The following is a 72,089-nucleotide window of genomic DNA, read 5'->3' as shown; positions in this document are numbered from 1 at the left end:
TAATTAACATTCTTACATCATTCCCAATGAGTAGAATGTCATTTACATATAAAACTAAGAAGGTAATCTTATCTCCACTGTACTTCCTGTAAACATAGGGTTCATTTGGATTCTGCTTGAAGTCAAACGATTTGACAGCAGAGTCAAAACAGATGTTTCAACTCCTAGAAACTTGTTTAAGTCCATAAATGGATCTATTTAGTTTACATACCATGTGTTCCTGACCAGCAGCAATGAAGCCTTGCGGCTGCTGCATATAGATATCTTCAGTAAGATCTCCATTCAGGAATGCAGTTTTGACATCCATTTGCCAAATCTCATAATCATGGTATACTACTACAACTAGTAGGATCCTAATGGATTTAAGCATGGCCACAGGCGAAAAGGTTTCCTCATAATCGATGCCCTCTTTCTGAGTGTACCATTTCGCCACCAGACGAGCTTTGAAGGTCTCAACTCTACCATCGGGGCCCTTCTTCCTCTTGTAAATCCATTTGCAACCGATTGCTTTTACTCCGGAGGGCGGATCTACTAGAGTCCAAACTCCATTGGTCTCCATTGAGTCCATCTCAGCTCTCATGGCCTCCACTCACTTTTGGGAATCTATGTCCAACATAGCTTCCGCATAAGTCACGGGATCTTCCTCACTAGTCAAAGTTTCTACCAGGTAACTATTCTGGTCATAACCATAACGGACTGGTGGCATGGATACCCGAGTGGATTTTCTAGGTTGGTCACTACCTGGAACTTGTAGGACATCTCCCACTGCTCCTGCGTTCTCATCAAGAACTACTTCCTGACGATGGATGTCCAAGATGTAATATGTTTCCAAGAATTGTGCATTTCGACTGCAGAACACCTTCTGCTCACTCGGGTCATAGAATAGGTAACCCACAAAGCCTTTTGGGTAGCCTACAAATAGGCAACGACTGGTATTGGATTCCAATTTGTCTGCACTCGTTCTTTTAACGTGTGCTACACAACCCCAAATCTTCAAGTGTCTGACACTTGGTTTCTTTCCGGTACAAAGTTCATATGGAGTGTTCGGAACCGATTTGGTTGGAACCCGATTCAGCATGTAAATCGCAGTCTCTAATGCGTAACCCCAAAAGGATGTGGGTAATTCTGAGTGTATGAGAAGTGACCGGACCATATCCAATAAGGTCCTATTCCTCCTCTCTGAAACACCGTTAAATTGTGGTGTAGCAGGAGGAGCTAATTGTGATATTATCCCATTGTCCTTTAAGTAGTCCCTGAATTCGTCAGAGAGATACTCGCCACCTCGATCTGATAGAAGGGCTTTAATTTCTCTCCTTAACTGTTTCTCGACCTCTTGTCTGAACTCCTTGAACTTTTCAAAGGATTCAGACTTGTGTTTCATTAGGTACATGTAACCATATCGTGAAAAATCATTTGTGAAGGTGATGAAATACATGTGTTGATTCCGTGTCCTAACACTCAGGGGACCACATACATCAGTATGTATAAGGTCAAGTGTGCCTGTACATCTTTCAGGCTTATCGTCAAATGGTCGTTTCATCATTTTACCTCGTAGGCAAGGCTCACAAGTGGGAAGATCTTCTATAGTTAGAAAATCCAAATGACCATCTTTTACCAACCTTGTGATTCAGTCAACACCGATGTGGCCAAGTCGGTAATGCCACAGGCATGTGGGATTAACTGTATCACGAACTCTCTTATTGGGGATTTCAACCGACATAGTTTCGGTTATGTTAGTTTCTAGAGAAGGATGTAGAACATAGAGACCGTTCTCCAGTTCCCCATATGCGATGAATTTGTTATTTCTTTTAATAGTAATTGTATTACTAAAGAAGACAGAATAACCATCTGCACACAGTTTTGAAACAGAAATCAAATTTCTCCTTAAATTTTGTACATAAAGACAATCTCTTAGTACAATAATTCCTTCTCTAAAAATTAACTCCACGGTTCCTAAGGCTGTAGCTGCAACAGTTGCAGTAGTTCCCAAGTAGAGCGTAGCTTCTCTTTCACTCAGCCTTCTACTTATCTTGAACCCCTGCAGTGAGTTACACGGATGAGTTGAAGCCCCGGAGTCAATACACCAGGACACAGAAGCTACCAATAAGTTGGTTTCTATAACACAAGTTTCGAGATTACCTTTCTTGGATTCCAGGTAGGCATGACAATTCCTTTTCCAGTGGCCGATCTTCTTGCAGAAGTGGCAGGCATCCGATGCCTTGTCCTTCCTCTGCTTCTTGGGTTTGGTAGCCTTCTTCTGGGGCTTTCTCTTTGCCTTCCTTTTCTTACCCGATTTGCTAGTTTCAACAAGCATGGCAATGGGCTCATCCTTTTTAATCAATTCTTCGGCCCTCTACAACATATTGCTGAGTTCCTGCAAGCTGACGTTCAGCTTGTTCATGTTGTAATTCATGATGAATGGATTAAAGGCTGGAGGCAGAGAGTTGAGAATATCATCAATCTGTGTTATCAGATCCAGCCCGGATCCAAGAACCTCCAGTTCGTTGATATAACCCATCATCTGGAGACAATGGTCGTGAACCTGTTGGCCCTTGGACATCTGCGCGGTCATGAACTGTTTCAAGACCTTCTGCCGAGTAGAACGATTCTACTCTTCGTACATTGTCTTGAGACTGTCCAATACGTCCTTAGCAAATTCGATTTGATCGAACTGCCTCTGAATTGGGTTGTCCAAGGAGGCAATGATATAGCAGCGGGCAAGAGACTTTTTCTCCTCCCATTCTTGGTGTTCTCTTCTCCGGACATCAGAAGCCCTATCTCCCGGACGATCCGGGGCAGGATTCTTGGCTACCTTATCCAACTTTTTAGAGGTTAAGACCAACATAAGGTTCTTGTACCAGTCGGCATAGTTTGGGCCCTTCAGCTTGTTGTCATCAAGCAGCTTTGCAAATTGTCCGTTTGCCATTTTCTGATAAAAGAGCAAACATCAGTCCACTACCTAATTTGATTCATGTTCATTACATAGATATGGATTTTAATCTACGTTCCATTCCCATTTATTCATCTCTAAGATTTCCCTCCTTTCTCAGTGACGGAGACTACGGGTTGTCTCTGGAAATGTGGGAAATCACATAGGGTGCATGGAGCCAACTGTTTCAGTTGCATAACCCCCCACCTTTCTGTGAATGATCATATCCACTCATCATATGAGCTTTCCCTTTGGCCTCTGTCAGACAAGGTTCAGAGCCGTTTTTAGGTAAACCTTTCTGTCCAGTGAGTGCTTACCCATCATATTCGTGAACGCCAAGGTACCGTGAGAGAGTTCCCATTTTCTGGTGAAGACCCTCCCACATCGGTCTATGACGCCCCTATCATCTTATGAAACACTCAGACAAGCCCAACAGCAAATGGATAGCCCATTTTCTGGTGCGTTTCCTCATTACTAAATGACCCATCCTCATGCTAATGATGGAAGGCCTTTAGAGAGTTCATCACATGAATCTCCTTATCACATGCACTCATATTAACTGGAGAGAACAATCAATTACGCCCTAGTTTGATCTAGGTCAAACCCAAGTGGCTCCTACTGACTTTCATAAAGTTAGATTTCGGTGGGCTCAAATCGGCTAGGGTCCCGCACGAATCCTTTCCATGAGGTGTGGGGCCCACCACTGAGGGAGGTCATCCAATGACCAAAAGGGCCCACCCTAAGTAGTTCCTGGGCCAAGCCACCTTGTAACACCTAGGGACTGTGGGCAGATGCAAGGAACAATGTTGCACTCTCCCTTGGCTGCAAGGAACAGTGTTGCACTCTCTGCTTATATGGATCCCAGGAATTAAAACTTTTTGCAAACATTTTAGAAACCATAATATATATACTTTTATATCTCATATAAAATATATTTTGTAAAACAAATCTCAACGATTGAAATCGGCTGCCAGCAGTCTTGGTTTCCATCAATGAGAGTGCATCCCCGATCATTACCTTTGTCCGACAAAGGGGCTGATTCTGTCACTATGATCACCCACTCAAATGAATTCTCAGACTGCCCCAACATACCTAGGTTTTGACCCCCGCTAAGGATCTCACTGATTGGTACATCAAAGACAGCCCAATCCGACACCTTGTGCAATATCATAATCGAGTCTAGGGGTCGGGTGTAACTTTCTAGTTTTGCCCATTAATCTCCATGGTCTAGGGCAATACTGGATATCTGATCTAGTTCAAAGATTCAATCAATCCTACACTGTGTGTGCCTAGGGTCTCACCCTAGTAGCTTAGACAGGCCGCCCCAATCGACTTGGTGGCACAACAGTGTTAGCCTTATCAGGATAGGTCTCCCCAGATCGACCCACTGGCTGTGAACATTCTAAACTAACACGAGTCTCATTAAGTGTCCAGTTTAAGGGTATTACACAGAAAATACCAAGGGAACATGAATCAAATATGTACTTTTATTCATTTACAATAAACTTATAAAGTACATCATTCTGATTGAAACTAAGGGCATACAAAATTGTCTAACAGTCTCCTCCGACTTGATTCAATGTATTATTCCCATTCCTTGGAACATCCTCTCGCAACACAGTCCGTAGTTGTCCAGCGATCTCTACCAACTGTTGCTCAATGTTACGAGTGGCTGTTCGCTGCTCTTCAATTGCTCTCCAAACAACTTGTAACCCCTGATCTCCGTCACGGGGTTGGTTGCGACTGCTACCGTCTTGGTTGGCCATCTAATTGGGCGAACTCCCACTCTGGTACCACCTGACGCAGCGTGAGTTGCTCGAACAGCAATGGTTGCACAAGCGAACCCTCCGGCCGAATGTTGGTCGAGAGACCAACCTCACTCACGAAGGAAACTCAACGTACGACTTCAATAGAACAGTAGAATGAATTGATAAAGAAAATATTATTGTTGTTCTTAAAACTTAAAACATAAGAAGTATTTATAATGTGTCTAAGGACAAATTGTAGAATAAGTAAAATAACAGTCTTCGATACTAAGTAGAAGTCTTCGATGCCCCTCATCCGACGATGGATATCTAGCATATGAATTCCTCCCTAAAACGGATCTAGCACCGGCTGGTCACGAGCTGGCACTCCATCAACAACCTTCCACGGCACATCCCCGCCCGTGAATTGGAAACATCTCCCAATAATAATATCAGGAATGATGATGTCATCATTGAGAAATATTCCTAATATTCGGCGGGGATGTGTCATGGGAAGTTGTGGGGGCTGATTCGGTCTCGGCCAGAAACCCCACTTAAATGCAACTTTATTTGCAGAAGACGGCAGTGCCGAAAACCAACAAAGGAAGGGTGAAGTGTCGAATCAGAAAGATAAAACAGACCGTTTCGGTACCATTTCGTCAAGGTTTGCAGAAAGACGGGGAGAAGAGGAAAAAGACTCTTTTATAGGCCAAAGACCGCTCCAAACGGTTCTGGCAAAATTTAATGAAGGATTTAAAATCTCTCCCTTTCTTCTGTTAGTCTCTGTAATTTTTGTATATATATTTGATTTGTAGCAGAAGCGTCCAGAGATCTTTAACTACTAAGTCACTGATTCTCTTCTCTTCTTCATGTCTCTTGTCTTTCTAACTACAAAGCATCCTTTCAAAAAGCAACGCTCAGATCCAAATCCCACTCAAATTTTAATTTCCCAATTAATTGTCATGGATTGAAAATAAAAATTTAAAAACCACTACTGCATATTTGCATTATATGTTCCTCATAAAATGAATTTTAATTGAATCGAGGCTCCATCAACCTCCCAGCTGTGGCCATGTCTAGAATCCAGTCCCAGTCGAGACTCGAGAGAGGGAGAGGTGATGGGTTGTGCATCATGGGCCGCCTAACCCCAGTTCGGATATTTTGCTAATCTTTTCCCAAAAGATTAATGCATAAAAAATAAAATTAAGGGAGGATTAATCTTTGTTGGATATTTGTTGAGAGGTTGAACAGATAGGGACAGGTGACCTGATTTGAGTGGGTTGGTAGAGAAGAGAGGAAGAAAAAGTTAACAGGAAATTCGAACTGCTCGTGCACCTACCTTGGCACTCTCCATGAAAAGTACATATCCACACTTTGTGTTACCGCTGGCCCCGCTGCGTTTGAAAGGGGTGATAACGATAAGAATCCTGACGTGCATGGATTTCTTCACCAACAATTAATGATTCTCTCCTATTATTATCTCTTACTGTTTTCTTTCATTTATCTTATGTTTGGAATCGTGGCCGTTTTTAAAAAAAGCAGTGCCATATCAGATCCACATAGGCGTTTCAATAAACACCCATTATCTCATTGTTTGGTTCAGCTGATTATTAAAAAATCGGGCATGCCTTAAAAATTGGGATCCCACTGATGCATGAAACGCCAAATTTTTGTGAATCGTTTCTCCCAATGATTGATTAATGTATATCCTATGTGGTGTTTATCTGTCAGTACATACATGAAAAACGGTGATGAAAATCACCTTACCAAACAACATAGTGTTGCTTACTGCCTAGGTGGCAGAAGCGTTTTTTTTTTTGTAAAAAATGGGTCTTAAAAGCATGAGCATTTTTTCTTAAAAATCGGTCCCAAAAAACACTCACGCTTCCAAACACCATGCAAGTTAAATTAAACATTTGTTAACAACTCCACTATAACGAATGTAAAAGATTTGCTCCATTTGGATGGTTGATGGGATAAACAACTTCTACTTCAACTCTTCCTTTCAAGCACAATTGTAGAAATATTGAAAGTTAAAACCTACCTCTCACTTATACCATGATTAGCTCGTATGCTTTCTCTCTCTCACACACGCACGTAGTAAAATCAGCCTAAACTACTTGTTTCTATATGGAATGGGCATCTTCCTAACAACTTGTACCATGGCAACTCATATGGAATAAAAAAAAAATCCTTTTAGGTTCCACATATTTCTGTGGAAGCTGTCCTCACTATAGATAAATTAAAGTTTCTAAAGGAAGAAAGAGGAATTAAGAATCCTGCATTGCAATGAAGCTACTGAAACAACCCATCATTTATTTTTCTTTTGCCTGTTTGCAAGGGCAGTTTGGGATGGATTACAGGTGGGATTCAACGTGGAACATGATGTTGCATGAAAATATCTCTCCAGATCCCATATCTGTTCTGAATTAATATAGACAACTATCTCTGTACATATCCCCCCTTGACAAGGAAAATATGGAGTATTCAACAAATAGAAGAATCCCAATTCTGCATTTATACTGACGGTTCATTCATGCCATCGTTGAATCGGGTAGCTGGTTCATATGTTTTGAATTCAATTGGACGGATTTGGTCCAACCCAATTCAGTCCAATGACAGTCCACTTATAAATGCACTGGATCCAATCCAGTCCAAATACAATACAAACCAAATCCAATCCAATCTATTAAAATGTAATTGGATTGGATTGGATTCAATTCAAACTGAATGAAATATCAAAAAATATATAAAAGCATTTTTAGCATTGAAAAAACACTTTCGTAAAAGTACTTAGATAAAAATATTTTTCATAAAGTGCTTTTACAAAAGCTCTTTATTGAAAGTACTTCGGAAAAGTTCTTTTGTAAAATTACTTTTATAAAAGCACTTTCGAAAATTACTTCCATAGACACTATAAAAGTACTTTTGTAGATGTGCTTTTATAAAAGTACTTTTATAAAAGTACTTTTGTAAAAGTGCTTTCGCAAAAGTATTTTTATAAATGTACATTCGTAGAAGTTCGGAAAAATGCTTTTGTAAAAGTACTTTTATAAAAATACTTTTGTAAAAGCACTTTTTGAAAAGTACTTCCATAGACTTTTATAAAAGTACTTTTGTAGAAGTGCTTTTGTAAAAGTACTTTTATAAAAGTACAAGAGCTTTCATAAAATTCATTTTCTGAAAGTGCTTCCATAAAACTACTTTCGCAGAAGTGCTTTTATAAAAGTACTTCTATAAAAGTGCTTTCGTAAAAGTACTTCTGTAAGAGTTTTTTTGTAAAAGTGATTTCATAAAAGTGTTTTATTCTTATTGTCTTGTTTATACATGGTGTTTTGGTTGGATGGGTGGGGTTTAAGCATTCAAGCCCTGAATATGGCCAATGACTTGGTTCTTTTTTCTTTCTAAGAGGCTAGTATATACATATACATATATATATATATATATATATATATATATATATATATATATATATATATATATGTGTGTGTGTGTGTGTGTGTGTGTGTGTGTGTGTGTTTTGCATATGACAAATTTTGTGATGATGATAGTATATATTATGTTTCCAAAATTTTCTATAATTCTTTTTATATTTTTTATGTTTATAAATTAAAATTATTATTATTTGTCAAACTTATTATGGTTCATTATTATAGAGATATGCCCAAATAATTTCTACATAATTCATATATTTTTTGTATATTTTTGTGTTTTATCTTTCTAAAATTTTATTAGTTAATTATAACCTCATGAGTTGACACATTTGACCTAAAATGTTGAATTTATCTACCACCAAAAAGGGAAACAATTTCATTTTTAGGTTAGTTTTGAATTTTGTATTTAATTTATATCATCAATAAAAAATAAAAACAATTCTTGTTTATCGTGCCTAAATTTTAATATGAAGGTTGAACTGTTGACCCGCCACTAGGAAAACAATTTCATTTTTGGGTTGGTTTTAAATTTTATATTTTATTTCCAATATCAATAAATCAATTATTATTTATCATATTTCTTTTTAATATGATTAATATAAAATATTATATAGGTTCCTAAGGGTCTGTTCGTTTGCTTTGAAATCTAACATCTGAAAATGCAATAATTACATTAAGAGGTATATTGGTATTGGTAAAATTTTCTTTCCTCTGAACTCTGAATGCAGAGAATTTTGTTTTGAATTCTGAATTCTAAAAATTATCAAATGTCCATTTTGACCCCATATATGGGAGATTTTGTTTGTCTTTTTTGGGGTATCATTGGAAAACAAAAAATTGTATGATTGCACTTTAAGAAATAAGAGATAAGAGGAAATGAACAACCGGTTTTCTCCTAAAGTTAAAAGATTCCTCTTAAGAGATTTTTGGATAGTGCATTATTGACTATTAAGAGGAAACAAACAGGCCCTAAATGTTACTTGTAAAATTTTGTATTATTACATAATGTCTTTGTCTTTTTATATTTTTCTGTTTTTATTATATCAAGGGTTGACACAATTGACTAAAAAGGCTGAATTATTGACCTGCCATTACAAAAATAATTTTTATTTTTGGATTAGTTTTAAATTTATATTTCATTCTAACATCAATAGGAATAATTATTATTTATCATACTTATTTTTCATTAATATGATTAATATATATACAACATTAGAGATATGCTCAAATTTTCTATATTTGTTATTTATTTATATTTTAAAGTTTTTACTTAATTATGACATTATGGATTGGCCCACTTGACCTAGATGGTTGAATTATTTATTTGCCACCATGATGGAAAAATAGTTTTATTTTTGGGTAAATTTAAAAAAAAAACATGTATTTTATATCATTAAAAGTGTTGGATATAGATCTAATTGATAGAATTTATTTGTTAAAACCTTAAGAATGGGGGGTTAATTCCTTGAGATAAGACTTAATGAGAGGGAATTGAATGAGGAGAAATGTAGTAGCTCAAATTACATTTTTTTCCTCACAATTAGAGAGAGACCAAATTTAAAAACAGGGGTATTCTAGTCAAAAAATGATTCAATGAATATTAATGGGATTTAATAATTTAAATATAAGACTTAATGAAAGGGATATGAATAAGGAGAAAAGTGGTTTTTCAAATTACATTTCCATCCTTAAAATTAGACAACAACCAAATTCAAAAGTTGGGGTAATTTAGTCGAACAAAAGTTTCACACCATTATTTACACTTTTAATAATAGTATAAATAAGCATTAAATGAAAGATGTAAATAACATTTTTGATATAGTTTGTTTTCCAATTATTGAACAAAAGAAGTACTTTTATGTATTTTTATCAAATAAGCATTACTAAATGAAGATGTAAAATGACAATTTTACCTTTGCTTATTTTTCAATTCAAACTTTAGAGAGGGGGCATTTGTTGTCAAAATGGAAGATGCACTATTCGAATTCATAAGATATCATTTAAGGAAGAAATTCTCTAAAAAAAGGGTGTCCATCTTATATAAGCTTACTTGTTCTCTTATCATTCTAGCCAGATATTGTGTGTGGTAAATTGCTTAAGTTTGCAATTTTTATATTCTATAGGTGAAAGATTGTCTAGGATGTGGTACTGTATGGCAAAATATTTGGTGTCCAAAGTGGAAGCATGAGAAGAGGATGAGGTTCATGAGGAGATTGGACCAACTCAAAGTGAACCATCTTCTTCAGGACCTTCAATGCAAAAGCGGCTTAGAAACAGAGAGAGAGAGAGAGAGAGAGAGAGAGAGAAATACAAGGGTATGCCTTTCTCAAGCTTCCTCACGTGCCATTGATACTAGGGCAATTCGAAGTTCTGACCTTCTATGGTAAATATGCTTGTACACCATTATTTTACCATGATAGAAATTGTTTTGATAGGTAAGACTTGCATTCTTTTGTGAGTTGAAAATTTATTCTGGCTGAGATGGACCGTTGCATATTATCCTCCAAATATGTCAAATTAATTTGCCATGTGGAAGATTTTTAGTCATTTAGATTTCTTCACTAAAACACATAGCTTGGGCCAAATAAGCACTATACAAGGTGGGATTGTTATTAAATAATAATAGCATTAACTATTATTACATAAGTTAATTAACTAATATAATTAGTTAATAATATTAGGAATTGAGTATTACAATAAAGATTATAATCAATGTTCAGAGAAATAGACCGATCATTGAACCAGAGAAGGGAGTGGTTCATGGGTCAGAGGTTCAACCGGGGTCGAACCATGATGACATGGCATATACATATATACTATAGGTTATATAAATACTACATATAATATATTTTACAACTTTTAATGTACTTAAATATAGTGGATGGATGGTAATATTCTTAAACTTTTAAAACAAACGAATAGGGTTTAAGTCTTTTAACTTACACTAGTAATTACTTGTGTAATTTATTTAAATATATCATATTAATTACTTGTAATTAATTACACTAAAATTTCTTCATATTAATTACTCAAAATTTATATATATCATAGTTAAGATAGAAATTGAAATTTAATAAAAGTAACACTATAATTAAAAATTAACTTAAATGCTTGTAGTAAATGTGCATGTTCATTGCACATGAAAATTTTAAATTACAATAACAATTATTATTATTATTATTATTATTAAATTTTTTATTCCATTTCTGTTATAAATAAAAACAATTTTTATTTTAACAACTATTTTTATTTAATATGATGAATATATAACATTAGAAATGTTCCCAAATGTTTTTGACAAAATTCTATACTTTTTCATTTTTTGTGTTTTGACATCATGAGTTTCTTTGGAATTTTGGATCATTTACCCACCATGTAGATCAGAAAATAGCTTTGTTTTTAGATTAATTTTAAATTACATATTTCATCTACATTATATAAATAATTTTTACTTATCACACATAATTTTTTTTGATATAATTAATATATAATTTTTATATATTCTTTTGATTACTTATACATTTTTTATTATTTAACTATCATATTATTAATTAATCCAGTTTATTCAAACCACTAACTCACCACCCAAAAAGAAAAATAGTTTGGTTTCTAGGTTGACATAAAATTTTGTATTACATTTCCATCATTGACAAAATTATTTCTTATGTATAATACTTATTTTTGTTCAATATAATGAATGTATAATATTAAAGATGTACCCAATATTTTATTTGTATAAATATATAATATTAGATATGTGGCCAATTTTTTCTCTACTTTTTATTTTTGTGATTCTTTGTATTTTCTATTTTTAAAAATATTATTATTTGACTATGATTTCATTTCAATTTTAGGTTGATTTTAAATTTGTTATTCCATTTTTCCTTAATAAAAATACTTCTTACATTTCATACTTATTTTTGTTTAGTATAATGAATATACAATATTTGAGATATGCCCAATTATTTTTATTTTCTGTATTATATATTATATATATTTTTAATTTTTTATTATTTTATTATGGCCCATTTGACCCCAAATGGTTGAATTGTTTACCCACCACGAGGAGGGAAGAAAATGTTTTTTTTTTTCAAATTACTTTTCAAAATCTTTATTTTTATACTATTAGAATTAATGTTATGGATTTAATTAATAGAATTTAATTATGCAAAAAATATATCTCAAGTATAGCATTTAATGAGAGAATATACCTTAGATATGAAACTTAATGTGAAAGAATAGGAAAATAGTTATATTTCCAATTGGTTAGGGCTTTTTAGAAAAATATTAATAAAGTTTCATGAATTTGTAAATTTCGATGCATTTTGAAATATATTATAAAAACGGTAAGCAAGATTTTTTACCAAATTGCCCCTTTTCATCAAATTGAGAAAGGAGATAGAACTTACTATTCATGTTCTTCCTCCTCTTGAACTGATCTCTATAAAACTTAGAGACATGGAATTGATGAAGAAAAAAAGTGATTCATCTTCATTAAAACAATCAAGTATATATAGGCATTTATTACAAGAGGCTGGCATGGAAAATACAAAGGAACAAACAAAACAAATCCGTAACCAATTAACGAAAGGGAACAAGTTCGTTCCCGAGAGTGAAATCCATTGCAACTGTAGCTTTATCGCAGGAGTCAGGTTCATCGCAAGTTGCTTCATCGCAACTTGCATCAACTTGGTATTCTCCTAATTCCCCCTTCAAGTTGGAGCATGAGGGTTAAAAATTCCCAACTTGGGTAATAAAGATACAAATCTATCTTGGCCAACTGCTTTACTAAAGATATCTACAGGCTGAGCTGATGTAGGTAGACGAGTAGTTGTAGCTTTGGACTGAAGGTGTTCTCGTATGAAGTGGAAATCTATTTCATTGTGTTTGGTGCGCTCATGGAATACCAGATTGACGGCGATGTGGAGTGTTGCCTTGTTGTCACAGTAAAACTGCATCGGTTGTGGATGAGAGAGACCAAGATTAGAGAAGATTTGCTTTAGGCATAATAGTTTGCTGGTGGCGGCTGCCATTACGCGGTACTCTGCTTCAGTAGAGGAGTGGGCCGTTGTTGCTTGCTTCTTGCTCTTCCATGACAAAGGAGATTGTCCAAGAGTTTTGAAATAGTCGATGATGGATTTCTGAGTGGTTGGGCAACCAGCCCAATATGAGTCACAATAAGCTCGCAATTGGAGATCACAATCAGCTGGATGAAGTATACCTTGCTCAGGTGTAGCCTTCAGGTATCGGAGGACGTGTACTACAACATCCAAATGTTGTTGTCTAGGATCACTCATAAATTGACTTAGAATGTGAATTGAATAAGTGAGTTCTGGTCTCGTAATAGTGAGATAGAGAAGACGACCCACAAGTCGTCTGTACTGATTGGGTTGAGCAATTGGTTCACCAGATTTAGGTCCCAAATGATGTTGTTGTGCAATGGGAAACATACTAGGTTTGCATCCTAGCATGCCTACATCTTGAAGGATGTCAAGGGTATATTTGCTTTGACTGAGAAAAATGCCAGAAGAAGACTGAGAGATCTCAAGGGCAAGAAAATATTGAAGAATGTCAAGATCCTTGATTGGAAAACACTGCCATAGGTAGTCCTTAAGAGCAAAAATGCAGGTTGGGTCATTTCCGACAATCACCAAGTGATCAACATATGCAAGTACCACTAGAATGCTTCCTGATTGTACTGAAGTAAAGAGAGTATTATCAGCAATGGATTGCTTGAATCCTCGTTGGCGAAGAGCATGAGCTAGAATTTTAAGCCAATTGTACAAGGCTTGCTTGAGGCCATAAATGGATCTGTTCAAGCGACAGACTCACTGATCCTTAGGAGGCAGGAGTCCTGGTGAAGGCACCATGTAGATTTATTCATGGAGAGTACCATGCAGGAACACATTGTCTACGTCCATCCAATGCAAAGAGGCAGTGTATAGTTACTAACTTAGAAACTGGGGCATATGTCTCTATATAATCAATGCCTTCAGTTTGAGTATAGCCTTTTGCTGCCAAGCGGGCTTTGTAACGCTCAATAGTTCCACCAGATTTGCACTTGACTTTGTAGACCCAACGACACCTAATGGGAGTCTTTCCCGGTGGTAGGTTAGTCAAGGTCTAGGTATGGGTGCGATCAGGGGCATCTAGCTTAGGGGACATGGCTTGTTTCCAATAGTCATGCTTGTTGGTTTCATCATAACAAGACAACTAAGGTTGTGTAGGGGGGATTGAATTCATAGATAAAAAATTGGAGATTGGGTGGTGGGTGCTGTATGAGTTAGTTTGTGACTGAAGTGTTGGGCAAATGTAGTCAGCCAGGTGTGGAGGAGGTCTTTTGGATTGAAGTGGGCGATGGTTATGTGAGGTTGGAGGGCTAGGAACAACAGGTTCAGAGGTTGGCGAAGTGACTAAGTCTATGTTACTAGTGTGTTCGGTCAATTCCGAACTAATAGGGGGCTGTGAACTGTCACAAACTAGTTCAATTCTAGGTGTTTTACTAAGAACTGTATCAACCATTGTATCATTGACTGTCGTTAGAGACACAGTTGATGGTTGAGGTGGGTCCAAAGAAACGTTTTCATCAACAAAAGGAAATTTGTGTTCAAAGAAAATCATGTCTCTGGACACAAATATCCGCTTGGTTGTCAAGTCATATAATCTATATCCTTTTTGACCATTAGGATACCCGACAAACACACATTTTGGTGGCACGAGCATCAAATTTATCGCAGCCACGTCAGGATGTACTCGCATAACAGAGGCAGCCAAATGTTCTGAAATGATTATATGAAGAAGGCTTGTTGAAAAGAAGTTCATATAGTGATTTCCCAGCAAGTAATCAGAGTAGGCAAGTGATTAATGATGTAAGTTGCTGTCAGGATACTTTCTCCCCAGAAATCGATTGGCAGGTGCACTTGGAATCATGAAGCCCTTTCTATTATCTCAAATAAGTGTCGGTGCTTGCGCTCAACGACCCCATTCTGTTGAGGGGTGTCTACACAAGATGTTTGGTGTAAAATTCCATGTGTTATCAACGAATATAATTGTCTCCATTAAGAAGACAAGAAACAAGCATTGTGCCAATGCTATCAAAAGTATGGAGGTAGAGAGGTGAATTCTGATCACCGAAAGAAGAGATCTGATCAACAATAGTGAACATGGTGCTTCCACTTCTATTCACGACCATTCTTGTTGATATTAGAAAAGGGCAAAACAAGAAAAGGAAGGAGACTGGAGTCAAGAAAGGCAAAACAAGAAGTAGAAGAGGACTAGAATCAAGAATCAAAATTTTCTGCAAGAATCAGAATTTTCCGAGAGGAACTATAGCTCTGATACCATGTAAAACTCAGAGACACGGAATTGATGAAGAAAAAAAGTGATTCATCTTCATTAAAATAATCAAGTATATATAGACATTTATTACAAGATGCTTACGTGGCAAATACAAAGGAACAAACAAAACAGATCTGTAACTGAATCGTAACCGATCAACGGAAGGGAACAAATTCATTCCCGAGAGTGAACTTCATCACAGCTGTAGCTTTATTGCAAGAGTCAGGTTCATCGCAACTTGCGTCAACTTGATATTCTCCTAATAATCTCTGGTTATTGTTTATACTCAACTGAGAATAGAGATGGATGAAGAGTCACTGTTTTTTTGTTTGGGTCTACAGAAATGATGACCTAGCTTCACTTGGTCTTGAATGTTGACGTTGAAGAGTAGTCTCAGTGTCTGGTTTGTTGGCAAATCTAGAGATCTAGCCTAGCTCCTCTACAAGTGAGCTGAGAGTACTTCAAACAACATGTGAGGGGAGGAGGAAAGTTCATTCGTGGACGAGGCAATCTTCTTGAGTTCGGTTAGAGTGATTTTGTCAGAGCAGATAGAGGTTGGAGATAGTGATTCTCAAGGGTACTTATAGACCAACCAAGCTATGTCTTGGACGCAATCAAACTCTAGATGTGCAACCGGGTGTCAAGCTAAGGCTGGTGTGGGGCCACGAGATCGAGAAGGTTTCGATTCGAGATGGCTTTGGGTTTGAAATTCATAAGCCCTGTTCGTTGTTCAGCTACCAAGTCAGCGAACAAGTTGAGAAACTTGGCGTTGTCTACTCCATCATAGATGCAATGACTAGTGCCGATGCCAATCACAACAGTGTTGATATTCGTGGTCTGAGATTTGGGAGAGAAAGTAGACGTATATGATTTTTAGTTGGGGGTATTTTAGTCTAGAAGAAAACAAAAATTCTCCCGCTCACTTTTTGGTTATTTTTTCGAAAACCTATTTCTTTTAGCTAAATGGCCACACTTCATTTTTTTATGTAAAAAGCCCTTTTAAATTTTACGTTCCATTTCGGTCATTAATAAAAACATTTGTTATTTGTCACACTTATTATTATTTAACATGTCAAACATATGATGTTAAAAATGTTTTTCTTTAATTTTTATATTTTTTTTTGCATCTTATCTATTTATTGAATTTTATTTTTTAATGTGGCAATATGGATGGCCCATTTAACCCAAAATGGTTTAATTTTTTACCATTAGTAGATGAAAACACTATTTTTTCTAAGTATATTTTATTGGAATTATTAATTTATTATGTATGGATTTAGTTAATAGCATTTAATGATGAAAATAAACGAAAGTGCCTTAAAATATGATTCAATAAAGGTTGATGCAAGTTAATTCCTTAAATGTATGATTTAATGAGAGGGAATTGAATGCATTGAATATCTTTTTTTTTTTTGAAAAGCCTCTAGGCTGAATTATCTCATTGCATCTTTAAATAGTACAAGTAGTAGAAAATTAGGTGGGGTAAACCAAGTCTTTGGCCTAGACAAAGAACAAGCCTTTTTTGCAATTGAATGAGCCACACAATTACCCGTATGATAAACAATTGGGACAGAAGAAAGAGAGAAACTTCACAAAAGACTCCACTCGGCTATCAAGTGGTGAATGCTCCAAGGAACCACTAAGGAGGGGTTCAATAGTTGAGAGACTATCTTTTGCGCATCTCCTTCTAAAATGATGGAAGAGATCTGTAATTCAATGGCGAGCCCGATGCCCTCAAGGAAAGCTAGAGCTTCAATCTGTTCTGAGGTGCTACGTTCAAAATTCATGGCTCTAGCCATGTTAAAATTACCTATTTTTAACTTATTTAATATCAATAACTGATTTAGACCTCATTTTTTATCAATAAACTTAAATAAGGAAGGGTAAATTTTGTCCTAAAAAAATTCCAGAAATATTCTTGAGGCTATTCGTGCTTTTAAAGTAGTATAGATTTTCTTTAAAATATGTGCATAATAATGTAATATGTAATTGAATAGTCATTAATTGGCATAAGTAAAGAGGTGGATTAGTAATAAATAAATAATTTATGAAAATAAAAAGTCTTAGAGTTCAAATTTTCTTAACAATATTTTAAAATTTCACTTATGTATGGACCCGGGTGGTTTCATGAAGCCAAGATCTGTTCACCGGTTTCTTTGTTAAACCGATCGGTCAACCGGTTTTCAATGGGTTTTGAGCAAGTCCAGTTATTCGGGTGTGACCAAACTGGTCAGAGCCCTAGGTTATGGTTCAACCAGTTTGACCAGCCGGTCCAGTCTAGTTTTCTAAACCATGATTATAATTTTTAATAAAAAATTTATTGCTATAAACAATTACATCCATTATAAATAAACTTGTAATTATATTAATTAATAATTTTTAAAGTTAACTAATAAATTTATTAACAAAATTATAATTGTTAATAAAAAAATTTGTAACTTTCAAAATTAAAATTTAAAATTCAATTTAATTAAAATTTAATATTCATTTAAAAATGATTATGTCAATAATAAATTAAACTTGATTAACAAAATATTAAAATTATAACAATATAATTGCTAAAATTACAATAATATTACGATTGCTTAGTTATAATAATTACTTAACTAAGAATGTTATAAGTCTCCTTTCTCATTATTTCTCAATAAAGTTTGTGAATCACAAGGGTACCAACTAGTATCTATTGAGAATTAAGTTGATAAAATGCAATTACAGAATCCTGATTATGTTTTTATTGAAAATATGGAAAGTTAAAAGCCAATAGCTCCTCATTTTTCTTCACCATCATCATCATCATCATCATCATCATCATCATCATCATCATCTTCTTCTTCTTCTTCTTCTTCTTCATCAGAAAAAACACCTGCAATGGTTAAATCTTGCTATATCAATATCTAAGTATTAAGATTAACTAGCTTTAGGCTATAAGAAGTGTTTAAGGCTATGTTTGGTTTGAAGGAAAAGGTAGGGAAAAGTAGAAAATCTATACAAGGTTTGTAAAGATTTCTCTAACTTTCCATTTCCCTATTCTTCCCTTCAAACCAAACACAAGGGCTTTGAAAGTCTCATGCAATTGAAATGCCTTATATATCCTAATAAATACCTAGATTTAATTGTATGACCTTAATTGAGGATTCGATTTACAACATAAGACTGATAATAAGGTCAAAATCTACAATTTTTCTCATATCGAGAAACCATCCCCATTTTGACTTATGGCAAAAAAGAGAGCTATTCTCTCCCAGTTTAAAACCCAACATTGAGTTAGTAGGTTTAACAATATAAAGCTTAAGAGAATAAGGAAAAACTATATGTAACAAGAAAGTCTTGAACTTGTTTTAATATTCTCAATTGCTTAATTATAGCCACCAAAAGTCTATTTTCAATTGTACTAGTTTTTTGACTGTTAAAAAAATGATTCAATGTATGAAGTGGTCGAATTTTCTAAATAGCTTTTATGGCAAAAGCTACAGAAAGTGCTTATTAGGGCTCAGTTTGAAAGGAGTACAAATGCAAATATGTAAAACGTAAATACATACAAAATAATAGAAAATATAAGGTTTTGCACTCTATATATTTGCATTTGTACTCCTTCCAAACTCAGCCTAAACTGTATTATGTCTTGTTTCAATGTTAATAAAATGTTTTGATGGCAGCCTTTTCTACAATGAGTAAAGCTTGGGACTAAAATAAAATAAATTGCATTGTCATAACTAATAAAATTCTTTAGTAGAAAATCTTTGAAGTAGGAGTTAGAGATTGAATGATTAAGATTATTAGTGCAGGTAACTCATAATATATTAAATTAATTACAATACCAAAAGCATAACAATGTGGGATACCTAATATGCTCCGCATTGAAATTAATTTTCTTTTGGTAGGAACTTTGAAATTAAAATGAATGCAACATAAGACTGCATTTTGGATTTTTAATGAACTCAATTACAAAATAGAAAGAGGAGTGTAACTACGTTCTTTCCATTGCCGTTCAGAAAAATAGATACCAATGAATTGTAATTAATATAAATGACTTTCATTAGCAAATTAATTTTTGGAGTAATTTGCTAAAACCTCTGCTGAAGATTCTAAGCGATGCCATGAAGTTTGGCAATTGCAATCATCTCCTCCGATTTTTTTGACATAGTTGCAAGTAGATTCTTTTTGCTAAAATCCTCTAACAAAGTAATAGGAAAATGTCCAAAATACTCATATAGTTACTATTGTGACTGTTTTCCAGAGAAAACAACATTGTAAACAAAAAGATAAAAAGACTAAGTTGCAGCTTTACCTTTGAGAGGTTGATATGAAGAGAAAATCTGAAAAATAAAACAATTTTGAAAAAAGAGATTGAAGGGTTTGGGATAAAAATTGATATGTTTGGAAAATTTGGAAAATAAAGTTTCAACCCAAAATTCCCCCTTTACCCTTCCATCAAACCAAGCTCTATTCCAGATCTTCTCGTTGATCCAAATTCCTACAATCTTGACCCTCATGAACCAATCAGACATTTCCACCACACCCTGGATACCCTAAAATACCCACATGTAAAATTTCAGTCCAAAATATTTTTGTTTGCTTCTTCATCACACCAAGATTCTATTTCAAAGCCCTAGGTTGGTTAAACCACTACCCCTCCATATCAGCTTGATTTGTGCCCAGTTGAGCCAACTCAACCTCATTAATCAACTTAGAATGTCCTAAGACCCCGCCTTGCCAAATTTTAGCCTAAAATACCCCAATTTGCCCACTCATTTAAAAAGATTTCAGTTTAACCAATCTCACTGGCCCACACACACAAAACCCCTCTCTATGGTTGGACCTATCTCAACCCTCTAATCTTTGACCTAAAAATCCCCACCATTCAGCCCCCCTTAGACCTGGTTTGACCCACATCTCTCAAAATTACCCCTAAATACCCAAAATTATAAGTCTGCCACCCCCTTCCTATAAATTTTAACATACGTCCCGAATCCCTAATCAATTCAAACTAGTCGAATTCTGGGGGACACTGTTCACTTTCTTGAACCTTTAGACCTAGCAGTAAACGGGGTGATGGTTTTTCTCCCTCAGAACTCTTCTCTCCAAGGCTTTCTTTTTTCTTTGTTTCTTCTCTCTCTGTCTCTTTCTCTCTCTCATCCCTTCACCCCTCCATTTTCCTCTCTTCCCCATGGCTGCCATTGCAACTCTCTTCTCCATGATGTAGTCAATTACCCAAAATTAATATAGTTGACTACTTGTGACAATCGGGACATAAAATGTCCTAGATACATGATATAGTCAACTATTTGTGACAGATGAGGCATTAAAATACTCAAACTATATGTAGTAATTGACTACACAAAACTATATAGTCGTCTGACTTTGATAGGCTATGTCAAACCATATATTGATTGATTGACTAGTAGGAGTTAATTGAGTAGAGTAGAAAAAAGATTCATTTTGTTTGTTTAATAAAAGACTTCTAAGATATTGTAGTCAATTACTTTGATGAAATTTGACTATTTGAAGGCTTAAATGATTATTATTATCTTTAGCAAGCCTTTTATTATGTTGGAGACATTTTGAGTCATTACTCAGCTTAATAAAAGTCCTTAAATATCTATAAAATGGTCACTTGTTCTTAAAACCACTATAAAAAGAAGTCCGTAGATTGATTCAAAGCAAGAAAGAAGAAAGAAAGTGAAACAACATGTACTATCATTGTATATAGTTTTTAGTTGTTTTTGTGATAATAAGTTAGCAAGAGTCTTTATTTCTTAAAGAGATATTTGAGCTTCCATAGTTTTAGAAGTGAAAATAAAAACTGAGAATCCCTAGAGCTTGCACGGTTCCACCTATCTATTGTGTGTCTCTTCTTTGAGCTAAGCATCTAGAGTCCAAACTCTCGTAACTAAATAGTTTGAGTTGTATATTTTTATATCTACCTACTAAGAGACTTTGTATCATACTTTCTTGTGCTATACTTATAATATCTTTGTGATAGGTGTTTTGGTTATTTGAATACCATTGTAGGTTTTATTGGGACCTTGAAGGCTAATCATTATTTGGTAGAGACCTTAAAGATCTACAAATTTAGGTTGGGTAGGTACCCGCAAATTTTGTCAAAGTAGTACAAACACCCACAAATCCTATTGTTGTAAGGTATTGCAGGCACTCACACGTCTTATTGGTTATAAGGCTTTGCTAGTGCCTAAAAATCCATCTTGTTGTATTAGTAGAAATCTTCAAAGGGTATCTAAGGTACAAGACAAAGGAAAGGGGTTTTTATCAAATCTCTATAAAAATCCTATGTGCCTCTTTCTATGGTTTTCTTGTTTTGTCTTTTCTTTACTTTCAAGATTTCGTAGTTACTTTGCTATTCATATTTACTAAATTTTAGCCAACTACTTAAAATTGAATATCTGTTGATCTTGCGGTCATTGCACTTTACATTGTTTATTTTCTTTTAAACTACAAGATATTTCTAGGTATAGTTACTAAGCTACTAACTTTATTAACCCTATTGACTACACTAATATTTACATTCAGTAGTTTTAGAGTTTCATTGGTTACTAACTTCTACTAATTGCTAGCTACTAACATTTAAGTGTTAGACAGTTTATGTATGCCCTTAGCTTCAATCCGATTTGATGTACTTTTGTTATTTAGTGGAAATAAATAAAGTGCATGTTTGATTCATGTTGTTTGGTTTAATTCTATGTAAAACCCTAAAACTGGACATTTATAGAGATTCGTGTTAGTTTTAAATGTTCACAGCCATTGGATAAGTCTGGGGAGATTTATCTTGCCAAGGCTGATGCTGGTGTGCCACCAAGTGTTGGGATGGCCTGTCTCAGCAATCAGGGTAAGACCCGAGGCACAAGCAGTATGGGATTACTTGAATCCTTGAACCGAACCAGATTTCCAGTCTTGCCCTGGACCTTGGAGATAGATGGGCAAAACTGGAAAGTTACACCTGACCCCTAGACTCGATTATGACACTTCACTAAGTGTCGGATCAGACTGTCTTTGATATACCAATCAGTGAGATCCTTAGCGGGGATCAAAACCTGGGTATGTTTGGATAGTTTGAGAATTCATCTGAGTGGGTGATCGTGACAGGATCAGCCACTTTGTCGGACAAAGGGTAATGATTGGGAATGCACTCTCTCTGATGGAAACCAAACTGTCGGCAGTTGATTTCAATCATTGGAATTTTGTTTTGCAAAATTAATATATTTATATTTATATGTACGGTTTCAAAATGTTTGCAAATGGTTTTAATTCTCGGGATCCATGTGAGAGGAGAGTGCGGCACTGTTCCTTGCAGCCGAGGGAGAGGTCCTCTCTTGTCGGGCAGTGCTTGATCATTAAGGGCTGAGAGGTTAAGTGTAAGACCTTTTAGGATAATACCTGATGGGCTAATCTTGCACCTACCCACAGTCCCTGGGTTTTTATAAGATGGCTTGGCCCAGGGACCACTTAATGTAAGTGTTGGGCCCATAGGGTCCATATGATGGACTCGGGGGCTCATTGAGTTTTTTCAGTGAATTCGGCTAGGCCTTGTATTAAAGGCTGGGCCGAACCCATGTGGCTGGTGTGTAGATCAATGCTTGGGTTCCATGCCATACAAAGAAGCCCAACTGGGCAACAGATTGGAAAGTAATTAGACACTGAACACTTAATGAGCCAAAAGCCCATTTTGAGATGGGCTGATATGATCACCCATCCATGGGGCGAATCTGAGATTAATGTTAGTAAAAGGATTGGGCCTTTAGCCTTATCCACTCTTGGAGACCAAATTCAAATTAGATTTGAATATGGTAACCTCCTGATAAGATCAGGAGTAAGCTAACTTTATCTGCAGATAGGATTAAGATGATCCCCTATCCAAATACTGATTTGGATTGGGATAACTCCTCATTGGGAGGTTTCTTAATCAAGAAGAAAGGAGGAGAAACCCTAAGAGAGAGAAATCATTAGATTTCGAACCACCTTTTGAAGAGATATAGGATATCTCCTGCGATTTGAGATAGGATCTCATTCATACTCCAGAGAAAGAAGAAGAAGCGGTTCAGCCCTTTTTTGCCCTTGGAGTTGTCTTCCTGCCGCCGCCATCTACCTTTGCAAGATTTGATCTTTGCAGAAATAGAAAGTCAAGAAATCTGTTCTTGACATTAGTCTTGCAACAAAGACTAAAAAGATTCAGTGTTTAGTGTTTCCAGAGGATTCTTGTGAATGATCCAGTGTGTAGGACGCACCCTGCTGGTTCTGTTCCATCCACAGCTGTGTCATCTTCAGCAGGAACGGTTCTTGGTGCATTCTTTGGGTGTGAACACCAACTTTGGGAGATACTGCTTCTCCGGATCAGGTATATTCCTCCCATTTGTCTTTTGGTACAGATCTGGTTTGATTATGGTTCAAGTAGGATCCTTGAATATTGTATTCTAAATTTAGGGAATATGATTCCCAGTTGGGAGAAGGTAGGAAAATTTTTGAAATTCGCCCACCCATTCCGCAACCTTTATGGCGTCCATTAGATGGATCCTACCATTCTTTCATTAAGTACTTTGCTTTTACATTTTTATAGATGTTTAATTCACAAATTACATCCTAAGTATGTTTTGGATTATTTGTAATATTAACAGATGACATAGTTAGCCTTCTCAATAACAAATGCTTACTAGTGCTCGACTTGGGTTTATAGATGGCATAGTTAAGTACTCAATCACAAGAGGTTACATCATAGATGCCCTTCTACTATCTTTTTCTTGCACTAGGAAGAGGCGATAGCAAGAGGCAATGCCTACACTAAGAATATGTTGCCTATTGAAATCAAACTTAGGATTCAAGCTAGTTAGGAAATCAAAGACTTTATTATCCTCAATATACTTCTGGTACTACTCACTATCTTTAAGATCCTTCCATTCCAAGGCCTTTAAGTGATCCATTTCTTCCCAAAGAGACTATAGAGAAGAAAAATACATGGCCACTATTTTATCTCCCTGATCCATACCGCAAGTCTCTCTTTAAAGTTGATACACTTAGCTATATTATTAACTTAGGACTAGGGGGCAATAACTCTATCCCAAATATCTTTGATAGTGGAAAGGAACATATAGTTATGAGACGTACGAGGTTGCATTGAGCAAACCAATCATGACATTAGCAATGAGTTGTGCCACTCCCACTTTGCAAATTTTAGGTTTTTTAGGTTTTGCCTTCACCTATTTACCTATAATGAATCCCAACTTACATCTTCTTGAGATAGTAAGCTTCGCCGATTGGGACCACTCTAAAAAAATTGGTCCCATCAAGTCTTATAGTGGTTATCAATCCATTAGAAGTGTCTATGTTTCCTATAAGCACATTAGAACCCATATAAACATCCTTTGATGATTCCATACTTTGTCAAAAGGGTTTCTCAACAATCAAGAAGAAACATAACACCCAATTGGCACAAAACATACCCAAGAGGACATTTCAAAACTCGATTGAGAAATAAACAAGGGGTTGAAACCTGCAAAACTTTGTGGGAATGTTATGGTTTAGTAAAACTCCAAAGAATAAAATCTTCCAAAAGAATGTTATGGTTTAGTAAAATGCAAAACCACTTCCTGTCATTCCCAAAATATAAGAAGACTCAATTAGACTAGATTTTATAGGAAAAAATCCACCAAACATGCAAATCAAGCTTACACATGAAATCTACATTTTTTGCAAATATTTCCTTAAAAAATCCACAAAAAATCACAGAAGCTTCAAACAACCACAAGATTCATGAAAAAATCTTCTAAAATCAGGATGAACTAGACTAGATAAGATTTAAGAGTTTCCGTTATCACCTATACCGACTTCTGACATCATCCGAAGGTGGTATGATTTCAATTGGTCACCCTTTGAGTGTAGGTTATCACCTTGATTGACTACTGACATCATCTTGTGGGAAAGAGCATTGTGAAAAGCAAGTGGTCCTGATGTTGCTCGAGCTAGATCATCCAGGTGGACCTCTCTATTGTGGAAGTGCTAAAAGTTAATGTAGATGCAACTTTCAGGGCCCACTATGAAAAAGTGGGCATTGGTTATATAATCACATACCATGCAAGCCAGCTCTCTATTGGAGGTTTGGGGTAGCTCGGGTAAACTCGATGGAGGGTGCTGAAGCTCTTGCCTTAAGACCAGTTCTTGATTGGGCCTAGCAGTTGGGCATTAGTAGGATCAAGGTGGAGTTGCATTGTTCTACAGTTTTTAGTGTTTTAGTTAGCAGAAACAAGGAAGTTTTAAAGGCCATTTCCTTGTCATCGAGGGCTTTGTTGAGATTTCCTTGCTTGTAAGGTGTTATTTGGAGTTTGTGTCTAGCTAGGTTTGGTGACCCCCTCCCCCAGGTGGCTCTTTTGTTGCATTGAACACCATGGGGTTGTCTCTATTGTAAGGTGAAGTTTTGTTAAGGAATCCCACTTCATCCTTTATCATTTTGGATGTTCATTAAGTGGGTAAGATCCCATTTTTTAGAAGGTTATAAGACTTTTGTTTGAACAACAATGTCTTTTATTATTGTATTTGTCTCAAAATGATGGCTGACCGTATTATTATCAATGTTAGAGAACAAAAATCTATTCAAGGACCTCACCTAACACCTTAAACTCTTAGGTTGAAGGGTTCCTTGAGATGGTATATGAGCCTATTTGAGCAAGTGGTTTAGTGTTTGATCCTCATTATCCCCTTTGTCATAATTAATTAAATTTTAATACAAGGTATGAATGGACCTATTCTTATCCACACTTTGGCGCAGTATAGAAACAAAACACATGAGAAAAGCTTTAAAGAAAAGAGCAAAAGTCAAACTACTAGGAAGAAGAATTCTTTACCGAATAATTAAGAGAAAATTTAATATAAAAAATTGTCTTACCCTTCCCCTAGTTACTCTTTATATATGCATACACCCTTATGGCTCCTACAAAAAAGCTTCCTATCCTATGAAAACACTCCATAATAGAATCCTACTAAAACTCTTCAAAACGAAAGTTCTAATTGAACAAAACTTCAAAAATCATGATCTAATACTAATTTGGTAATTATGAACTACAATAGAAGTACTAGCTTGGTAAATTCGAACTAAGATAGAAATTCCGTGCTGGCGCTGTCTTGGTAAATTCGAAATAAGATGGAAATTCTGTGCTGCCGCTATCTTGATAAATTTCAACTAAGATGGAAATTCTGTGTTAACACTAACTAGGTAAATTCAAACCAGAATAGAAGTTCTACATTGACGCTAACTTAGTAGTTGATTACTCGATTGGATTAGTGATGTCATCCAAGTTTCTTATGTTTCTTGGAGTGGTCCCAACTTGCATAGAACTTATTGGCCTTCTCCTATACTACATGATCCTCACTGGGTTGGGGAGAATCCTTCCTCAAATTCAAATCATCATGTGATTGATTACCAACATATGGTATCAAGTGTTTGACATTGAAAACATCATGGGTATGTATATGGCTAGGTAGCTTTAGTGTGTAAGCATTCTCATTGATTACTTCTACTATCTCGTATGGTCCAACCTTCCATGGTGCCAACTTTCCATATTGCCCAATCGGTAGGCATTGCTCTATTAAAATGGCCCAAACATAGTCTCCCGCATCAAATACTACTTTCATCCTATATGTATTAAGATAGTTATTCCAAAATCAACTTTGTAAGTATTTACTCAATTGTTCTAAATCCCATATTGCATCATTCTCTTCGGGTTGGAGAGAATCCGATCTCGGATTCATGTTACCAGTTGAGAGGCTACCAACATATGCTATTGCACTTCCACTGTGCTTCTTTGTTTCTAATCATTTGATAGATAATTAGTGATGTAAGCCTCCAATACAATTTGAGATTTCTTCATTGTATACCTTAAATTTCGAAGTATATTTCTTGAACTTCATAGAACCTAAATCTTCTTCTATTGACCATTTTGAACATTGCAAGAGTACTTGCCAATAAGGATCTTTGTAGACATGCATGTAGACAATGTTATCATAATCCCCGAGATGATAAGTATTAATCCTTTGATAGATAATTAGTGATGTAAGCCTCCAATACAAATTATGATTTCTTCATTGTATATCTTAAATTTAGAAGTATATTCTTGAACTTCATAGAACCTGAATATTCTTTTATTGACCTTTTTGATCATTGCAAGAGTGCTTGCCAATAAGGATCTTCATAGACATGCATATAGACAATGTGATCATAATCCCCAAGATGATAAGTATTATCTCCATTATATTGAAATACATAATGAATGATGGCATATTCTTTCTTAGTAATTGGTTTTTCATCATAGATTGGAGGTTTGTTCCAATCAACAAGTTTCTCTTCAAGAGACATTGTTGAAGAGAATGACCACACCTCCTCTAGAACCTCCACACCTTTTATCTCTAACCCTTTATTAATTAAAGCATATGCAACACCCATCTCCTTTAGGGCGCTAGTGAATTCAGTCATGGCAAAAAGGCTAAAACCCTCATCAGGTTTTGGTTTAGGTATAGTCTCTTGTGATGGTCAGCCTTTTCCCTTTAAACTCAAAAGAGTAGTTGTTCTTTCATCCATCATGGACTACGTAGAGGTTAAATTGCCATGGGTGCCTAAGTAGAAAATGGCAAACGTCTATGCATACAACATCACACCATACACGATCACTATAATTATTGCCAATAGAAAAGCTCACTAGACACTATTGTGTGACTGAAACCTCATTCTTTCTTTTTAGCCATGCAAACTTGTAGGAGCGAGGGTGTTGTTGAGTTTTTAGGTTTAGCTTACGAACAGCTACTTCCACTATAACATTCTCACAACTCCCGCTATCAATTGCAAACCTTGCAACCTTTCCACCCATAATACACATGGTGTGGAAAATATTATTTCTTAGCCAATCCGATGATTCACCCCTAGGAGTTAGGAATGGTCACTGCATTACAAAAGCCTCTCCCACATCCCCATACACCGTTTCTTCCTCTAAGTTTTCTTCATCATAACATTCAAACACAGGTGGGGTTGAATAGTCAAATACTTCCAATTGGGTTTCACCCTCATCTTCTACAAACACCGCCCCCTTTTTTTATCACTCTTTGCACATTTAATAGATTTATGGCCTGGTTCACCACACTTAAAGCACTTCAGTCCAGGTTAACCCACTTGGTTTTGATTAAGCCAACATCCTTGGTTTTGGTAAATCCTATAGGACTATGGATGAGTAGTTGAATTTAGAGGCGAGTTGGGATTACTATGTAGAGGTGGTCTAGCCACATCAATTTGGGTTTGGCTAAATTGGTTAGGTTGGCTGCTTCGCTTTTCTATGGTTAGAAACAATATAGCAGTCAAATAGGTTTAATATATCCTGGATATTTGGTCTCAACCCACCTATATACCTAGCCACCAATTGGTGTTCCATTTCAGCTAACGCATTCCAAGCTACTGACAGATGAAACTTCTTTATATACTCATCTACTCTATCAATTCATTGCTTTAGAATTTGTAATTCTTGATAAAGTATATGAATATAATTATGGGGTAAAAATTCTGACCTCATCTTTGCCTTGAGTTTCTCTTATGTCTTAATCTTTTTATTGCCTCTTCTTTGTCACATAACTTTCAATTGATGTAACCATGCTACTACTCGTCATCTAAATCAAGTGGTTATTAAGGGCACGATCTTATTTTTCGGAACTTCCTTGAATTCAATGATTTCTTCTACCACGAAGATCCAATCCATGAATTCTTCTAGAGTCATGCCTTCGTGAAATTTTAGGATCTCAACCTTGAGATCTGCTTCCCACCATCTCTGGTCACCACCCGCAACTACAGTCAATCTAATTGTTGCACTGATGATGAAAGAGGACGTGTGGAGATACTTACACCGGAGTCGTTGTCCCCTCACAGTGATTTCAACTCTTGAGCAAGTGCCTTGACTTGTCTTCTCAGCTCCGCTATCTCTCCTTGCGTTTTGTTATTGGGTTCCTACTCTATGATTTGAGCTACCTGTTTCTTCTTAGGAGCCATAATTTAAAGAATAATCAAACATGAGCTTTGATACTAAATGACACAGTATGGAAACAAAATCACGTGAGAAAAGCTTTAAAAGAAAGAACAGAAGTCGAACTACCGGGAAGAAGAATTCTTCACTGAATAATTAAGAGAAAATTCAATATAAAAAACTGCCTTACCATTCCCCTAGTTATTCTTTATATAGGCATACACCCTTATGGTTCCTACAAGAAAGCTTCCTAATCTATGAAAACACTCCATAATAGAATCCTACTAAAACTCTTCAAAAAGAAAGTCCTAATTGAACAAAAATTCGAAAATCATGATTAAATACTAATTTGGTAATTATGCACTAGAATAGCAGTACTAGCTTGGTAAATTTGGACTAAGATAGAAATTCCATGCTAGTTCTATCTTGGTAAATTCGAACTAAGATAGATATTCCGTGTTAGCGCTATTTTGGTAAATTTGAACTAAGATGGAAATTTCGTGGTAGCGCTAACTTGAGAAATTCAAACCAGAATAGAAGTTCTACATTGGCGCTAACTTGGTAATTGATTACTCGATTGGATTAGTGACATCATCTAAGCTTCTTTATGTGTCTTGGAGTGGTCCCAACATGCATAGAACTTATTGACCTTCTCCTATACTGCTTGATCCTCCCCGAGTTGGGGAGAATCCGTCCTCATTATCAAATCATCATGTGACTGATTGCCAACATATGATACCAAGTGTTTGACATTGAAAACATCATGGGTATGTATATGGCTGGGTAGTTTTAGTCTGTAAGCATTCTCATTGATGACTTCAACTATCTCGTATGGTCCAACCTTCCTTGGTGCCAGCTTTCCATGTTGCCCAATCGATAGGCGTTGCTCTATTGAAATGGCCCAAACATAGTCTCCCACATCAAATACTACTTTCCTCCTATTTGTACTAAGATAGGTTTTCAAAGACCAACTTTGTAAATGTTTACTCAATTAGTTTGAATTCCCTACTGCATCACACTTCAAGCCAAGTAGATTTTTTCAAGTGAAGAACATGTTAGAGAATAAATACTTGGACCTCACCTAACAGCTTAGGCTTTTAGGTTGAATGGTTCCTTGAGAGTCAAAAGACCATTAAGTAGGTAACTACCATTCATTCATATTGCAAATAATGTAGAGAAACAAGGCATGAGTATATTGGACTTTGGAGTGATGACTTAAAAGTGGAAATAAAGATTCCCTAAGATCAAGACTGTTAAGTCGGTTGCTGCACATTTATGGAGAATAGTATTAAGTTGGTTCCAAAATCAACTCAAAACTCTTGGTTTTTAAAAGTCTCACGTGGCAACTTAATAACCAAATTTTCTAAACCGCCTTTTTGTAAAACATTTAGCCCAAATATAAATAATGATCACCCACCTATGGTTGAAAATGAGATACAAGTATTACTTAGAGAAACTAAAAAAATCTTGCTACTTTCTATCATATTTCTACTCTTCTACACCCACTTTTTCCCTTCCATTTGCAAATTAATCTGTTTATCTCAAGTTAAATATACCATCACTGGTATCAGAGCCAGGTTTGATCAACACTGGGCGTAGTCCTTCCTACCCATTATGAATACCGATTCCAGCCGCTCTTCTCTTTCTCTTCCAATTTTCCATGGAGAAAATTATGATTTTTGGTCCATCAAAATGAAGACCTATTTTCAATCACAAAATCTATGGAAAATTGTTGAAGAAGGATTCAGTATCCCTGAAGATACTTCTGCTCTCTTAGCAAACCAAAAGAAGGTCTTAGAAGAGAGTCAACAAAATGATTCTCAAGCGTTATTTTGCTTGCAACAAGCAATGGCAGACGATATATTTCCACGAATTATGGGCGCATCAACTACAAAAGAAGCATGGGATACATTGCAGGGGGAGTTCCAAGGAACTATCAAGGTATGCACTGTTAAATTGCAGAAGCTTAGAAGAGATTTTGAAAATCTTAAGATGAAGGATAGTGAGACCGCAAAAGATTACTATTCTAGAATAAAAGAAATAGTAAATCAAATGAGAGCCTATGGGGAAATAATTTCTGACAAGAAAATAGTCGAAAAAATACTAATTTCTTGTACAGAAAAATATGATGCAATAGTTTCCGTTATAGAAGAAACAAAGGATTTAGAAACTTTATCACCAACTGAATTAATGGGCTCTCTTGAAGCATATGAAAATAGGCGAGACATGCAGAATGAAAATTCGATTAAAAATGCCTTTCAGTCTAAAGTTAATTTGTAGTGTCATAAATCAAAAGTTGATGGGAGAAAGCCACAAGAAAATCTGAGAAACAAGAGCTATCAAGGAAAACAAAAAGGAAATAACGACAAGTATCCTCCATGTGGTATTTGTAAAAGAAAAAACCACTTGGAGAAAGATTGTTGGTTTAAAGAAAAACCTCAGTGCCAAAATTGTAAAAATTTTAATTTTCATGGGTTAAAGATCCTTCAGCAGAAGAATATGATGCGAGATCTACCAACAATCAAGGAACTCAACTATGTTTGTGAAGGGTATATGCTTGGGAAACAACATCGACAACCTTTTCCATCCGAGAAAGCTTGGAGAGCCAAATAGCCACTAGAGTTAATCCATATAGACATTTGCGGTCCAATGCGTACTCAATCAAATAATCAAAATAGGTACTTTATTCTCTTCATCGATGACTATACTAGAATGACATGGGTTTACTTTTTGCGAGATAAATCGCAAGTTTTTGATATTTTTAAGAAATTCAAAACTCGTGTCGAGAAGCAAAGTGGTCATAACATCAAGATGATAAAAAGTGACGAAGGCAAAGAATACACTTCTAATGAATTCAACAAGTTCTATGAAGATGAAGGCATGTAGCATCAACTCACAGTCAGATACGCACTAGAACAAAATGGAGTATCAAAAAGAAAAAATAGAACAGTTATGGAGACAGCAAGAGCTATGCTCATGAAGAAGGGTCTTCCAAAAACTTTTTGGGCAGAGGCAGTAAACACTACAGTCTACTTGCTCAATAGATGTCCAACCAAAGTTGTGCAAGATAAGACACTGATCGAAGCTTGGAGTGGACAAAATCCATCAGCAAAGCATCTCAGAGTTTTTGGCTGCATATGCTATACTCACATTCCACAAGAGAAAAGAGGCAAGCTGGACGAGAAGACTAAAAAAGAAATCTTCTTAGGTTACAACACTCAATCTAAAGGCTATCGAATTTATAGCTTAAGAACAAAGAAGTTCATAATTAGCCGAGACGTAAGATTCAACGAAGACGCTGCTTACAATTGGGAGACAAAAGAAGTTGAAAGAAAGAGTATCAACATGCCCCTATTACCAAAACAAGAAGTTGAAGAAGGCCATGATCAAACTAGATCACCAATTCAACCAACAACACAATTAGAACCAATACAAGCCACAAAATCTCCTCCAGACTCGCCACCAAGACGGACTAAATCCTTAACAGAGATATACGAGACATGCAACTTGATGCTTATGGAGCCAGAAAGCTTTGAAGAAGCTTTTAAGAAAGAAGTATGGAGAATAGCTATGGATGAAGAGATGAAGATAATCGAGAAAAATGAGACATGGGAGCTTGTAGATCGTCCACAAGACAAAGACATTATAGGAGTTAAGTGGGTTTACAAGACAAAGATTAACTCAGATGGCTCAATCCAAAAGCATAAAGCAAGGTTAGTTACCAAAGGATACTCACAACAATACGGTGTTGACTACAATGAGACATTTGCTCCAGTTGCACGCCTCGACACAATCAGGGCATTAATTGCACTAGCTGCACAGAAGAAATGGAAGATTTTCCAACTAGATGTGAAGTTAGCATTTCTCAATGGCTATCTTAAGGAAGAAATCTACGTGGAACAACCTCAAGGGTTCGTGGTGCAAGGATAAGAAGATAAAGTTCTCAGATTAAAGAAGGCATTATATGGCCTAAAGCAAGTTCCGCGAGCCTGGTACAATAGAATTGACAGCTATTTCACTGAGTAAGGTTTCAAGAGGAGCAAAAGTGAGCCAACACTCTACATCAAGACTCAAGGTACAAATGACACACTTATTGTCTCTTTATATGTTGATGACCTCATTTACATAGGAAATAATGAGAAGATGATCATGAAATTTAAAGAAAACATGATAAAGACTTTCGAGATGGCCGATTTAGGTTTAATGCACTACTTTCTTGGGATCGAAATAACTCAAGAAGAAGATGGGATCTTCATCTCACAAAAGAAGTATACATGGACTCTTTTGAAGAAATTTAAAATGGAAGGCTGCAAGACAGTATCAACTCCATTAGACAACAATAAAGCATTCAAGAAAGAAGACAGCTCACCAAAAGCAGATAAATCACAATTTCGAAGTTTAATTGGAAGCTTACTCTATCTAATAGCTACAAGACCAGACATCATGTATGCAGTTAGTCTGCTATCAAGATTCATGCAGACTCCAAGTCAAGTTCACTATGGAGCAGCTAAGAGAGTACTTAGATACTTGCAATGAACAAAGAACTACGGAATATGATACAAAGCCATGCATGACTCAAAACTAATTGGCTACACAGATAGTGACTGGGCAAGATCAGTAGATGACATGAAAAGCACATCAGGATATGCTTTCACAATTAGATCAGGGATATTTTCTTGGGCATCAAAGAAACAAGCAACAGTTGCAAAATCATCAGCTGAAGCAGAGTATATTGCAGCAGCAATGACAACAAGTCAAGCTATATGGCTGAAAAGAATACTTGCAGACATGGGAGAACCACAAGTAGAAGATACAGAGATCTATTGCGATAACAGATCAGCTATAGCAATGACAAAGAATCTCGTATTTCACAGCAGAACCAAGCATATAGGCATCAAGTATCACTTCATTAGAGAAGCTGGAGCAAACAAAGAAATAGAACTCAAATTCTGCAAGACTGAAGAACAGTTAGCAGACATATTCATAAAGGCACTACCAAAAGGCAAGTTCAAGCTATTACGAGATATGATTGGAGTTATTGAAATGTGCACCAAGGAGGAGTGTTAAGTCGGTTGCTGCACATTTATAGAGAATAGTATTAAGTTGGTTCCAAAACCGACTCAAAACTCTTGGTTTTTAAAAGTCTCACGCGGCAACTTAATAACCAAATTTTCTAAATCGCCTTTTTGTAAAACATTTAGCCCAAATATAAATAATGATCACCCCCCCCCCCCCCCCCCCATGGTTGCAAACTAATCTGTTTATCTCAAGTTAAATATACCATCAAAGACAAACATTTAATTGTGCTTTGATCAAACGACATGTCTGATTGGTCTAAAAAGAAAAAATGCAATGGAATTGATGGAAGTACGTACACCGAGTGAATATGCTTCAATTTATAATTATAGCTCAAGGTCAAGGATCTTGGGATTTAAGTTAGACATGCCACCCCAATACAAACATGAATATTACACATTTGTTACAAGGAGTTAAGGCTGCGTTTGGGAACAATGCAAATGGAGTGCAAATCCTGGTTCAGGGTAAGTTTGCACTCTAGTTCACTTTTACATTTATGCATTGACAAATGACAGACCAATGTTTATTTACATTGATAATAATATGTAAAAGTATATCAATAAAAAATAAGTAAATTTGCATTCAAGTGAGCTTTTGATGAAAAAGCATATGCTTTATTGGGATTCATGTTTGCATCCATTATAGGTAAAAATCTGTTTGGTAAGAAGATAAATTTGTTAGTACAAAACTAACTAAATTTTACAATTTATATGAACCGTTTTACACTCCACATATTTATATTAACATTTATTTGCATCATTTCCAAATACAGCCTAAGTTATCAAGATATGAGTGCATATGCTGGGAACCTTGCGCTGATGGATGTAGCTTATATATCAAAAGAGGCAAGTGCATGCAAGTAATTCTGGTAATTAAGTTATTATCCTAGTTTCTGTGTTATTTAGACTCAGTTGGGAAAGAGTGCTCAGTGCAATCTTGTATTTGGCATTTTTAAACCTTATATTTGCACGTCTAGCTATTTGTATCTGAATCTACACTCTTCCCAATCGAGCCAAAGAACTATGTATGGATACCGCGGATTGTTTTTGGGAGTCGGACTAAAAAGAAGAAAGTTTTACGGTCATACCTGTCGATTGTTCTCGTTTTCCGGTTCCAAAAATACGCTTATCATTAATCCGAATAATTGGGATGCCTGTTATCTTGTCCCAATCCTTCTCTCTTCCCTCCTGACACTGTATTTCAAGTTCCGGACAATTTCTGATACTCAGCGATAGAAGGTTTGGTAGCCCTTTCTCTGGTAACGAAGAGATTTTATGACAGTGAGTCAGTTCCAAGTGTCGGAGACTTTTGAGGCATGAAAGCACCGGAAGAGAAGTAAGTTTAGGGCAACATTTGACTTTAAGATAGCGGAGGCAAGGCATGTCACCAGCTGCTATTCCCGTCCATTCCTTCAACATCTCCATGAAACTAATCTCTAGCGTCTCTAAGCTTGGAAATGTCTGTGCGCTGCCAGCAGTGCCATCGCCGCATAACTCTCGCTGATCTATTCGCTCCATTGCATTGATTTGCTCTATGAACAAATACTTGAGGGATGGAAGTAGTCCCAGAGGCGGGAGCTCGATACAATTTTCGCAACGATATAGGATGATTGTTGTAAGATTGGAGAATGATGAGCTCCACAACCAACTTGGAAATTTGGCACCACCGTAATTTGTTATATTCAATACCCTGAGATTTTTGTGAGGTTTGAGGCATGCAAGGACCTCCTCGGCATTATGGGCACGACCATTCCATTGTAATTTTAAAATGCTCAGTTGCTTTTCTTCTAATCTTGCTTGCTTAGCCTCAGATCCATCCAATACATTTTGGAGGTTTTCAATCGCCAGTGATCCCTCTAGTTCATTAAGGTCCTCCAACTCTCCAATTCCAAATCCTTTCCCCCTTTCCAGAAAAAATCTGTCCAAAGTTCGAAGATTGGTTAACTTACCAATACTCGGGCTAATAATGCATGAAAATTCACATTGTAATTCGAGATGTTGAAGACTGATCAGCTTAGATGTGTCATTGGGTAAGCCAATAAGGTTCCGACAATTTCTGAGTTTCAATGCTCGTAGATTCCGTAGTGTGCACATCGACTCCGGTAGCTTTTGGATGCAGGAATTGGAGAGGTCAAGGTAGCGTAGTTCATCCAATAAATCAATAGAATCAGACAACAAACGGATATTAACGGATCTCAGGTCCAGCGCACGTAAGAATCTCAGTTTGTGAAACAGATCATCAAGATCTAGCCAGATTGCGCTGTGGAACACTCGTAATTGAAGCGTGCGTAGCATCTTGGCTTTGTAAAGGAGTTTGGGGTTCGGCTCGGGCAACGGTTCAAAGAACGACAATACTCTTTTTCGTTCATCCGACACGACGGAGCAATGAAAGGTCCCTGCGGGCACATTAAATCTGGATCGTTCATCATCTACTCTGGCGTATTCATCTCCACAATGTTCTACTCGGACCAGATCACAGACGTCTTTGTTTGTGAAATAACGTGTGAGAGAGGAAGAAGACCATTTATGTGCGGAGTATATAGGTTCCTCCTCAAATAGAGAACATGACAACAAGTGTTGAAAATAATTGTCAGCTATACCCTCCAATCTTAATCCATCTTGAGGGAGAACCATATCAACGGCCATCCATAACTGTATTAGTGTATTCTTGTCAAATTTCTCATCTGTCGGAAATAAGAAACAAGCATGCAGAAAGCACCTCCTTAGATGTTCGGGTAGGAGGTAGAAGGCAGCGATGACATCTGACGCTGAGTTAGCAGCCAATTAACAAGGATGAAAACCAAAATAATTATTTCCGAATTAAGTCAGAATCAATATCAATCACATAATAAAAATCTATAAGAAAATGGACAAAACATTGCTATTTTGAGTAGTAATGACTTGTATTTGTGAGTCATTTCATAATATTTGTAGAGAGGTGTTGTACACAATCTCTTTTACCTTTTTTTTTTTTTTTCTGTTGATAGTGAATCATTGGCTTGCTGGTTTTGTTTGTTGTTGTAGCCTTCATTGGGTGAACCACATAAATCTCTTGCCTTTTGCCTTTTATATTTTATATCTTACTTTCTTCATAATTTTGATTTACTACTTCTATTGCCTAGTAGTTGTTGGTATTGGATTATTTTAAGTGTTATTGATGCTAATAGCTTGTTTAGGTCCTTGGGCAAAGCCTATAACAAGTGGTACCAAAATTCCAATTTCAGGTTGAACAGTTTGATAGGTCATAGAATTTCGAATTATAGAAAATTAAAATCCATGACATTCTTGTTTAACAAAGGGCTGTATAAAGCTTTTCTTGGAAAGGATATAAGAAGCCAGAAAGTGTGTCAACTGATGATTTGGATGACATGGACATGAAAATGGCTTCTACAATTTACTTGTGTTTGGCAGATGATGTTATCTGCAATGTCAAAGGAGAATATTGGACAAAGATAAGACTCGCGAGAGTCCTGGATAAGAAGTTTTTTTTGTTTTGCTTTTCTTTTTGGATTAGGAACACCTTGTTTTTAGAAAGTTTTGGGGAGCAAGGAACTCCATCGTTTGTATATAAATATCATAAGGTATCAATGGAAAGGGCAACCTTTTGGCTTCCGAAATTTTTCATGGTATCAGAGCCATAACAAACAGGAGCGAGAGGTCTGTGTTCTATGATCTGGAGATCAGTAGCGGTAGCGACGTTGCTCGGTGCCGACAGCGTGGGGACTGTGTTCTAAGTTGATACCAGTCTGTGTTCTACGATCTGGAGATCAGTAGCGGTAATGAAGTTGCTGAGAGCAACACTGCATTCGCTTGGCGCCGGTAGAGTCTAGACTTTGCACTCCAGTTTCTAGTTCGACACTTCGTCTTCCTCATCATCTGTTCCAGTCGACTCCAGAGCAAGAGCCAAAAGCAGACCCATCACTCCAGAGAGGCAGAGATCGAGAATCCTCCCAAGCAGAGTTCTTCGTCTGTCGCAGTCAGGCAGGCACTCTGCACTCAGGTAGAGACGCAGAGTTCTTCAGTTCTTCTTCTTCTTCAGTCTTCACTGCCATCTGACTTCTGACTGTCGCAGTTCAGGCAAGAACTCTGCACTCAAGCAGAGTTCTTCGGTTCTTCTTCTTCTTTAGTCTTCACTGCCATCTAACTTTTGACTGTCGCAGTTCAGGCAAGAACTCTGCACTCAAGCAGAGTTCTTCGATTCTTCTTCTTCTTTAGTCTTCTTCCAACAGCGGCGATACCGGATAGTTATTCCCTTTCCTTTTTCGAAGGATCGGAATAGTGCGCAACAACAGCAGTAGCCGAATGGGAGTACGTGAGTTTGAACCAACGCCTTCTTCAGCATAAGCCGAGAAAGGTTGTCTACGTCGCTTATCATCAGCGTCTTCTTTAATACCTTGGGATCTTCGTGCAGCTTCAGTTCTGTTGATATACCAAAGTGATCATCGTTTAATCCTCTGGGGCGATCATGGTAGTGATTCATCCTTTCAACTGCGGCAGGGTCAATCCGGAATAACTCATCACTTTGATCTCCTCTCTCAGTGCGGTTGTGGCAAGGATTCATCCTTTCATCAGCTGCAGTAGCATGGACGACGGGGAATATGATTTCTTATAGGTTTCCGTTGTTGCTCTCCTCGCCGACAAAAAAACCGGAGAAGGTGACTTCTTGTGTTTCTGCAGAAACATGGTGAGAGTAAAATAATCCAACTGAAAGGGAAAGAGAAAGTCATTCCTTGGGTACAGTTGAAGAATCAACCAACTTTTTTTAGCACCATTGTCCAAACCCTTGCAGCGCTGACTTCACCTTAGATTATATTAGAGACAGTACTGATCGGTCGCTCAACTCAAGTAGTGTTGCTGATCGGTCACCATGGCTACCAACAACGACAGGAACGGTGAGAGCTCGAGTAAGTCTGTTGGTCCCTCTGGCAGATGTGGTTGAGGTACGACAAAGGCTCATACTGCTCAATCATCAATGGGGCGTGAGGTGGCTAGTAATGCAGTTGTGACTGACGAAGACAAGACCGGACTGAATGGGCTTAATGATGAGCAATGGCAGACTTTTGTAAGCATGCTTAATGCTTACAAAACCAGGACTAATGAAAAACTCTTTGGTAAAAATTACTCCACTGAATGGGTTGTTGACTCTGGGGCGTCACATCACATGACAGGGAATTTAAATGTGCTCGTTGACACCTATGATGTTGCACCTTGTCCTGTTAGCTTACCCAATGGTGCGCACACCGAGGCCGTGAAAGAAGGCACTGTTAAACTTGGAAATAATTTTAAATTGCTACACGTATTATATGTCCCAAAACTCAATTGTAATTTATTGTTACTATGTCGGTTACTTCGTGACACAGATTGTATTATGACGTTTACTAATAAGTTGTGTGTGATACATGATCGCATCTCGAGGACTCTGATCAGTGCGGGTGAACAACTTGATGGGGTCTATGTCTTCAAGGGTGTGGCGTTGGCTCGTGCTTACAAGACAGAAAGAATTGGATCATGCGATTTGTGGCATCGGAGATTGGGACACCTTTCTTATCAAACGGTTAGTTTGCTTCTTAATATCAGTAATAGTAAGAACAAAACCTGTGATGTTTGTTTGAAGGCAAAGCAAACTAGAGATGTTTTTATCCAAAGCGACAATAAAGCAACTGATTGTTTTGCATTGATTCATTGTGACTTATGGGGTTCTTATAGAGTACCTGCATCTTGCGGTGCTGTATATTTTTTGACAATTGTTGATGATTATTCTCAAGCGTTTTGGATTTATTTGCTAGCTGAAAAAAAGTGAAGTTGGTCGAACACTCAAAAATTTCTGTGCAATGATTGAACGACAATTTAACAAGAAGGTTAAGGTGGTGAGAAGTGATAATGGAATAGAGTTTAAATCCTTGAAATCATATTTTGACGAGCAAGGGATTTTATTTTAGACTTCCTGTGCTGGAACACCACAACAAAATGGTCGTGTGGAGAGAAAGCATCGTCATATCTTGAATGTGGCAAGAACACTTAGGTTTCAAGCACATCTTTTGATCAATTTCTGGAGTGAGTGTGTTTTGATCGTAGGGTACTTGATTAATTGGACACCTTCGACCCTTCTTGGTGGTAAAACACCTTACGAGATGCTGTTTGGACAAAGTCCTTCTTATAAACATCTCAGAGTTTTTGGTTGCTTGTGTTTTTCAAATACTCGGGACCGTGACAAATTTGCCGCTAGGAGTAGGAAATGTGTCTTTGTTGGGTATCCTTTTGGGAAAAAGGGATGGAAATTATACGATCTTGAGTCTTGTGATTACTTCATCTCACGAGACGTGGTATTTAGTGAGGCCGAGTTTCCCTTTGCCACTCCAGAACATCAACCCTCAGTAACCAGTCCTCCTAGAGCCAAAGAAAATGTTGGTTGCCTTGGGCCACTCCTCCTGACATGGTATCTGAGTCACCTCATATAGAAGTCAGGGGGAGCAACACGATCAATGAAGAAGGACATCAAAACACGGGTAATGATGAGGAGGCAGATCCTCTTGATGAGACAAGGAGCCATACAGATTGCAGAAGTAATGAAACTTCAGCTGCTCCTCAGCCCACCACGGAGTTATTAAGCCGCGGACATCGAGAAAAGCGCCCCCCAGCTATTTACAAGACTTTGTCACACACATTGCTCATCATTTAGACCCCTTTGCCGTTCTCAGGTACTCCTTATCCCATAATTCATTATGTGACGTATGATAATTTTTTTGTGAAACAAAGGCATTTCTTGGCAGATGTTACTGCAGGCTAAGAACCTACTCGTTTCTCTGAGGCAATTACTGATGCTCGGTGGTGCGAGGCTATGCGCCAAGAGATACAGGCTTTGGAAGACAATGAGACATGGACCTTGGAAGACCTCCCACTTGGAAAAAAAGGCAATCGGGTGTAAATGGGTCTACAAAATCAAGTACAACTCTGATGGATCCATTGAAAGATTTAAAGCACAGTTGGTAGTCCTAGGCAACACTCAAGTTGAAGGTCTTGATTACAACGAGACCTTTGCCCCTGTGGCTAAAATGGTCACAGTTCAAACCTTCTTAGCAGTTGCTGCGACCCAACATTGGGAATTGCATCAGAAACTCACAATGAGCTCCAAGCCGGCACCATTGCGCCTTCCTATGTACGTACCAGTGAACAAGTTGCCGACATTTTCACAAAGGCTCTCAGACAAAAACTGTTTGATTTTTTCCTTCCCAAGCTAGGCATTCGCAATCCTCATGCACCACCTTGAGGGGGAGTATTGGACAAAGATAAGACTCGCGAGAGTCCCGGATAGGAAGTAGAGTCCCGGATAGACTCGTGTAAGTCCCGGATAAGAAGTCTTTTTTGTTTTGCTTTTCTTTTTTGATTAAGAAGACCTTGTTTTTAAAAAGTTTTGGAGAGCAAGGAACTCCATTATTTGTATATAAATATTATAAGGTATCAATGGAAAGGGCACCCTTTTGGCTTCCGGAATTTTTCAGAAAAAAAATAGCCATGAGATTGTGGACAAAATTAGAAAGCTTATATCAAACCAAGTCATTCCTAAATCATGTACTTTTGAAGATGTTGTATAGTTTGAGAATGAAGGGATGAAGGTTTCTAAACACTTGAACATCTTCCATTATATCATTGGTGTGAGGATGGAAGAGGAAGATAAGGTGGCACCTTTATTTTGTATTTTTCCAAATAATTACAACAGCTTGGTTAGAGCCTTGAGTTGCACCAAAGTTCACACTCTTTGCTTGAACGATAAGTGCAGTACTTTGCTAGCAAACAAGCTTCAAAAAACGGCATCTTTAAAGAGTTTGGAGGAGAGTGAAAATGAACCATTATGGCTAAAGCCCAACAACTTGAGCAGGATAACTCTTCAAACAAGAATTTAAGAAGTAAATCCAAGTACCTTTCAAAATGCAAGGGCCGACAAGGAAATGATAGTTGTTTGAATTATGGTAAGAAATATCACATGATGAAAGACTGTTGGAAAAGGAATAATTCAAAAAACAATTCAAACTGCGACAAAGGAAGTAGTTGGGAGAAGGATGGGACCGAGACAAAGGATGAAGCCAACCAGGTTGGTCCAAGAGTCAAAATTCGGGATAATTGAAGATGAGGTACTTATAGTTCATAGTAATATCATTTTCCATAAAAATAATTGAATTCTTCATAGTGGTGCTACTCATCACATGTGTTAACACATTCTTCGTTTTGCTCTTATCAACCTTGTTAAGTGGTTTCGTTTTGAAGGGAAATTGTAAATATTCAATTGAGGATGTTTGATGGAAATATTAGAAATCTTAAAACTGTGAGGCATGTACTAGGCTTGAAGAAAAGTTTGATTTCTGTATCAAAATTCCATTCAAGTGACTACAAATTCATCAGGTAAGGTGGAGTTCTTGACATTTCTAGTGGTGTTTTGGTTGTGATGGAAGGCATTTAGGTTGGAAATTTGTATAAGTTTCGTAGGAATGAGGTGGAGAAAGGATTGTACTAGGAATGAGCAAAGTATTTTGAATTTGTACGAATCATGTAACTCCAAAAAGTGACATTCAATTTGAACATGATGTGGATAGGAATGGTGGTGAAATTGAAGAAGACACTGAAAATCATCAGTAAGCACCATTGCTTTTACAAGACCATCCAAGAAGAGAGAGGAATTTACCAACTCTTCTCAAAGATTGTGTAGATCCTGCTACCATAGAAGCTTTGTAATAGAGGATAGTCAGCCTACTTGTTTTGATGAAACTATAGATGATAGTAATTTTTCAAATTGGAAGCAAGAATGAGTAAAAAAATTAATGCTTTTCACAAGAACCAAACTTAAGAGCAAGGTTATTTTGGAACACAAAAGAGCATAAGTAAGGAAAACTTTGCTGGAATTACGGTAAAATTGTTGCAATCTTGTAGGGGTGGTTGGAAGTAGATTTATCCATGGGTCAAGTTTAGGCCAAGCTATTTATTGTTGTCATCTTGGATCATCATGCCTAGATCTTTAATTGGCGACTGACCCTTATATAAAGCCCAAAGCTTGAGCCCAAGTCCAAAGTTCGATAAGGACATAAAAAATTCTACTTATAATCTAATCTAATAAGCTAATAATATATTAATTTAATAATAATTTAATAAACTAATATTATATATATTATATATTATTAACATACATTTTTATTATATATTATACTATCAGGCTGGGATTATTTGATAAAGTCAAAGTCCAATGCAAAACATAATTAGGCATGGTGCTTAGAACCCAAACCTAGGCCATGGCCCTAAAATTTTTTCCAAACATGATAAAAATGAGCTAAGTTGGGCCAGCCTGCTGGGTTACCTAGCCCATGAACATGTCTAAATAAAAGCTTAAAAGAAAAAAAAAAAAAAAATAGTTGAGGAAAAGAGTGTCAGTGGTGCTTAGTTCTCTAGAAGGTAAAAATAGGTAGTTGGAAGCAAGAGGAAATTTGGGTAGGAAAGGAGAAAGGTGTGTATAGTTGGTGGTATTGGCCCAAACCGGATTTCCTACTCACTACTCTCTACCCACACTCTACTCACCTTGAATTGCAACCATACATTACCATCTCATTTTGTGAGATGTGCGGCTTTGATAGTGGGATTTCCAAAGCTAACTTAGTTCGTATTTACGAAAGATAGCATCAATGCAGGATTTTTAATAACATTGTCTTCATAATGAATTTCAAGATGATGGAGACAATATTTATCATATAAGAGGCCCTGATATCATTGTCTTCATACAAGTCTACGATGATTCATTTGGCATGCATTTTTGCAATGTTCAAAATGGTCAATAAAGGAGGGATTGAATTATTTGATGATTAAGAAATATAGTTCAAAGTTTAAGAAATGTAATAAAGAAATCTTAATTCATATTGGAGGTGTACACCACCAGTTATGTATGAGAGGGTTAACAAACAAAAAAGCACAGCGGAAGTGTAATAAAATATGTTGGCGGCCTCTCAAATGGTAACATGAATATGAAGTTGGATTCTCTCCAACCCGGGGAGGATGATGTAGTACGAGATTCGGCCCAACTAAGTAAACAATTAGCAAGTTGGCTTCAACAAGCCATCTTAGTTCGTTTTTACCAAATTAGCGCCACTGTAGAGTTTCTATTTTAGTTCGTATTAACTAACTTAGCATTATAATGGGAGTTTTGGATGTGTTAATTAGGACTTTCATTTTGAGAACATTCAGTATGATTCTAATAAGGAATATTCAATTAGATTAGGAAACTTCCTTGTAGGAGGCATAAGGGTGTAAAGAAATCTATATAAAGAGAGCTAGGGCAACTTTATTGATTTTCTCTTAAGTATTCACTGGAGAATTGTTCTTCCTGTTCTTTTCGGCTTTGGTTCCTTTCTTTGAATCTTCTCTAAATGTGATTTGTTTCTGAATTGTGCCAACATACTAGGTTTCAGCTTAGTAAACATCTAGTAAACATTTACTAGGTTGGCTTCTGATGACCTATGTTAGTTCAAATTTACCAAGATAGCATTAATGCTGGATTTTTGTATCTATCTATCTTGGTTCACAGTTATCAAGTTAGCATCACAATGGGATTTCTGAATTTTTATTCAATTATGACAATAAAGAGTGTTTTATAAGATTAGGAAACTTTCTTGTAGGAGGCATAGGGGAGTAAAGAAGTCTATATAAATAGTAGCTAGGCCAAAAGCTAGGTAGTTTTGTTGATTTTCTATGTGTTTATTAAAGACTTGATCTTCCTATTTATTTCAACTTTGGTTTTATTTGTAGCTTCTCTAAATGTTATTTATTTTCGAATTTCACCACTAATGCAGTACAGGATTCGGTCCAACTGAGTAAACATTTACTAGGTTGGCTTTTAACAACTTTAGTCAATTTGTATTTACCAAAATAGCATTGACGCCAGATTTTTGTATCTATCTTGGTTCACATTCACCAAGTTAGAGTTACTACAAGATTTCCAAATTTGTATTCAATTAGGACTTCTTTTGTAGGAGACATAAGGGTGTATAGAGAAGTCTATATAAAGAGTAGCTAAGCCAAAAGCTAGGGTAGTTTTGGTTGATTTTCTTTTAGGTATTTAGTGAAGAGTTGTTCTTTCTATTTATTCTGGCTTTAGTTGTTTTCTTTGAAGTTTCTCTGAACGTGATTTGTTGATGAACTACACTATTTGGCATCCGAGCACAAGTTTGATCATTCTCTGGATTATGGTTCTTAAAAAGAAACAAGTGGTTCACATCATGGAATAGGAAATCAACAATAAAACACAAAAAGAGGTGGCAAACTTGAGAAGACAAGTCTATGCACTTGCTCAAGAGTTTAGATCACTATCGTTCTTGTTCCAAAAACGGGGATAATGGTTTCAATGTAAGTTCCTCCACTCGTTCCTTTTCATCATCAAGGTGATCAATTGTAGTTGTGGATGGTAACTAGAAAAAGTGGGAAACGGGTCTCAAGATTGAGATCCCAAAGTTTCATGGAGGTTCCTTCACTTTTTATTAATCATCTTCAAGACAAGCAACTAAGGTGGCTGTAGTTGCAAGTGGTGATCATAAGCAGTGGGAAACAAATCTCTAAATCGACTTTCCAGAGTTTCATAGAGGTATAAATCCAATCGAATTCAAATCTTATGACTTTATTGATTGGTTTAATATTGCTGAGGACTGTAATAAAAATATTGTGTGACCATTCTCCTCAACATATGTTGAAGAACAATATATTGGTTAGAAGAAACCTCCAATCTATGATAAACAACCCATTACTCAAGAGGAATATGTTATCCTTCATAGTGAATTTCAAGATGATGGAGACAATATTTATCATACTAGAGGCTTTGACAATATTATCATCATACAAGTCTATGAAGTTCCACATTGATATGTAACTGTACATTATTCAAAATGGTTAATAAAAGAGGAATTGAATTATTTAAAGATTAAGAAACATGGTTCAAAGATTAAGATATATAATGAATAAATCTTAATTCATATTGGAGGTTTATATCATCAATTATCTATCAGATGGTTAGAAACAAAGAAGTACAGCATAAGTGCAACAACATGTGTTGGTGGCACTCAAATGGTAACATGAATATGAGGTTGGATTCTCTTCAACCTAGGGAGGATGATGCAAAATAGAAGGAGGTTAATAAGTTCTATGCAAGTTAGGACCACTATAAGACACATAAGAAGTGGAGATGACGCCACTAACCCAAATTAGTAAATATTTATTAAAATAGCATTATTATGGAATTTCTATCTTACTTCACATTATCAAGTTAGCGTCAATTTCTATCTTAGTTTGTATTTACCAAGTTAGCATTACAGTGAGATTTTTGAATATATATTCAATTAAGGACTTTCTTTTTGAAGAGATTTAGTAGGATTATAATGAGTGTTTTATTAGATTAGGAAACTTCCTTCTAAGAGGTATAAGGTTGTAAAGAAGTCTATATAAAGAATAGTTAGGGAGTTCTGTTGGTTTTTTTTCTGAAGTATTTAGTGAATTACATAATTGTTTCATATTCTAAACAATATATTTTCTCTGAATTACTGCTTAAATTGGACACTTATGAGACTCATATTAGTTTTAGAATGTTCTTAGCCATTGAATAGACTTATGGGGGTTATCTTGATAAGGCTAACACTAGTGTGCTGCTGAATTGGTAGAATAGCTTGTCTCAACTACTAGGGTTAAATCTCAAGCATAGCCAGTGAGTGTTTAGAAAAAATACTAAAATCGGACCAATTTTCAGTTATGTTGTAGACCTTGGAGATAGATGGGCAAAACTAGAAAGTTGCACTTAACTTTAGATTTGATTGTGATACTACACTAGGTATTAAACTAAGTTGCCTTTAATGTACTAAATAGTGAGATCCATCAAGGGTCAAATACCTGGATAAAGTGAATACCAGGCTTTACAATCTTTCTAATGGATGCCTAAACTGTCGACAGTGAGTGTGACATTACATTATGAAAAATGTATTTATATGCTATATTATTATTTTATGAAAAAGATTTGCAAAAGGTTTTGATCGTATGATCAATCTATGCAGAGAGTGTGACATTACAGTTAGGGAAGAGATTCTTTACTATGGGTAGTGTTTTCATAATTATGGGCCAAGAGGTTAGGTGTAAGAAACCATTATTAAGCTGATTACCTAATGAACTTTATTATACAAAAGTCCATTATCCTTAGATCTTCATAGAATAGTTGAATCCAATGATCATTTATGTGTAAATGTTGGGCCCAAACTGAGGCCAAGTTGACTGGGTCAGGGGTTCATTGCCCTTGAGCAGTGGATTCGGTGTAACCTCTACCAAAGGTGGGGCCAAACCCTTATGGACTAGTATAAGACCTTTTTGGGTCCCACGCTATGCAATAATCAAGCCTAAAGTGGCCATGCAACACCTTAGGACGTGAATGGTCATAGATCTGGGTGTGGATCACCTATCCTCTTAACAAGATAATGCTTATCAATTAAAGATAAACTCCTTAGCCAAATTTGATTTGGATCAGCTCCTGAGAAAGAGGGGAGAGTCCAATTCAACTACTTTTCTCCACTCTCTTGCTCTCTTCTCTTCTCCCATGCTTTCCAGAAACCTTAAGTTGATCTAGCCTTGATAAGGGCTGATTTTTATCAGTCATCCACTATGATTTTGCAAAAAAAACATCAAGGTATAGCAGGTTCACATACTCTCGTTGATTCAAGCAAGTTGGGGACCAGTTTTTGTTGAAACGGTGCTATTGAATCGATTTTACATACACACTACCCCATTTTCAATGGAGGCCAATTTTAGGACTACTATTGGGCGTGAACTATCACTTTGGGAGTTGTACACTGTGGTCTCTATAGGCACAATCAATTTTAATTTGGGTTTCAAATTTGGCCCATTTCAGTGTAAGATCAATCTTGAAATTTCAGATTTCAAAATCATCGAGATATTAGTTACTAGGTTGGGTTAGAAAATTTTTGAAAATTCGACCATCCATTAAACTAGATTCAGCCATGTCAATTTTGATTTCTAACCCTTCCAACATCTTCTTCATAGATTGAAGGTTTGTTCCAATCAACATATTGTTCTTCAAGAGAATGGCCACATATGATTTTCATTACAATCCTGAACAATATTTTAGACCAATAAATAAAGTCATTAGATTTGGATTTGTTTTCCACTACTTTTGATCACCACCCTCAAATATAACGACCTTGGTTGTTTGCCTTGATGATGATAAAGAACAAGTGAAAGAACCTCCATGAAACTTTGGCATTTCAATCTTGAGTTGCTTGCCTTGATGATGAAAAGGAATGAGTGAAAGCACTTGTGTCGAAGTCACTATGCTCTGTTTTAGAACGAGAATGTAGCGATCTTAACTCGAGTAAGTGTATTGACTTGTCTTCATAACTTCATCACTTCTTTTTGTGTTTTGTTATTGAGTTTCTACTCCAAGATCTGAGCCACTTGTTTGTTCTGATACCAAATGGTGTAGTTTGGAAAAAAATCACGTTTAAAGAAGATTTAAAGAAAACAACTAAAGCTGAAACAAACAAGAAGAACAACTATTCATTGAATAATTAAGAGAAAATCACCAAAACTACCCTAGCTTTTGACTATTCTTTATATGAATTTATTTACACCCTTTTGCCTCCAAAAAGGAACTTTCCTAATCTAATAAAACAATTGCAATCTTATTAAATCTTTTTAAAAAGAAAGTCTTAATTGAATACAAATTTGGAAATCCTACCATAACTCTATCTAGGTAAATGTGAATGAAGAAAGAAATTCTACAATGGAGCTAACTTCGTAAAAACGAACTAAGATGGTTGTTGAATCCAACTTAGTTGAGCCGATTCCCATACTGCATCAGGTTTGTACTGGTTTGGCAAGTGAGGCGAAAGTGTAGCCAATTTTGGGGAAGGTGATAAGCAATCTCTAACAAAATAAAAACACATGGTCTGGGCTAGAGAAGGAATAAGGGGAAGAGATTGAAGAAGAGCTAAAGCTTAGAAGAGGATCTCTTTGAGTATGGGGAACTTATAAGGATGTTGAAAATTAAGGAAACTCATAGATCTTTATGTGGACATGGTCCACACTATCTGACCATTGTTGTTAACTAACTTTTGTTTGGGTGTGGTTTTTGATCGGAGATTTTCTGTGAGCAATTGTTTTGACATGGGCCATGTTAATTTGGGTCAGACCCGGTTGTGTTTTGGTTGTTGGGTCTTGTGGTGCTTTTTTGAGTAGATGATATTTAGCATTTATGTTAGGCCCTTGCTTGTTTTAATTGGGTTTTGAGGACCAATCTCTCTTGTATCTAGTATTTTTTTTTTCTTTTTTTATTTAATAAATTATTGTTATTCATGTGAAAAGTAACAAGAGTACAAAGTGTTGATTGGATGCTTACTTTGAACTGCTGATTTGTGTCCAAAGTCCCAAAGAAGTAGAACGATGAACAGTGAAGAAAGAGAATCAAAACATGAATACTTTCATAATTTTATCTAGTTTATGGGAGTTATGCTTAAATGTATATTTCCAGAAATTCAGATGCTAGTACATTTAAAAATTAAGCATGAATATCCCAAAGTACAGGGTACCTATATTAAATTTAGCCTATAAAAGAAAATAAAATTGTGTCATGATGAAAATAAAAGAAATCTTAATAAAGTTATATGCTTATGTAATTAAAGTAATCAATATGGTAAGATCAGGACTCATACCTTGAGAATGTTCTGTTTTGATACCAGAAATCTGTTTGTAATGAATCCATATATCTGGGACTCTAGCTATCTTATGCCAATCTTCGCCTTTTCCCTTCCGACATCGTTTTTCAAGTTTTGGGCTCTCCGCGATAATTAGTGATCGAAGATTTGGTGGTGCTCCATCTGGTAGTGATGAGATTTTAGGGCAGAGAGTAACTTCTAGATGTCGCAGAGATGGGAGCCATTCAAGCATCGGAAGAGTAGTGAGCTTGGGGCAGTCAGTGATGGTAAGTTTGTGGAGGCGAGGCATGTCACCCACTTCTATTTCCCACCACTTCCTCAATTCGTGCATGCCATCAAGTTCCAGTTTCATCAACCTTGGAAACTCTGGAATCCCAAACAACCCATAATTATTTATTTCTTTTAGTGCATGCATTTCTTCAATGCACAATGATGTGAGGTTTGGAAGTTTTCCCAAAGATGGAAGATGTGTACACCTCCCGCAACCGATAAGGATGATTGTCGTAAGACACCAGAAACCTGAGATGCTCAACATCAACCATCCTGGAAATGTGGAACCACTGTAATGCAATATCTTTAATTCTTTGACTTCAGGGGAGGCTCAAGATTGCTAAGCACGTGCTTTGCTTTATCACCCCACTCTACCCTTCTCCATTGGAACTCTAATTTTGTAAGGTACCATTTGTCCTGTAAACGCACTCTTTCAGCTTCGTCTCCATCCATGACATTCTCAAGGTTTAAGATGGCAAGTGATCCTCGAAGCTTGTTTAGGTTTCTCAACTCTTCAATTCTACATCCTTCTTCCCTTCCCACGACAAATGTGCCCAATTTTCTTAGGTTTGTTAACTTACCAATGCTTGGGGGCATGGATGTTAGTTGACGAGCTCCCTCTAAATCAAGATGTCGAAGGCTCAACATCTTTGATATGCTATTGGGTAACTCAATAAGTTCTGAACAATATCTGAGGTTCAATGTTAGGAGATGATTGAGGCTACATATGGAATCTGGTAAGATTGTGATGGGAGTATAGGAGAGGTCTAGAAATGCTAGATGCTTCAAGTTTTCAATGGATGTTGGTAACTCCATGATGCAAGTGCCACTCAAATCTACAACACTTAAGAATCTCAGTCTGAGAAAAAGATCGGGAGGGACTTGCCTGATGCGGCTCCGGTGGTTTTCTTCGTTTAGTAAAATAAGGGTTCGCAGCATCTCGGATTCATAGAGTGATTTAAAAATCGCCGTATCATTACTGTGGTGGAGCAGCAACAAGGAATGCAACGTCGTTGCAGTTGGCTCGCGGTCCGCCGTTGTTACAAACACATCTGGACAGCTTTGCTGGACTAGATCATACACATCATCGGGGACTTTGTACCTCGGAATACCGTTTGGATACACAAGAGATGATCTCTGAAACAGAGAATTCCACAACAATTTCACAAAAATATCTCTACCTTTATCCTCCTTCAGATATCGATCAGGGAGTACAAGGCCTCCGGCAATCCATAACTGGATCAACTTTTCCCTCCTCAAATTCATACCGTTTAGGAAATAGACAGGAATAGTAAAAAGCACCTCTTTATAGATTCAGGTAGCAAGTTGAATTTGTGACCAATCTGCGGTGTGGTAATAATTTGTGTAGATGCTACTCGACTAGTACTGGATGAGTAAGGTAGCTCTTCTTTGGATTTTTCCTCATCTGAAGTTGCAGCTTTAATTTCCTTTGCAACCATTTCTAGTAGGCCGGAGAGGTCGTCAAACACAAATATTTTTTCATTAATTGTGTTGATGTGGTCAAGCAAATCTTTTCTGTCCCTTTGATTGCTTGGCACTGACAATAAAACTTCTCTAATGCCGTCAAAAATTTCCCATAGATTTTGAAGGAGAATATAGAACTCTATAGGCTGAGACTGAACCATCAGATGGGATTTCTAATTTTTCTTCGGCCACGTCCTTGGTTGCTGACGGGAAGCTCAGCAGAGCCTCTTTTAACCTAGATAGACGAGGAATTACGGTGCAGATAAGATTTAAATCCTTCCATTCATCTAGCTTTTCTGTAATAGTGCTGATATGTCCGAGTAGATCAGGACGGGCTAAATCAACGGCCGCCTGCACCGAAATCTGGTCCCGTTTGGCCCCGGATTTTTTAGTTATATGGCCCCCCGCGAATAAACTGGGCTTTGGGTCGTCGTTTGCCTTCGACTTTGAGCAGATGAGAAAAATCCTTCGAATCCATAGCATATGTTGCAGAGTCAAAACGAGGTCATGCGTTACCGAGACTCCCTCTTCCCTCCCCCAACTTATCTTTCTCTGTGTTGCACTCCAGACTCCACCCTGGTCTCCCCTGGAGGTGATTGTCGAAATGAATGAAAGGGAAGGAACAACTGAATAAATTTCGATAGAAAGCGGAAGATTAAATCTTACAATTTATGAAAATTAAAGCAAATATAAATAGAACTAGAGAAGACGAAAAAACATATGTACCTGAATAAAAGGACAGTAATGGAGTCCAGAAGCTATTGACAAACTCCGGCAGGATAGATCTCTCCAACAAGCAAAATCATGAGAAGTTTTTGGCTGTTTGGAGAAAAAACAGCCTGGGCTGTTTTAAAGCCTCATGGCACGTTAATCGAGTCGGGATCTGCTAACGATAAAATGTTCAAAACTGTTCACACATCTCACCATGAGTCTGTAAGACTGTAGCCCACCATACCTGTGATTTGTGGACACGGTCCACGTTGGAATGAGACCGGATCTGCTCCTCACTACTGGCGCCTCACACTCACATCCTACCACTTATTTAATTATTATTCACGGGGATGTTCTCAATGCACGGTGGATGTACATGTAAAGGCGCCCATTCGTGAGAGCAGACCCCGTTTCCGTCGGAATGTGTTAAAATAGATTTTTTTTTTTTTTTTTTTTTTTTTGTGAGTAGATTTGGCGGACTCACCTCAACATGGTGGAAGGGGGGGTATTTCACCCTTTTATAACATATTGGTAATTGCTTCGGTAAAAAAAAAAAAAAATCAGACTAGTCATTTTAATTCTTTTGCACTTAATAGCCAATACCAAAAAAATTCTATCTATTAATGGTATATTCTAAAATGTAATTATCCATGTCAACTCACTACAAGAAACTAGGTTTGGCCTGTGGAAATTTTAGGCAGTTATTTAAGAGGGTATTCTTTAGTATCGAATTATAGATAGAAATTGGTGGATATAGATTGATCCATGCTACTACACCTTGTGGTAAGGATCAATCTATATCACACCATAATCTACAACTATTCAAATTATGTGGATTGGATCAATTAATACTTTGCACTCATTTGGCAAATAATTATTTTGGTGTTTTTTCGGTCTCGGTGGCTATGGCCTGGAGGCTGTGTAGGCTAGAAAAGGCCTCATCCTCGACATGGGCGGGAGTGGTATGTTAGCCTATGTCGCGCTCATGAGATCAGGTTGGACATCAAGTGGGCATTCGGCCATTTCTTTGACATGATGCGTGATTGTCTCTCTGCGTGGGCTAACATGGGCCATCTCAAGAACAAGCTGATTGCCCTTGGATGACCAACTTGTGCATGGACTAATCGCCCCTCAAACGAAAGAGGTCTCTTATCCCTAAACCAATTTGGATAGACCAAGGGAATCGGTAGAGATATGGGGGCTATGATACCACAAAGATCTCCGAGGGGCCTCCAAATGATGCCCAATCATGATGAATTTAGAATGAGGTGACAACCAGGCTGATGTTGCAACTCCAATGGAACATGCCATCTAAAGACAAGTAATGCACCACTTGGCGAGCCAAGCATTGCGATAATAGGTATGATGGATTGACTGCACACACACGAATTTTCAGAAACATGTAGAAATCTTTCTACCTTTCAAAAGATATAATTCAAGAAAAGACATGACCTTTCGTTTTAGACCTCCCAAGCTTAATCGCAAAGGAATAACATTGGAAATTGATGTAATCGTTTCTGGTTACGTATCAATTTTTGTGATGTATCAATTTTTTTTGGCTAAGTGCCTTGTCATTTGACCTATTCCCAGGAGAGGATGGTGGAGCTCCCCGATGGTGAATTGTCCGATGGTGAACTGCCCGATGGTGAGCTACTTGGTGACGAACTCCCCCGGTGGTCAGCTACCCGGTGACAAGCTACTTGGTGACGAGCTCCCCGGTGGTGATCTACCCGGTGACGAGCTACTTGGTGACGAGCTCCCTGGTGGTGATCTACCCGGTGACGAGCTCCCCGGTGGTGAGCTACCCGGTGACGACCTCCCCGGTGGTGAGCTACCTAGTGACGAGCTCCCTAATGGCTAACCGCCCGAGGGAGAGTTATGCCGAGCCGGGGGAGAGCTATGCCGAGTTGGGGAGAGTTATGGCGAGCTCCCCGATGGCGAACTGCCCGGGAGAGAGCTATGCTGAGCTCCTCGGTGGTGAGCTACTTTGGTGGACTCGTCATTTGACTTGCTCCTAGGTGGCCCGTAACTCAGAGGATGGTGGAGCTCCCTGGTGTAGCGCAACCCAACCGCCCTCTCGCATGAGGTGATCTCCTCTCCTTTGTAGGCGGCGGGAGCCGAGGGACCTCCGAGAACTCCATCTTTTCCTCCTCTTTGTAGGCGGCGGGAGCCGAGGAACCTACGAGAACTGAACTAGGGGGCCCAGGGGTATTTACCCGACAGGGACTCTCCGATGCCTAAGTTAGCACTCCGATTGTCGAGAGCTTGAAGATGATATTAGAGGAATGAGAGAGGTAGAGAGCAGGGATTAGCTCCATTTTTTCATTCTCTTCCCTTGCCTTTGAGGGTTGGAGTCCTTATATAGTGGTGTCTTGTCAAATTAGGCGTGACCACCTCTGTCAAGTCGGGCATAATTGCCTCTCGTTTCTCCGCCACCGCCGTCACCGTCGGAGCTGAGGCGGCGGGTGCAGGCAACCGTAGCAGAGTACGGCTCTACCGGGCAAGGCGCCGCTTGGCGAGAGACGTGGGCACAGGTCTCCGGATCCGTCAGGTACGGTTGTCGCTAGGAGATCTTCCCGTGATACGCCAAATTGCTCTTCTGTATCGAGCTACCCTACAAGTGGCGAGCTGCCGGGGGAGCTATGCCGAGCTGCTTGTGGCGAGCTCAGCCGAGCCGCTTGTGGCGAGCTCAGCCGAGCTACCCGGCTCCTTGGTGGCGAGCTCCTTGGAGAGCTGCCTAGCTCCTTGGCGAGCTCTTTGGTGAGCTACCGAGCTCCTTGGCGAGCTCCTTGATATCGGTGGGCATATCTTATGGGTTGCCAGGTCGGCTAGGTCGAGTCGTGTGCCAAGCTGATCCAGGTCGGATCATGTGTCGGGCTAATCCAGGTCGGCTAGGTCGGCCAGGTCGGATCATGTGCTAAGCTGATCCAGGTCGGCCAGGTCGCGCAGGCCACGCCAGGCCGGTGCCCGGGTGGGACACCAACTTGGTAAGTTGTTGCCTGGGTGTCGCCTAGTTGTCACGAGGTGCCACGTGTCACAATTTCACCGGAGGGCCAAATCTGCCCTCATCATTTGCCCCCCACTCCCGAGCCGAGAGTAACTCGGTGAAGGGAGTATTCTTCTTTTGGCCTCGTAAGTCGACGAGCTAGTAAATGCCGATCCAATTCCTTAGGCCTTGGGAGTCGTCTGTATGTGGCGAGCTGCTTGCAAGTAGCAAGTAGCCTGTAAGGTGAGGAGGTCTCTGCCAGTTCAGTAGTGTAGCCCTTAGGCTTTGGGGGCAACTTATAGTTCACTTTTGCTGATTTTGCCCATGCCGAGGAAGCAACTGGGTATTTAGCAATAATGTGGCCTGTAGGCTTTGGGAGCGACTTGTAGTCCACTCTTCTTGACTTTGCCCTTGCCGAAGAGGCAACTGGGTCTTAAGCAGTAATGTGGCTTGTAGGCTTTGTCCCGTGAGGTGCCGAGCTACCCGTGAGGTGTAGGGCTAACCAGGTGCCGAGTTGACTAGGTGTTGAGCTGCCCGTGAGGTGTCGGGCTGACTAGGTGCCGAGCTACCCGTGAGGTGCCGAGATACCCGAGGTGTCGGGCTGACCGGGTGTTGAGCTACCCGTGAGGTGCCGAGCTACCCGAGGTGTCAAGCCGACCAGGTGCCGAGTTACCCGTGAGGTGCCAAGCCGACCAGGTGCCAAGCTACCCGAGGTGTCGGGCTGACCAGGTGCCGAGCTACCCGTGATTGTGATGAATCAGCCTTGTAATGCGGTCACCCACTCCTACAAGAAGCTACTAGGAGCTCGACCTTCAGGGGCAGCACTACTAACTTTAGGTCACCAACTCACACGGGAGCCTTGGAAGGCTCTACCAACATGGGTGCCTATTTAGTTCGTTGGCTGCCAACCCCTCGCGGAAGCAATGAAGAGCTCATCTTTGTAGAAGGGACCTTGCGGAGAGGACTGATGAGGTTTTATCTGAATTGAAAGTAAGGTTGGTAGAGCTACTTAGTCTGTTAGTTCACCGCATAGTCTTTGAGTTCATAAAAAATGTAAACTATAAAGTGATAGCTTCAATTTCTAAAAAGTGAGAACTTAGCTTTCCGGGACTTAACTTTGGACTGGAAAGAAACCAAGTGTCGACACTTGAAGATTTGGGGTTGTCCAAGCACACATTAAAAGAACGAGTGCAGACAAGATGGAATCCAAGACCAGCCGTTGCCTATTAGTAGGCTACCCAAAAGGCTCTGTAGGTTACCTATTCTATGACCCAAGTGAGCAGAAAGTGTTATGCGGACAAAATGCACAATTCTTGGAAACCGATTATATCCTGGACACCCATCGTTAGGAAATAGTCCTTGATGATGAGAGTTCAGGAGCAGTGGGAGATGTCCCACAAGTTCTAGGTAGTGACCAACCAAGAAGATCCACTCGGGTATCCAGGCCACCAGTTCGTTATGGTTATGACCAGGATAGTTACCTGGTGGAAACCTTGACTAGTGAGGTGGACATAGATTCCCAGAAGTGGGTGGAGGCCATGAGAGCAGAGATGGACTCAATGGAGACCAATGGAGTCTGGACTCTAGTAGATTCACCCTCTCGGGGTAAAAGCAATCGGTTGCAAATGGATTTACAAGAGGAAGAAGGGCCCCGATGGTAGGGTTGAGACCTTCAAAGCTCAACTGGTGGCGAAAGGGTACACTCGGAAAGAGGGCATCGATTATGAGGAAACCTTTTCGCCCGTGGCCATGCTTAAATCCATTAGGATCCCGCTAGCTGTAGCAGCATACCATGATTATGAGATTTTGGAAAATGGATGTCAAAACTGCATTCCTGAATGGAGATCTTACCGAAGATATCTATATGCAGTAGCCGCAAGGCTTCATTGTTGCAGGACACGAAAACATGGTATGTAAACTTAACAGATCCATTTATGGACTTAAGCAAGCTTCTAGAAGTTGGAACATCCGTTTTAACTCTGCCGTCAAATCGTTTGACTTTGAGTAGGATCCAGATGAACCCCGTGTCTACAGGAAGTACAGTGGAGATAAGGTTACCTTCTTGGTTCTGTATATAGATGACATTCTACTCATTGGGAATGATGTAGGAATGTTAACTACGGTGAAAGTATGGCTATCACAACAATTCTCCATGAAAGATCTTGGAGAAATCTCCTATATACTGGGTCTTCGACTCTATAGAGATAGATCGAAGCGGATAATAGGATTATCCCAATCTGCTTACATTGACAAAATAGTCAAAAGATATAGCATGGAAAACTCCAAGAAAGGAAATGTTCCTTTCAGGCACGGAGTCACTCTCTTCAAGAAGATGTCTCCCAAAACTTCCGAGGAGATTGATGGCATGAAAGACGTTCCCTATGCCTCAACCGTAAGGAGCATCATGTATGCCATGCTGTGCACTCGTCTTGACATAGCCCAGGTAGTGACTATAGTAAGCAGATTTCAGGCCAACCCGGGGCAGGAGCATTGGATTGCTGTGAAAAACATACTTAAGTACCTTCGAAGGACAAAAGAGCTTTGTCTAGTGTTCGACGGTAGCTCACTTGCAGGTCCAAGGGTATACAGATGCCGATTTCCAGTCGGATCCGGATGATAGAAAGTCTACATCTGGATATGTTTTCACGATAGGATCATGTGCTGTTTCCCGAATGTCAGCAAACAAGGGTCCTAAGTAGCAAATTGAAAGTCCACAACCAATGCCGAACACATTGTCGTAAGTGAGGCTGCCTTATGAATGAAAGTGTTTATTCCTAAATTTGGAATTCAGCACATCATCCATTCCACCGTTGTATAACAACACTGGACCTACGGGAGGATGATGATAAGAGGTAGCATCAGCGGAGAATATGATAGACTCATTGACAAAGCCACTATCACAGAAAGTGTTTGAGAAACACGTGGAAAGCATGGGACTCCGGCTAGTACCTGATTAGACTTAAGTGCAAGTGGGATCTGTTAGACAGTTTTGTATGCCCTTAGCTTCAATCAGAATGATGTACTTTATGAGTTTATTGTAAATGAATAAAAGTGCATATTTGATTCATGTTCCCTTAGTATGTTTCTGTGTAATACCCTTAAACTGGACACTTAATGAGACTCGTGTTAGTTTAGAATGTTCACAGCCAGTGGGTCGGTCTGAGGAGATCTGTCCTGACAAGGCTGACACTGTGGTGCCACCAAGTCGGTTGGGGTGGCCTGTCTCAGCTACCAGGGTGAGACCCTAGGCACATACAGTGTAAGATTATTTGAATCTTTTAACTGGACCAGATTTTCAGTATTGCCCTGGATCTTGGAGATTGATGGGCAAAACTGGAAAGTTACACCCGACCCCTAGACTCGATTATGATACTGTACTAGGTGTCGGATTGGGCTGTCTTTGAAATACCAATCAATGAGATCCTTAGCGGGGGTCAAAACCTGGGTATGTTGGGACTGTCCGAGAATTCATCTGAATGGGTGATCATAGTGACAGGACCAACCCCTTTGTCGGACAAGGTAATGATCGGGGATGCACTCTCACTGATGGAAACCAAGACTGTTGAAATCGGCTGTCTTGGTTTCCATCAGTGAGAGTGCATCCCCGATCATTACCTTTGTCCGACAAAGGGGTTGATCCTGTCACTACGATCACCCATTCAGATGAATTCTCGGGCTGTCCCAACATACCCCAAGTTTTGACCCCCGCTAAGGATCTCTCTGATTGGAATATCAAAGACAGCCCAATCCGACACCTAGTCCAATATCATAATCGAGTCTAGGGGTCAGGTGTAACTTTCCAGTTTTGTCCATCAATCTCCAAGGTCTATGGCAATATTGGATACCTGGTCCGGTTCAAGGATTCAAGTAATCCTACACTACGTGTGCCTTGGGTCTCACCCTAGCGGCTGAGACAAGCCACCCCAACAGTTGGCAGCACACCAGTGTTAGCCTTGGTAGGATAAATCTCCCCAGACTTATCCAACGGCTATGAACATTTAAAACTAACACAAGTCTCATTAAGTGTCCAGTTTAAGGGTTTTACACAGAAGTATACCACACAACATGAATCAAACATGTACTTTATTTATTTACATTAAATATCAAAAATACATCAAAACTGATTGGAGCTAAGGACATACAAAACTGTCCAACAGAGATAACTTGATATTGATATAATGTGTAGGGTAGGACCCAGATGAGTAAAAAAAGAGAAGCAATTTAAATGACTTGTCTTCTTTCTTCTTTTTCTTTTAATCTTGAGAACCACTTTTCCAGAAAACATATGAGGAGAAACAGTAATTGTAAGTTGTTTATGTTAGGCTAAACACCAACAAGAGGCCGCTACAGCCGGATCCTATAGCTTGCACAAATGTTTATGTTAGGCTAATGCAAATGTACTAGAAATCACCTAACTTAGAATAGAATAGCTGTGAGCAGTAGCATTGGTAGGTTTGCTGATGCCTGAAAGGTAGATGTCATTAGAGGATCTTAACCCTAAGTCTAGCACCACGCACCTACCTGTTGGAAGTTATTATTTACTACTAGACTATCATTCTGAAAAAGTACTTTCTAAATCATGGTCTTGGGAATATTTGTTCCTTGGGAAATGGGGCTTTTTTTGTCTAGGTGAACCATTTGTTTAGTCAAATTCTATTCTATGCACACGCACATGAATACTAACTACTTTACATTTCTATTCTATGCACACGCACATGAATACTAACATCCAAATTAACAAGAGAGGGAAGAGCTGTGATGGGTATCTTTCATACATAGTGAAAAGGAGATTTTATGAGTATCCTATGAAGGGTACATAGTAGAGATTTTTTTTTTACTTTGGTAAAGTAGTGTTTGGCATCAAAGGAAGAGGTGGATGCGGTATGGTGCTGAGTATGGACCAAGTGATGTGACTCTTAAGTGGTTGGATAAAGGACAAGCTTTACAAAAGGATGGTTGGCTTTTAGCTGGTATCCATGAATTTGATATAAAGGAGTTGTCATGCTCTTATCATAAACATAAAGAGGAGTTAGTGCAGTAGGTCACTCCCATCTTTTGCTCTTCCCTGATTGGCTCACAATAGCACATACAAAGAAACTTTAGTGTCCCCCTGTCATCCTCCATTATCACTCTGCACTGCTGCAACTTAGTGCTTTCCAATGCCAACATTATCCCCACCTCAGGACATTTAGCCAATTAGCCCAACAAACAATAAAAGCATTCCACCCCAATAAACAAGATAAACTCTACACATATTATATGGCTTCCTTGGTGTATGGGGTTGGATCTGACTGGCTATCTGTTTGGGGAACTGAGTTTCCCCTTGTAATGGCGGTCTGAAGGTGGAGTTAGAGATGGTGACTGAACTGGTACCCCCCAGAGGGTGGAGAATAGAGGTCCTCAGGAAGGAAAGGGACTGAAACTGAGGCTGGGATATTCTGTTGTCTGAAAACATTGTATGCTTTGGGGATCTGTCTTTTTGAACTGTAAGGTAAAGTAATTCATTAAAAACCATAAAGCAAAGATACGATAGAACCCCGGTACATTGAGAAGCTGTACAGAGGAAAACCAGTATGCCCAATACAACCAACCCCAAACCAAAAAAAAAAAAACTCTAAACTCCTTGCAAACAGGAAACAGAGTTTTCAAAATTTTCTTTGGTTTGATGTAGTGTACTGACATGACTGACCCTAAATAGGTGGGGTTGAGGCTGATTTGAGTTGATTGGAGTATACTATCTTTTGATAGGTTGTTGATAAAGGGACTTTGGGGGTTGTTGCTGAGTGAATTAGCTAATTAGGTTTTTCTTACTTCCATGTAAGTTCCTTTCTTGTTTTATACTGCATGGGTACAGATCCTCTCCTTTCTTAACCAAAATAGAATGGTCCTTTGTTAAGATGTCTACACCCTTTCTTAACCAAAATAGAAAATTCTAATGGGGACTCAAAATACATAACAGGAACTGATTCTATTAATAATTGGGGATTAAAATACAGATCCAGCTCCATATAATAGATTCAGATCAGTTCAGGTCTGTTGGTCCATACCATTGATAACCCTAATGGTCCCCATGCAAGTTTGCAAGTTCAGGTCTGTTGGTCCATACTACATCATATATGAGAATAGGGTGCTCTTCGTTAATGAGCCCTTGGTAGGGCAGATGGTACAAACCCCTGGATGAGTTGGAGTGGGGATGCTGACTCTTGTGGTGGCATTAGACTTCCAATATTTGGGAGTATGGATGGTACCAGCCCTTGCACAGTTTGGGGAATGAAATCTCATTCTTGCTGATTCTAATTATCATTCCTATTCCTGTCTGAACCAAACAGACTATTGGGATTGGATCATTCCAAATCGGAATCCAAAGGAAACTAATTTAAAATGTTTGTTTTCTTTCTCGTAGGAAATTATGGTTGAAGATGTTGTTGGATCAATTGGTATTATTTTATGAATAACTTTTTATTTTGGGCCTTATTTTTATCATATTCACTTTGAATGTTTTAACTTCTTGTGTACTATGAAATAGATGCCTCAGTGCAAAGGAGGGGCAGGGGCCCCATAAGAGTTGTCGATATTTGGAACTTGCCAACAGGAGAAAAAAATACCCATAACATTAAATGAGGTAGGCCAAGGAATTGGAGAAAATACAAAGAAAATAGTGAAGTTTAAAGGAACAATTGCCAGGAACAGCGATCTCTGTCCTCTAGGTTTCAAGCAGTGGACTTTATTTCCAGTCCCGTAAAGAGGACATTTGGAACCTTGTACTGGTATATGATTTTTTTATTTAGGTCTGCTTATTTGTTTGAATTCATACATTAATTGCTAATACATTGGCTTAAATGTGTTCTTTGTAGGGTAAATTTGAGATAGATAGTACAGGTAAAAAGTGGGTATTGTCCTCGATTGGAAAAAAATGGAAAGATTACAAGTCAGATTTGAAAGCCATATACTATGATCCAGTTACCCCTGATGAGGCAATGCGGAATTGCCCAAATAAGGTTCCTAATGATCAATGGCAGATTCTTGTCATTTTTTGGAACTTTGATGAGGGCAAGGTATTATCTCTTAATTATATTGATTAACCTATATTGTTCGAGTGTCACAATATATGTGGCCTTACACTTGTAGTTTTCATAAAACTGTAGATACAGAGTGCTATAGCTAGAGGAAATCGGTCCTAGCAAAAATACGCACACTCTGGGGGGACCAATAAGAGTAATGCAAGATTGCGTCATGAGATGGTAATACAATCAGCTAACTATACTACTACTTGAAAATGATGATAATGTCGAATGCTTAGTATGGATATAGATGCAGGAAACCAGTGATGGGGCACAACCAAGTAAGGGACTTGTGTGGATCAAAACACATAAAAGGAAAGATGGGGCGCCTGTAGATGCAGAATCAAGAAGGGCAATGGTTGATTATTGAACACACACACGTATTTAATGTTAATTATATGTTTTAGTATAAAAATCCCATATTAGCCTCACAACAGTTGTGTTGTATTTTGTAGGAACAATTAGAGAACCTAACATCACTATGGACCACGACTTCTGGTGGGTCCTCAGTCCCTAATGACGACGACTTTGATCAAATGTTTGGAGCGAAACGACATGGGTATGTGCGAACGTATGGATTAGGCATTACTCCTTCCACTTTGAGCATGAGTTGTAGAAATAGAGCATCAGAGTTTACATCAACAAGAGGAGGTTGGGGGCATGAGGATAAAGATGAACGATTCAAGCGGATAGAAGATAACCTTGAAAGGGTGTCTAGAGCATGTAGTGATGTACAACACCGGGTGGGAAGGATAATATCTGTACTTTCGCAAAATCTTCAGGACATGCTAAACGATGATCGGGATTTACCTTCAAGAGGTGCAGAGGTAATATGTGTCTCAAAGTACAATTCCAAGATTGGCATTATAAGTGTGTTTACTGATATGCTTTTTTGTTTACTATTATTGTTAGACTCTTAATCGATCATCAATCATCAATATGACTGTAGAAATTTCTTCCTCCTCTGCCTCTTCCTCATCTTCTTCATTGAGTGGTCATGGCTTCTATACTTCCTCAGGCTTTCTCTTTCTCGCTTCTCTTTTCTCTTGTTTCTCTTCTGCCCCACCTAGACTTCTGCTCGTGCTCCAATCGCAAACTTCTTAATGCCTCTAACAGAAATTCCAGTTGGTTACTGGGTGGAGCCACATGGTATCAGCTATGGGTATGGGAATTCTGTGAAGCAACATTACTGAATGGTTTGCATTCTATCCACATTAAACTAAAGTTCCTAAATGGGTTTTAGAAAAGATGTATGCAGTCCTAAATGGGCTTTAGAAAAGATGTTTGCAGCCTTACCCCTGCAATGTGCCATAGCCTGCCTGCAATGGTAGCAAAAGCTCTAGTAGCAAGACAGAAATGTCCCGCAGGATCCACTTATGCTTTGCAACAAAGAAGGTGGTAGCCTGTCATGCTTATTTATTCTCTGTTTTCAACTAGTCTGTGTGGTACAAAATGCATGGCTATCTCCTAACGTGAGTGCACTCTTGCAGGTCAAGCAAAGTTCTGCAACTTCTTCACAGGAGGAGGTTTGATAATGGTATATGCACCAGCACTTGTTGCAGCAACTGTGGGTATAGTGCTTGCTCAACGTGCCAGTGCAACTGCTATAGCTGTTGCAGATGGTTTATTGTTGCAGGATAATATTTCTGGTGTACCATTTTGCATTACTAAAGCTCGTCAAACAACATCACTGGTATTCATCAGTCCACTGCCATTTATATTTCTGCAGGAACTGCAGATCATGTTAATTAATCTAATCTGAATGCACTCTTGCAGGTCAAGCAAAGTGTGGTTCTTGCTCTATCTTGCATTGTTTTTGCTTCTCTTCCATCTGTTTTGGGTTTCCTCCCACTGTGGTTGACGGTATGTTTCATTTTGTACAAGATGTTGACTAGTACCAATTTGAATATGTTACTAGTATGCCCATGGATAGTTCTCCTTATGTTATTTTCACTATAACAAAAGATCTTCATTGGAGAGTGATTTGGGGCTGCACCTAATATGACATAAATAGGATGTGCCCAGATCATTTCCAATTTATTTTAAATAAAAATTCATTTCAGATAAAGAAGGAAAATCCAAGTTTAGAAAATTGAGAAAATATATATGCCTGCAAAGAATTCTCTCTGGGCTCTAACTAATAATGCAATCACATTGTTGTATTAACAAAAATGTCCGAGTTTCTGAACATAATGGTATTGTCCAATAGTTAGAAACTTCTTTTTCTATGCTGATTTGTTACGAAGGTTCTAATTGTGGGTTCTAATGACTTATGAGTTTATTGGTCTTTGGATGTGTTATAGTAAAAGAAGTTTATATTTTTCAGCCTTTCTCAGTCTGGAAATTTTCTTGCTCTAAAACCTAGACCATTTTGTTTCAGGCACTTGATTGGTTTCTTCCTTTTCCTTTTCCTTTCCCTTTTCCAGAAGTTGTGGATCTCCAATCCCTGCATCACCTGCCTGAAGTGCTGAAAAAAAACTGATCTGCACGAGCTCTTGACTTGCCTTCCATCCATGCCAAATATGCCCGATTTGTGAAGGCTCCAGGATGAGTTTAAGCCATCCTTCAGTGGAAGTGCTTCCATCACTGTCCAGTTGGTATATTCTAGAACTTCTCACAACTTGTTTGCCCAAGCGGTTCTTCCACAGAAATCACAGTGATACTAGTGTTCTGGTAATGACCTCCTTCCTTTCTTCTCTGTTTGAATTGATTGAAGAAAAATTACTTCTTCAATTTGTTTCCTGCAATCCTTTCTAGTGCTAGAAAAACTATCCAAGAGAAGTGTTGATGTTAGAAGCTTGTGAATTGACTTCCGTATCTGAGGAGGATTATATCGACTTGGGAAGGGCTGGTCTAGGTGCCTGCTTGCTTGCTGGGTTACCTGATTGACTTATTGCATATTCAGCCCGTCTGGTATATGTTGTTACCTTATAATTTGTCACAGAATTGATGCTTCTCTGGTTTGTTTCTGAATGTATTTTATACGAATTTGAATGAAGGTGAGGTTTATAAATTTTGAAAGAACAAAGCTTCTTGAGGAGATTCTAAGGCATAACTTGGAAGAGAAGAGGAAAATTTTCCTAGATATTTCTGAAGAAGTTGAGAAAAATGAAGCTGAGATTCAAGTGACTATTGGTTATGATATGTTTATATCATATCATTCATTGCATGTTTGCAGACTCTGCACATTGTTATGTGATGCATGGGTGGACATAAGCTTATGAATGTTATGCTTGTGGGTTGATGAATGATTTTATAATAACTTGTGTCTTATCTCTTCTTGCATGATACAGGCTGAGGGGGTCTATAACCAGAGGCTTCAGAATTTGGCTCTTACTCTTGATAAGGTGCTTACCTTTCTATTTTTACTTGAGGGAGGGAACCTCTCTCTCTCTCCCCCCCCCCCACAATGCTTGTCTTTCATTGTGATCTGAATGTAATTCATGTTAATAGGTAAGGTATGTAATGAGAAGTGTATTTGGTGACCCAAATAAAGCTCCACCCATACTTCTGGATCTGTAGATCTCCGGAGAGAGCTGTAGAAATCTTTATTATGGTAAGCAGTGTACATACAAGGTTGAGGGATGAAGTTTGAAGTTCTCCATGTATATACAAGTGTCGGCATGATGTAGCTGCTGATTTGATCCACCTTTATGCTTATACAAAATATTTTTCTAGAGTTCGGGTTAGTTGAAATTTTGTAGCAGTGTTCTCCTGTATTTGATTAATATGGAGGTGATTTTCTTTGCTTTGACTAAAAAGAGTTCTTCACATGCAAGCATACAGGATGTAACTTCTCCTCGTGACTAAAAAGAGTTCTTTGCTTTGTCCTTTCTTTGCCTTTTTGGGTTTGCTAATTTTCTTCTAATGCTTCTTCTTTGCCTTTCTCTTCTTTTTGTCTGATTTGCCACTTACAACAAGCATGGCAATGGGTTCATCCTTCTTTATTAATTCTTTAGCCCTCTGCAATATATTGTTGAGTTCTTGGATGCTAACATTAATAGTTTATTCATGTTATAGTTTATGATGACCTAATTGAAAGAAAAAAGACAAAGAATTTAGGATGGCATCAACTTTGGTGACATAATCAAGCCCAAATCCAAGAGCCTCTAGTTCATTAATGTATTCCATCATCTTAAGACAATGGTCATGAACTACTTAGTTCTTGGACATTTATGCAGTTATGAACTGTTTCAAGACCTTCTGACGAATATAATGATTATGTTTTTCATACATTGTCCTTAGACTATCCAAGATATTTTTGGACAAATTGATCTAATCGAATTGTCGTTGTATCTGATTATTTAAAGAGGTTATGATGTAATACCGAGCAAGATAGTTTTTCTCTTCCCATTTTTGATAATCCCTCCTATGGGCCTTAGAAGCCCTATCACTCGGATAATACAAGGTAGGGTTTTTAGCTACATTGTTCAATTTTTCGGATGTCAGGACCAACATAAGGTTACGATACCAGTTACCGTAGTTTGGGCCCTTAAACTTGTTGTCGTCTAACAATTTAGCGAATTGTCTGTTTGTCATTTCTGATAAAGGGCAAAGTAAATATTAGTTCACAATCTTATTTAATTCATGTTATCTATATAGATATGATTTTTAATCTATGTTTTATTTTCATTTATTCATCTCTGAGATTTTCCTCCCATCTCAGTAGTGACAAAAACTATGAATTGTCTCTAGAAATGTGGGAAATTACATAAGGTGCATGAAACCAACTGTTTCAGTTGCATAACCCCACCACCTTTTGTAAAGGATTACATCTAGTCATCTTATGAGTTTTCCCTTTGGCCTCTGTCTAACAAGGTTTATTACCATTTTAGGTTAAACATTTATATCCAGTGAGTGCTTACTCATCATATTCATGAACGCTAAGGTACCGTGAGAGAGTCTTCCATTTTAGGATAGGCCCCTCCCACATTAGTCTATGATGCCCTTATCATCTTATGAAACATTCCAACAAATCCAACAGCAAATGAATAACCCAATTTTATGGTGCGTTTTCTCATTACTGAATGGAGCATCTTCATGTTAATGATGGAAGGCCTTTAGAGAATTCATTATAAGAATTGCCCTATCACATGCACTCATATTTCAATGGAGGGAACGGAATATTATGCCCTAGTTTTATTTAGGTCAAACCAAAGTGGCTCTCACTGACTTTCTCAAAACCAAATTTAGATAGGCCCTAAATGGCTAGGGATCTACACAGTTTCTCTTCGAGGGGAAAATGGTGTGGGGAACACCACAAAGGGAGATCATCCAATGATCTTAAGGACACCATGACAATGATATGCATTCAACCATGGTGTGCATAAGAGACACTTAACGAATCAGCATGGGCCAAGTGCTTATGGCTCAAGAACGTAGCACATCATACATCCATACATCACATGCATAAAAATCATAATTGATTCAATCAATTAGATAACTGTAAAACCCATAATTAAAACACAAGGTTTTACACCTATGGACCGAATTGCATATTGCAATTAACCATCAATTCATTGATCTATGTAGAAAATTTTAGGGCAGATAACAACCCCCATAGAACCACAGATTCGATCTAACCAGTTTGGTTCAATCTGGTTCGAATGGGTCTAGGATTCGATGTTTAATTTTAAGATTTAATTCAATATAATGATTTGAAATTAAATAACTGATACAAGACAATCAAGAATCAGTAGGAGGGTTGTTCGTACTACTACCCTACAAAAACAAAGATTAGTTCGCAGTACATAGTTTCCAAAACTGCAAATCATAGATGGCCGAACCCAAATCTGCGAAAATCTCTCATTTGCGCTTTTTGCTTCGACTTCGAATGAAATAAAATAGAAAACTTAATTTTCTATTAATATTACATCAGAATTGAATTCCTGTACATTCCATCTACAAATTAAAAATAATTAATTACAAACCAATAATGAATAGAATAGTAGGTGTATAGATTTCTTGCACCATTAAAAAATTCAATCTCCACCATACGAATAGCCCAAAAATCAAGAAAAATATATAGAACAGTTTTAAATATTAATCAGATTATTAAAGATTTAATTTCAGATCAATCGCCCAAAAAAATGCAAACACTTGATGGAAATGACATAATTTTTCAATATTAGATGAATGTTCATTATAAATTTTGGGGGAATGTTTTATGCATGTTACAATTCTTCTCACTCTCATATCATCTAAATCTAGGGGTGTAAATGGGTCAAATTCAAACCGGATCAGGTAATATCCAAATTCGAATCCGATATCTGAATTCGATTCGATATCTGATGGATATTGGAAATTAATATCCGAATTTGAATCCGATTAAATATTCGAATATTCAATTTAAACTTGATTAAATTATTTTAGATAATTAATAAATATATAAAATAAATATTTTATTGATATAAAGTATATAAATATATAAATTATTTATATAACTTAATTATTATATAAAATATTATATATATTATATATAAGAATTAAATAATCAATCGAATTTAGATATTTATCAAATCGAATCAGGTCATATCCAAATTCGAATCTGATTAACCATTCGGTAAGCATAGGATATCTAAATCCGACCGATTAGATATTCGAATTATTCGAATTTGATTCGATTATGTCGAATATTGAATTCGAAATCAGATTTTCGAATACCATTGACACCCCTATCTAAATCACCACATTTTCAATCCCTTCATAACCTTTTTTGTTTATTCGACTTAGTTTTGAAGGAGTACAAATACAAATATGCATTGTGCAAATATGTACTAAATACAAGGTTTTGTACTCTGCATATTTGTATTTGTACTCTTTCCAAAATAAGCCTTAGTGAATCAACCTCTTATTTTCCTTAGGGGTGTTTAATCATGTCTGCTTCATCCCTATTTTAGGTCTTGGTGGGATATCTTCTATTCAAAAATTCAAAAAAGGGTGGGTGGGTGTGTGTGTATATATACATACATATATATATATATATATGTATACATATATATATATATATATATATATATAATATATATATATATATAGATATATGTGTGTGTGTGTGTACACACACTAAAAGAAAGAAGTTCCTATTTTTTCTCCTTTTTTTTAATTTTATATTATTAAAATCCATGTCATTTTCAAACTATCCAATCATATTTAAGGTATCATCTCCCTTCTCACGTAGAATACTCTCCTATGAATTCATTAGCCTCCCTTGAATGCTCCTACAATTTCTCTCTTAGGCCCCTTTTGCATTTCAATAAGTTACTTATCCGAGTAGATACACTTACCTAGGTAATTGTTTCCTAGGAATGATTTACATGGGTAAGTGCATTTACCCATGTTCTTTTATTTTCCATGTAAATAAGGCAATGGCCATTTTTCCATAATATTTCATTGTCACAAGGGGCATTTTTGTCCCTTTCAAGTGTTGGTAACTTTTCCCCAAGGTGGGAAGGTTATTTACCCACCTAAGAGATGGGTATCACTTACTACATGAATTTGAAAAAAGGACATGGGGTATTTGGTCAATGAGAATCAAAATCCCATTGACCAACTTTCCCCTCTCTCAAAATCTAGAAAAAGAACGCCCCCTTATTCTCTCATGAATTAGTTGGAGTCGCCTAAGATATATGTTTCCTTTTTTTTACTCTTTCTTCTTGGTTAGATACCATTTCCCATTATGCCAAATCAGCAACCTCTCTCTCCATTCCTCTCTAGGAATTCGTTAGTCTCTTTTTCATAAATTTCTGAAACCTCCCTTAAATTTTCTGGTTGTTGCTGAAACCTCCTCTAAACTTTTTGACATAGTTGCAAATAGACCCCCTATGGTAGAATTTTCTAAAAAGGCATTAAAATGTCAAAAATACCCATGTAATTACTTTTAAGAAAAATGTTTTTAAATTTTTCTCTTCACATGAATCACTACCCCAAACCCTTCCAATCTCTTTTTTTTTTTTTGAAATTGATTTATTTTTCAAATTTGCCCTTCATATCAATCACTCAAAGGTAAAGCTACAAGTATAAAATATCTTTGTTTTTGTTGTTTACAAAGTTTGTATTGTTTTTGTTTTTTTTTTTTTTTTTTTTTGGTCCATAGGAAACAGTCTCAAAAGTAAGTGTGTGGATATTTTGGACATTTTCATGCCCTTTTTTTTTAAGGTTCTACCAAAAGGAGTCTACTTGCAACTGTATTAAAAAGTTAATGGGAGGTGATTGCAATTACTAAACTTCAGGGAATGTTTCAACAACGATCAGAAACTTTAGGGGAGGTTTCATCAATTTACCCTTTTTTTCCTTTTTCATCTCTTAAGATTTAGGTTTCCACACCTTCCATTATGCAAGTCTGCAACCTCTCTCCATTACTCTTTATGAATTTGTTACTCTTTTTTTTTTTTTTTTTTCCTTTATCCTCTCCTAAGATATAGGTTTCTACACCTCCCATTATGCCAAGTATGTAGCCTTTCTCTGCACCCTCTCTATGAATTCATTAACCTCCCTTTTTCTCCTTGTTCCTCTCCTAAGACATAGGTTTCCACACCTCCCAATATGCCAAGTTAGAGGCCTAGTCTCTCTCTCTCTCTCTCTCTCTCTCTCTCTCTCTCTCCATTCCTCCCCCTTCCCAAGTAGGATGCTGTTTAATTTCATTAGTCTCTTCTTTTAGGTTTCCTTATTCCCTTCTTCACCTCGTTGTTTTTAATAATTGACTTGAACAAAAGGTAGACTTTCCTTCTTGGAAATTTGTGTTGAATCCAATTTTTTAATCAAAACAAGTACATACTTTTATGTTTGCTTTATTGTATTAGAGATTATTTTCTTTTCAGTAATTATGTTTTTGTTATGCTATTTTTTTTCAACTTTAATTTAACGTATTGTGGAATTTAATTATTGATTTGCACCAATTTAATTCAACATTTTAAAATTTAATATATTGAATTTTTGGAATTTAATTTAATATTTACCAGAGATTGACTTCTTATTAATAATTATGTAATTTCATTATGCTATTTTTGAAATTTAACTTATTGAATTTTTAGAATTTAATTTAATATTTATATGAATTTAATTTATTTAATGTATTTTGTGGAATTGAATTATTAATTTTCACTAATTTAATTCTTAAAAATTAATTTATTGTATTTATTGTATTTTTGTTATAAACTTATTTTCAGTAATTATGTATTTATTGTGTTCATTGTATTTTCAGTAATTATTTTTTGAATTTTCATAACTATTGTATTTATTGTATTTTTATTTTTTAATTTTTATTGTATTTTTTATAAATTTATTTATTCATTGGAATTTAATTTAATATTTATTAGAGAT

The 72,089-nt window shown here is 37.4% G+C and overlaps 2 protein-coding genes across 9 annotated transcripts; both read right to left on the bottom strand.

Annotated features, from left to right (window-relative positions):
* Nucleotides 1-18,044: 18,044 nt before the first annotated feature.
* On the bottom strand, nt 18,045-52,930 carry LOC148803075 (putative disease resistance protein At3g14460). Of its 8 annotated transcripts, none has more exons than XM_088896826.1 (5): nt 52,737-52,930; nt 51,828-52,636; nt 50,253-51,662; nt 35,610-37,289; nt 18,045-18,309 (listed from the first exon to the last, which is right to left on the bottom strand). In XM_088896826.1, exons 3-5 carry the CDS (start codon nt 50,788-50,790, stop codon nt 18,215-18,217), a joined length of 2,313 nt encoding a protein of 770 aa, XP_088752952.1. In that variant the 5' UTR covers nt 50,791-51,662; nt 51,828-52,636; nt 52,737-52,930; the 3' UTR covers nt 18,045-18,214. The 8 variants fall into 8 exon arrangements, 6 of the variants coding, with proteins under 6 accessions (XP_088752952.1, XP_088752953.1, XP_088752954.1 ...); XM_088896827.1 differs by having other exon boundaries at nt 51,828-52,596; XR_016081464.1 differs by lacking the exons at nt 18,045-18,309; nt 51,828-52,636; nt 52,737-52,930 and adding exons at nt 28,815-29,254; nt 29,329-29,460 and having other exon boundaries at nt 50,253-51,771.
* Nucleotides 50,832-51,791, bottom strand: LOC148803076 (disease resistance protein RGA2-like). The gene has a single exon (XM_088891293.1). It carries the CDS (start codon nt 51,789-51,791, stop codon nt 50,832-50,834), a length of 960 nt encoding a protein of 319 aa, XP_088747419.1.
* Nucleotides 52,931-72,089: the final 19,159 nt, after the last annotated feature.

Source organism: Nelumbo nucifera, chromosome 1 (assembly GCF_055504915.1).
Source record: "Nelumbo nucifera cultivar China Antique chromosome 1, China Antique-T2T, whole genome shotgun sequence".
NCBI lineage: Eukaryota > Viridiplantae > Streptophyta > Magnoliopsida > Proteales > Nelumbonaceae > Nelumbo > Nelumbo nucifera.
Note: the sequence above shows the minus strand (reverse complement) of the source record. Positions and strands in the feature narration are given on the sequence as shown.

Coding starts and splice junctions, on each gene's coding strand:
- LOC148803076 (XM_088891293.1), bottom strand. CDS start 51,791: ATGAATTTGAGGAGGGAAAAGTTGATCCAGTTATGGATTGCCGGAGGC.
- LOC148803075 (XM_088896826.1), bottom strand. CDS start 50,790: ATGTTGAGCATCTCAGGTTTCTGGTGTCTTACGACAATCATCCTTATC. Junction 37,290..50,252: donor CAAAACAGAACATTCTCAAG/GTATGAGTCCTG, acceptor CTGCTAACTCAG/CGTCAGATGTCATCGCTGCC. Junction 18,310..35,609: donor AAAACGAGAACAATCGACAG/GTATGACCGTAA, acceptor TAACCATTGCAG/GTGTTTTTTCTGATGAAGAA.